The 64760-nt window shown below is 40.9% G+C and overlaps 3 protein-coding genes across 9 annotated transcripts; 2 read left to right on the plus strand and 1 right to left on the minus strand.

Annotated features, from left to right (window-relative positions):
* Window positions 1–13669: 13669 nt before the first annotated feature.
* Window positions 13670–26908, plus strand: LOC116320321 (rhomboid-related protein 4-like). 6 transcript variants are annotated; one of them, XR_005608218.1, is made up of 8 exons: window positions 13670–14534; window positions 20635–20786; window positions 22729–23041; window positions 24403–24535; window positions 24704–24792; window positions 24971–25027; window positions 26392–26554; window positions 26682–26810. XR_005608218.1 is itself a non-coding variant. In XM_039598364.1 (8 exons), exons 1-8 carry the CDS (start codon window positions 13685–13687, stop codon window positions 26792–26794), a joined length of 1851 nt encoding a protein of 616 aa, XP_039454298.1. In that variant the 5' UTR covers window positions 13670–13684; the 3' UTR covers window positions 26795–26908. The 6 variants fall into 6 exon arrangements, 5 of the variants coding, with proteins under 5 accessions (XP_039454298.1, XP_039454300.1, XP_031595761.1 ...); XM_039598364.1 differs by having other exon boundaries at window positions 26411–26554; window positions 26682–26908; XM_031739901.2 differs by lacking the exon at window positions 13670–14534 and adding an exon at window positions 18481–18790 and having other exon boundaries at window positions 26411–26554; window positions 26682–26908.
* Window positions 26909–27649: 741 nt separating this feature from the next.
* Window positions 27650–36094, minus strand: slc35f2l (info solute carrier family 35 member F2, like). Its single transcript, XM_031739929.2, has 8 exons — window positions 35984–36094; window positions 34562–34737; window positions 33934–34061; window positions 33249–33408; window positions 32069–32225; window positions 31933–31985; window positions 30839–30993; window positions 27650–28590 (listed from the first exon to the last, which is right to left on the minus strand). The coding sequence occupies exons 1-8, from the start codon at window positions 36046–36048 to the stop codon at window positions 28330–28332; spliced, it is 1155 nt and encodes a 384-aa protein (XP_031595789.1). The 5' UTR covers window positions 36049–36094; the 3' UTR covers window positions 27650–28329.
* Window positions 36095–38020: 1926 nt separating this feature from the next.
* LOC116320343 (cullin-5-like) lies at window positions 38021–58090 on the plus strand. 2 transcript variants are annotated; one of them, XM_039622458.1, is made up of 19 exons: window positions 38119–38142; window positions 42398–42507; window positions 45718–45817; window positions 46389–46565; window positions 47105–47246; window positions 47593–47738; window positions 47918–47998; window positions 49553–49646; window positions 50057–50187; window positions 50616–50723; window positions 51383–51447; window positions 51566–51698; window positions 51791–51922; window positions 52727–52850; window positions 53122–53297; window positions 54022–54183; window positions 55105–55223; window positions 55404–55527; window positions 57088–58090. In XM_039622458.1, exons 1-19 carry the CDS (start codon window positions 38119–38121, stop codon window positions 57280–57282), a joined length of 2343 nt encoding a protein of 780 aa, XP_039478392.1. In that variant the 3' UTR covers window positions 57283–58090. The 2 variants fall into 2 exon arrangements, with proteins under 2 accessions (XP_039478393.1, XP_039478392.1); XM_039622459.1 differs by lacking the exon at window positions 50616–50723 and having other exon boundaries at window positions 38021–38142.
* The last annotated feature ends 6670 nt before the right edge of the window (window positions 58091–64760 follow it).

Raw genomic sequence — 64760 nt, forward strand, 5'->3', positions numbered from 1 at the left:
GCTCAGCCCTGGCGCAGGGGCCTCTGGTGCATCGACCTAACTGGGGACTCTTCAACTGGCAGGGAGGTTGTTCCATCCTTGCAGAAGTCCACTCTGCAGGTGGGGAGAGACATAGGAGAGGTGGAGAATAAACCTAACCTGGGTGTCTGTTGTCTTGTGTAGTCTGGAGATGATTGAATGTTGGGGTGGGTATAGTTTCCTCTGCGGTGGGGTGGGGTGGGCTTCCCCAGGTCCTGTGGGGCTTAGCGGTGCTGCTGCCATAGGCCCCGATCTGGATGGGCCTGGGCTCCCTTGCCTTGGTGGGTACTAGAGGGCGGGGGGTGCCTACTGGGGTCAGCCGGGGAGCTGGCCCTATAGAGGGCATCTTGCCCCTCCTTCTTTTCCTCCCATCCCGGCTGCCTCCTCTTCCCGCTCCACCACACCCACCCACACAGGTAGGGCCTTGGGGTGCGGGTGTGTCACCAGGGTGCAGGGAGGCATTCCCCCCCTGTCCCCCCTTCTGGCCACCTGTGCCTCAATTTTATTTCACAACTTAGACATCCACATTATTCACACTCTCATAACACACACACACATATATATATATATATATATATATATAGGCCTTGAGGGTGACCACGTTAACGGCGTCCCAGAGGGGCGGTCTGTGTATTCAACCCTACCTCTGGCGCCGGTGCCCACCTCTCAATTTTAAATCCATGTAGACATTGAGGGTTCTCGGGAGGGCCGTGCTAACACCTGCTGCTCTCTGGCAGCAGCACCATGCCCTCCTTGTTTTAAATGCACTTTAGAACAACACGCAGCAACACTACACATGAGCGGGAGGAGGGAGGTATGGGGTCTTCACACACCCCTGTTCTCTACTAGCCATCGGGGCGGGGGCTGGGAGGAGGTGTTGGCTGTCCGATTGGCCTCCCTGCTGCTGCGGAGAGCCTGGGGCGGTCTGCTTGCCTCCACCCCGGGGAAAGGGTCACATCTCTTGGGTCTGGTGCCGTTTCCCCTCTGGGGCGAGGGTACCTGGACCCAGGGCATAGAGTATGTTTGGGAGTATGATTGTGTGTACATGTCTATGTATGTCTGTCCCTACGTTGGGTGAGTGCTGAGTGTTTGTATATGTGTGCATGAGGGTGGGAAAGCATGTTTATGTCTGTGTGTGCCTGTTTGTCTGTGTCTATATGTCAGGTCGGGTCTTAGACTCCACCTCCTGGGTACTCCCAGGCCCTCCAAGTGTGGAGGCCTATCTCCCCTCACCACACTCCCTGCTTGTAACTGATGCCCTCAGGGGTTGGTGCGTTGGTGGTTCTTGGTGTCCGGGGCTGGGCGCTCAGGTATGCACCAGCTCACTCCCGGTGGCTACTTGGCGGGGCCTGGTGCCTGTCGCCGGTCAGGCCTCTTCCGGGCAAAGGGGGCCTCGGCCTCCGGCCTCGGGCCTGCAACTCGGTTCACTCTGGCACAGCTGGCTGCCGGGCAGAGCCGGCGGGCACGCCCGGTGCAGCCACCTCTGGCTTCTGCTCCGTGGCTACTGGGTGACCCCCTCGTCTGGGGATCTCCTCAGCCCTTCCCAGAAAGGTGGCACGGATGCCCCTCTGGTGGTACTCCTTGGGCTCTCGCACTCTGTGGCCTCTGGATGTCTGGAGCCTGGATCTCCTCCATGCCTGCTTCATGCCCTGGGGACGGGCTATGGCCCCCACACCCTCTAGCAGACCGTTACATGGGGAAACCTTTTGTATACAAGCGCACTGATCCACACAGGTGTGCACACGGGTGTTCACTGTTCATAGACATAAACTACACCTTTCTTAGCTGCTACTTCAAAGCACATTGTGCGCTGTCTGTCCTGCGTGCTGCACAACAACTTTCAATATTTAGTATTTACTGCTGTTCACACTCAGCTAGATTAACGTGATGGTGTTGTGTTTAGTATGTTGCTTTGTTTTGTTTGGTTTTTTTTTTGCTTGTCTTCTTTTTTTTCTCAACAGGTGATCCAGGAGATTTTTTTTTTTTTCTCTTTTTGTCTTTGTAAGTGCCCTTTCTCACTGTCCCTTTTCCTTCTGTTTTCTTTTCCTTCCTCTCTTTCTTTCTCCCTTTCCTATCCCCCGTCATGTCTGTCCCGTCTGTAACAACTGAAAATAAAATAAATAATAACAACAAAGTTTGATCAAATGGACCAATACGGCAATGCCATGATGATCCATTTGGCAAAATAAATCCATTTGGTATCCTTGTTGGTCTTCAGACAACAATTCTGACGGCTTAAGAACCAAATGGGACAGAGAAAAGAAAAAAAAAACAAAAAAAAAACAAGCTAACTGCGCTAACGCACTAGTTCCCACCAATTGAGCATTGCGTGGCACATCCGACATACTGTTTTACTTTTGTCCATGACGCGCTTACCATCAGGGTCATGCTTCACATGAAAACCAAAATAGTTCCAAACGCCGGATCTGAATGAGGGTGGGGGAGGTTCAATTTCGTTGAGGCAGTTGCCATGTTGCAACAAGCTTAGCTTCTGTCTTGCTAGCTTGCGCTGCGCTCAGTGAATCTGCACTCAACAGTGCAGCCTAGGCGGAGTAGTCGAACGCAGATCCACTGAGCGCTCAACACAGACAGCATCGTCAGAAGAAAAGTTGATAAATTAAATAAAAAATGTATTGTTGTATTGTTCGATACATATGCATACCGAACTGAAAGCACTGTATCGAACGGTTCAATATCGATCTGAGTATTGTTGCACCCTAGTACATATATATATATATATATATATATATATATATATATATATATATATATATATATACAACAACATTGCAGACATAGAGGACAGTTACAAGTACCTGGGGATCCCACAGGCGAATGGGAGCGATGAAGAGGCCGCTAGGAAAGCTGCAACCACCAAGTACCTGCAGAGGGTCAGGCAAGTCCTGAGGAGTCAGCTGAACGGTAAGAACAAGATCCGGGCCATCAACACCTCGCCCTGCCCGTGATCAGGTACCCTGCTGGGGTAATAGGCTGGCCAAAGGAGGAGATAGAAGCCACTGACATCAAGACAAGAAAGCTCCTTACCATGCATGGAGGGTTTCACCCCAAGTCTAGCACCCTGAGGTTGTACGCTAAGCGGAAGGAAGGGGGCCGGGACTGGTGAGTGTCAGCACCACAGTCCAGGATGAGACAAGAAACATCCACGAATACATCACGAAGATGGCCCCAACTGACAGCGTGCTCAGTGAATACCTCAGGCAGCAGAAACCCAAGAAAGAGGAGGAAGGCGAGGAACCATCATGGAAGGACAGGCCCTGCACGGTATGTACCACCGGCAGATAGAGGAGGTGGCTGATATACAGAAATCCTACCAGTGGCTGGACAAAGCTGGACTGAAAGACAGCACAGAGGCACTAATCATGGCAGCACAAGAACAAGCTCTGAGTACAAGATCCATAGAGGCTGGGGTCTATCACACCAGGCAAGACCCCAGGTGCAGGCTGTGTAAAGATGCCCCAGAGACAATCCAGCACATAACAGCAGGGTGCAAGATGCTAGCAGGCAAGGCATACATGGAACGCCATAACCAAGTGGCCGGCATAGTGTACAGGAACATCTGTGCCGAGTATAACCTGGAAGTCCCAAGGTCAAAATGGGAGATGCCCCCAAGGGTGATGGAGAATGACCGAGCTAAGATCCTGTGGGACTTCCAGATGCAGACGGACAAAATGGTGGTGGCTAACCAACCGGACATAGTGGTGGTAGACAAACAGAAGAAGACGGCTGTAGTGATCGATGTAGCGGTTCCGAATGACAGCAACATCAGAAAGAAGGAACACGAGAAGCTGGAGAAATACCAAGGGCTCAGAGAAGAGCTCGAGAGGATGTGGAGGGTGAAGGTAACGGTGGTCCCCGTGGTAATCGGAGCACTAGGTGCGGTGACTCCCAAGCTAGGCGAGTGGCTCCAGCAGATCCCGGGAACAACATCAGAGATCTCTGTCCAGAAGAGCACAGTCCTGGGAACAGCTAAGATACTGCGCAGGACCCTCAAGCTCCCAGGCCTCTGGTAGAGGACCCGAGCTTGAAGGATAAACCGCCCGCAGGGGCGTGCTGGGTGTTTTTATATATAGATAGATAGATATACAGTGTTGGGGAGTAACGGAATACATGTACCGCCGTTACGTATTTAAAATACAAAATATGAGTAACTGTATTCCGTTACAGTTACCGTTTAAAAAGGTGGTATTTAGAATACAGTTACTTTGTTGAAATAAATGGATTACACTGGGGTATTTACCTGTTTCATATTGTCGCGGGTCAGGACTGTTTGGGTTTTGTATGACAGCTACGTTCTGTTGTTCCAGGCGGCAGCGTTACGGTTGCCATGGTTACAGGGTGACGCGCGCTCTCTCTGCGACTGTTTGTTTCCTGGGTGAGAGAGCGCCTTTTTGTTGTTGTGCTAAGCTAATAGGCAGAATGCTACAGACATAGCCCTAAAGAATGTAGCCTCATGGGCAGTGTAGTCCGTGCTGCAGGGAGAATGGACTGCCATACCCGTTATGTGTCTGTGAGCGCAAGGAGGGAGAAAAAGGAGAGTGGAAAAGTACGAGTTGTCATCGAGCAGAAACGGGAGCTGGAAGCATGTAAATATAATAATAACCACTGCAGTCAAGAAGAGTGCCTGACGAGCCCAGCTGTAAGTACGCTATTAAGACTCGACTGTACACTGTGTTCATGTTTTCCTCCGAAACAATAAGTTCCGTTGGAGAAGCCTTTCAACGCCTCTCTCTGTCTCCCACAAGCAAAGTAAAGCTATTTTTCGGCTACGAGCCCGACACGGAACCCGACGTATTAGCCAGAGGTCCCTTTACTATGGTTAGGAGCCGCGGACCTTCAGTAATAGTAATAAATCACACAGCAATAGTACATTCATGTAGTTGTAAAAAGCATGATAGTATATTAAGTAATCCAAAGTATTCAGAATACGTTACTGTTTGTGGCACATTAGTATATGTGAGGGAGCAAACTCCTCAAGATGGGTGGTGAGCATGGTGGCCATTAAGAAGTCGGCCATCTTGGATGCAACTTTTGTTTTTTCTTTTTTTTTTCTTTTTTTTAATACTTTCTCTTTATTGATTTTCAACTTATTTTACATACAGAACTAAAGAGGGCAGGGGAAACCAACACATTCACATATGTTCACATAGTCCAAAATACACATCGCCTCGTTTTACTTTCATATATTACATATTACACAGGTGCATGTTCCATTCCAACAAATTTGCAGCTGTCCCTCTGCATCACAGAGGTATAACTTTTGTTTTTTCGATAAGAAGAGGGCCATGTGACACATCAAACTTATTGGTAATGTCACAAGAAAAACAATGGTGTGCTTGGTTTCAACGTAACTTTATTCTTTCATGAGTTATTTACAAGTTTCTCCTTGTTCGCAGCCATTGACATGTCGAAGAGGTTAACACGTGAGGAGTGGATCGAAAGTGTTGATATCCGGTGAACGCAGTAACTGGGTCATTGCAGCAGATTTCAATGCAAGACTCCCATGCTACAGTTAGCAAACTGCTTGCTAAGTTTCGTGAAACTGGTTCAGTGTTGGATTTGCCAAAATGTGGATGCAAGAAAACTGTCACTAATGAAGAAACATCAGTGGCTGTCCTAGCTTCATTCTTCAAGAGCCCACAGCGTAGCACTCGCCGCATGTCACTGGAGAGTGGCATTAGTCGAACATCCCTTCGGCGGATATTAGCTACTCACAAATGGCACCCTTACAAACTCCAGCTACTGCAGCATCTCAATGAGGATGACCCAGATCTGCGCACAGAATTTGCAGAATGGGCAAAACAAAAATTGGAACAGGACCCTCAGTTCACGCAGAAGATTTTGTTCAGTGATGAGGCAAACTTTTATGTGAATGGTGAAGTTAACAAAAAACCACCGCTATTGGTCTGACACTAACCCACATTGGATGGATCCCTCCAAGACTGTTGGAACAACAAAAGTGATGGTTTGGTGTGGTATATGGGGTACAACGATAGTGGGTCCATTCTTCATCAATGGAAACCTCAAGGCCACTGGATATTTGAAATTGCTACATGATGATGTGTTTCCCTCTTTATGCACTGAAGCTGGCACGTTCCCTGAGTTTTTCCAGCAAGATGGTGCACCACCACATTATGGGTGCCAGGTCCGAGCATTCCTAGATGAACAGTTTCCTGGAAAGTGGATTGGTCGTCGTGGACCAGTTGAATGGCCCCCAAGGTCTCCCGATCTGACCCCCTTAGACTTTCATCACACACATGTGTGTGTGAATGGGTGGATTACTGGGTGTGTAAAGCGCTTTGGGGTCCTTAGGGACTAGTAAAGCGCTATACAAATACAGGCCATTTACCATTTATTTACCATTTTTATCTTTTTTTATCTTTTATCTGTCAATGTCTCATTCACCCAGCGGTGCAGAAAGAGTTAAATTACGTTCTCTACTGGAGTCCTACGTCATGTGACAAATATGGCCAATGTGATTGGCTGTGCCTTTCAGGGAGCTCTGTTTAGTTTTAGCAGCGGCAAGCCTGCGCTCATGAGGACCTGCAAGGAGGAGAGGAGGATGGCAGCAAAAGGAAGAACCTGGATATAAGAAAGTATTTTTCAAAGAAACCTGTAAGTCACTTAAAGCCAAGTTAACTCATAAAATGTGTCCGTCATAATAACGTTACAGGCTATGCTAGGCTTTGGCCCACATCAGTCTAAAATTGTATGTAACTATGAATAACGTGTTTTGGAAACTAACTGCACAACAGGCAGCACTATTAGTTATCTCAGTCTCTCAGAGTAGCATTTCTAATTTTGATTGAAACTGTCAGAGAAAACGGCAGCCTCAAGCAAGCCAGGATATTAGTTTAAAGAGGCTGTTAAAATTATATGTCTAACGTTAAAATATTGGTGACACAATAATTTCATCCTAATGGTACTGACATATTCATAGGGTTGATTTTTGAGACAAAATATCATGAGGTAGTCATGATTTTGCAAATATTCCACCTTGTAGTGCAGTTTGCACAAATTGTTTTAAAAATGCACTCACACTGCAAACATTACTGATGAGTCAAGATCTGCACAAAGTGACAGAAACACTGAAGCAGCTACACATTTTATTCTTATTGTCATGTATGTCCTATTTGTCAGGTGACAGAAGAACCAACACAAAGATCAGAGAGTAATGGTGATACAAGATCACAGGTGAAATTGGATGATGACCTAGTGGTTCATGACTGTATTTGAAGCACATATGTGACTGCATGTATTTGGAATGTCTCACTGTTATTTATCAGGTGACAGAGGCAGCTCTGCCATGTTGTAGCTCGGACAGAGGTGAAGAGGCAAGGTCACAGGTGACTGACTGATGATTTGGTGCTATAGATTAACTAGTATTTATTATCATGACAATTGTTAGGCTGCTGATGTAAACTGATTCATTAGTGTATGTTTGACAAAGAATCTGAATTGACATGTCTCACTTTTTATATGGCACGAATCAATGTGTTATTTTATCAGGTGGCAATATGTCCTTGTCAAAAGAGAATATTGTATAATGTGATCAGCTATATGAAATGTATCTTTTTATTTTATCATTAAGCACATGTCTATGTGACTTTTCACCTCTTAACTTGTGTGATGAACTTATGCAGCTACTAACCGCTTCCTGTCTTCAGAGAACATTTAGATGTAGAGAAGTGAAACCTCAGCTCTTTTACAAGAACATGCAAATGTAGAGAAGGGGAAAAAAACCCGCTGCTCTGAGTGACGTTGTTACCTTTGTACACACACACACACACACACACACAGACAAACACACACACACAGAAACATCTTGTATAAATAAAGGACGCAGACAGTCATGAGACGCAGATCCTGCGTTCCATGGCTGCCCTCGCGAGTTAAAGAAAATCTGCAGTGTTTGTGTTTTCTACCTCAGGTGTCTCAGCTGAACAAAGAACGGCAGGGTGATTTAAAGAAATCCCCTGTCATTTAAATTGGTCCTTCGAGCTTAGCGATGGAAACAACAGACACGTTTCTGTGACTCCAATGTAAGGTCTGACTACTGCATCCTGACGTCGTGGAGAAGCCAGCACCGAAGTCTGTCGACAGCCCTCTCCAGGTAGAGGCGAGAGTCCTGGGACGTTGAATTCGGGTCCAGGCCGGTGATTTAGTTCTGGTCCACGACGTTGGGATCCAGATGACCTGAACAACCAGCAAAAGACGACTGAGGGTGAGAAAACACTTTTTAGGTCTAACCCGCTGCAAGGGTCTAAGTTTTGCGCAACAGGTCTAACCTGCCGCAAGGGTCTGAAAAAAGAAACACGTGAAATAGGTTTGAGTTCGCCGGAAGGAACTAAGTTTAGGTTGGTTTTAGAGGTAGCCGTCAAATACTTCGTGACAAATAAGGTTTAAGTTCGCCACAAGGAACTGTGTTTAGAGTGGTTTCAGAAGTGACCGTGAAATGTCTATCTGTGTGTATGTATATGTGTTTTGTGTATATATGTTTTGGAAGTAAGTTGATTTTACAGCACAATAAACTGCTGAACTACTTCCATTGTTTTTTATTGTTTTCTTTGTGTATCCTGCAAAAAGCTCAAGTACTGGTGACAAAGGGGAAAGGTTGGGCTTTGTCTCATAAAACTGACACCGCTCCAGGAATAGCCCGGAGTAGAAGGCCGTGTCAGCAACCACCCCAGAGTCTAGTAGCAGAGAAAGCTTTGCAGTTCTGTGATAATGGGGAATCAGCCCACAAAACTCACTGCTGACGAGCAGTGGTTAGAAAAGAAATGTCCAATGTTGCATTTTACTCCTGTAAATTAGACTCTGTTGCGTCAGGCCTGCCTACGTGTGTGCAGTGTTTGTGTGTTTTTTAACTCGGGTGTCTCAGCTGAACAAAGAACGGCAGGGTGATTTAAAGAAATCCCCTGTCAGTTCTAGTGCAGTCAGAGGGGAAAAGCCAGGGCCAAAGGTGAGGCACATCAAGCACATAATAATAATTTTAATCTGAGGATAAAACGCATGTACTGAGCCTGAAAGAAGCTTCAGTGCTCTCAGAAGACTAAAAACATGGCTAAGGTCAACAGTGACTCAAACGAGATTAAACAATGCTGCTGTATGTCCACCAGGAGAGACTGGACAGTATAGATGTAAAACAAATATGCCAGCAGTTTATCTCAGTTAACGAGAGGAGAAGGCATGTGTTTGGCTCCTTCACATAGTGGACATTGAGTTGTTGTGTGGGGCACCAGTAGTCCATGTCTGTTGCTGTAACAGTAGTTCATCTTTAGAATAAAAAATCCCAGCTCACTGATTTGATTGGAGCAATAGTGCCTAAAATGTTGCATAATTTTGCTGAGAGATCTTTTACTTTGTGGTAATCTTAGATGAGTAGTTTTATCGACAAAAACCAGCAGGTCATTCAGTGTTCCCTTAGTGCTAATGTATCAGAGATGTTGGTGTACTATAACTGAAGTAATGTTGTTAAGTCCTTAAAGTCATATTCTTTTATTGTCATGACTGTATTTTTATTTTTGTATGATACCTGATTTATATGGAATATGGCTGAAGTAAACTAAAGCCTAAAATACTTACTTAGTCATTTGTTTAATAGTAATTTAACATTATATAATTCACATATAAAACTATGAATTGTAATTTTAAATGGTTTAAAAGCATGTAGAATAGCATATGTAGGCAAGTATATTTCTCCTTTTTTTATCAAGAAGCAAAGACAAAAAGGAAAAAAAAAAAAAACAAAGAAACAGGGCAGGGTTCGGTGGTTGAATCATCCGTCTGCTAGCAGTGTCCAAGCGTCCCCCCCCCCCCCCATTTCACTCATTTCAGTAATCATCTTGCTTACATATGTCACAGCAGTATAATTAACTTTCTGTGGATGAATTGCTCCACTGGTGCTCACAGACAGCTTTGTGGTTCAGACTGTTATCACACACACGCAATCAGTGGAGGAGAAATACCTTGTGCATGAGGTGTCTGTGGTCATCACCACAGCAGTTCATGCAGGTATGATGCCGAGTCTGTTTGACTGCTGCAGAAAAAAAGATTTCTTTTTCTTTAAACTTCATTAAACACGACTTCATCTTGTTGATTCTTGGGCACGTGGCTGGATGTTCTGGCTTGGACCTTTTCTTTGTCAGGGGTGGGGGGGGGCTTCTGCCGGGTACCGGCTGGTTCTTGGGCACCTGGAGCATTGGGACCCTGATCTCAGGTGGGAACAATGCAAAGCGAACATAGCCTGTTTTTCCTGATGGGGTACAATGTTGCTGTTGAGGGGTTGCTGCTGCTCCTGCTGCTGATAGTGCTGGAGGGCAGGGCTCTGTTGATCTGAGACTGTAGACATTAAAAAGTCCATAAGTCTGATTAAAGTCTGATTAAACAAGTGTTATGAGATAACAATAAAATACAAAGATTGGTGACAGTGTTTGGAACCATAAGGCAACAGATTAAAATAACTGTGGGAAATAAACTCAAAACTGGAATATTAATAGAGCAAAAGAAAGGGGTGGTCATGGTAGGCTAAGGATGTAACACAAAAATACATACACACACAGAAACACACACAGACACACACACGCACATAAAGTGAGATACCTTCTTCAGAACACTGCAAATACAATGGCCACAAGTTTGGTTCATGGTGCTGATCCAGAATCCTTCCCTTACTATTTATTTCTAGTGCTATAATAATAAAGTAATAAGAATAAAAAAAATAAAGTCATAAATATAAAAAAAAGTATTTATGATGATTCAAGTTGTTTGACTATCCACTCTGTGCAAAGAAAGATTATTAAATGTTTAAACTGTAGAGACATAATAATTTTGCTGCTGTAAAATCAGCACTTTGTCATATTTGAAATATAAATCTAATATAATCTGTTTCTTAATGTATTTTCTTTAAAATACAGTGAATGTTTTTTAATATAATAATTATAATAATCTATATTGAATGTGGATATGCATATCCGACAGTAGAGTTTTTAACTGTTTCTGTTTTTTTTCCTTTTTGTGTAATTTTAGATATTGTGTTAATGGTATTTTACCCTGCTGCCATTTGTAGGGTTTCCTGGTACCAACTGGTGTGTTCACTGGGTGTAGTCAGGTTTTTGGTGGTACCTGGTGAGATTTTTGGTGTATGATGGAGTTAGTGAGTTTAATGTAACAGTGCTCCACACTGTGCTGCAACCTCTGTCTGTCCCATTGTCTACCTGAATTTTGGTTGGACCAACGTTTGTTTCGTTTCTTTTTGCTTGTTACGGTGCTTGAACTGGAGATTTCTGACTGCAGTGTTTGCCTTCATTTTAAAAGAGTGCTCACCGGTTTGCTTAAGCACTTAAATATGCTTTAACCTGTTTGTTGTGTCCCAGTTCACTACTGATTTATTTTCATATGAAATCAACATGAAACAAAGACAAAGATAACCATGAGGTAGGGAGGGGGATGAAACCCACTTTAAGGTCTGATGTATTGTGTACTTCCTGTCAGCTCAAAGCAGTCTGACCATTCTCCTCTGACCTCTGACATCGACATTTTCACCCAAAGAAGTAAGGCTGACTGGATGTTTTCTCTTTTATTGGTCATTGAAACAAACATTCCAGATGTTTTACCAGCTGAAATAAGGGAACAACCTCACCTGGACATGAAACTGATGCTCAGTCAGGTGTTCAGTTAATTCAGAGCCTCTGAAAATAAGAAACTGTGTATAAATATGTCTGTAATTCCTGAATAGTTAATACAAACCTTTTGATAAATTCTTTGAATTAAAGCTGAAAAATCCCAAACAAAATAAAAGCAGTACCAAAAAAAGAAGATTTATTCGTAATACATGGGAAAAGACCCATGGAAACTGAGTTAACGATAAAAACGATTAAAAAAATAATGATAAAAACTGATAAAATCCCTGAAAACCATAAATTTCACCCACGAGCCTCAACTCTGGTGGCCCGGTGCCAAACGACTCACAGACTAGTACCGGTCTGTGGCCCGGGGGTTGGGGACCGCTGTCCTAGAAACAGGACCAGAAATTACTTGGACTCGTTTCATCTTTTACCCACAAAGAAAGCATCAGTACACTATTAGTACATCTCAGAGACACTTTCTTTCTCAGGAAGTCACATGAAGAGTAATAGATTACATCTCTCACAGTAACTGACCAACAAGCTGCTGTGGAAAGTGAATGGGTTAAATGCAGAGAGGAATTTCCCCACGGGGATCAATAAAGTATACATTATTACATTATTAGTAGTAGTACTGAGAATTTAGAAGGAAATGTTTTCATCTGAGAATCTGATTAAAACTGTCACACTAATCTTTGTATTTTTTATTTTTGGACACTCTCAAGCAAACACATCAGATATTCTCTTAAACATGCAGATTTGTTTATTCCTTTTTCATTTTTTGAATGTTTGTCCGTAAAAACAGGCACAGAGATGATGTTATAAATCCTTTTTGGGACATTTTCTAAAATAATAAAATATGAGTAAGTTTGAAATTAATTGAGAAAGAATCTCAGTTTGATGAGCCTCAGTTTAAAATGTAGCTCAAAAGGAGACCTTTCATATAACTTGTTTGGAGCAGCCATCTGTCGCACATCGTGATATGACCCTTAAAAGTTTACTCAAAATACACTTTTTGATGATTTTTCCAGTGAATTATCTGTCAGTGTCCCTGGAACTTGAACCTAACTTTTTCTGTTTTTTGTGAGTTCGTGATCTGTTTGGGTTTTCAGAAAGGATTTATGTTTAGCTCTTTAGTTTTCTAACCATAATTAATCAGTTGTTCCTTTTTGGTTTTTCAGTTTTGTCATGGCTTAAGCCCTTGCCTAGCTCTTGTTTGTAGGTTTGTTAGTCGCTGTGGCATAGGAATAACGGACCCGACCACATACTTTTCTCCCAGTGAAAATGTTTCCTCCGGAATTTAAGGAGCCCGGGTGGAAGTACAAAGAGTACTTCCATTGCGGGTATTGCATTGTGGGTGAAGGCGACATGGGAGGAGGGAGTCCAAGGGGTCCGGGTGAGAAGTGATCCAGAGGGTCCAGAATGTACTTGGTCCAACAGGTGGAGCGCCATGACGTAGGGAGTGTAACCTGATAGCAGAAAACCAGCATCCAGACAGAGGTGAGTATTGTTCCGACTGTGAAGCATGATGACCAGGCAGGTAAACGAGTTAGCTGAAGATCTGGCAGAGGTCTGTTGTGAGTGCTGCTCTTAAATGCTGGTGACTTGATTGCAGTCAGGTGTGAAGGCTGATTGGAGTCTCAGCCCGAAAGTAGAACTCATCACAGTGTACAGTTATTTCTCAACAAATCAACTGATCCTGAGGTTTCAGATTTCATGAGTTTATATGGAATGACCCTCCCTGGTTTCTTGCTGGTTTTGAGTCCAAGGGAGTTCAGCTTTAGGATCAGTGTCTCTGAGATTTAGAAGCTTTTAATAAACGGTCAGTTTTTCTTGTTTGAGCTGTAAAAGGTTTTGTAACATCCACACATTAAACAGACCGAACGCTTGATACTGAGCCAAGTGCTTCAGTGTTCCTTGATGATGTGATAAAGAAGTGGCGTTCCTCCAACCACAAACAGGAAGCTCATGAAGCGAGCAGTGTCAGTGTTTGTACGACGCTGACCAGGAGACCTCTGAGCAGGATGGCTGCAGTCGCACAGCTCTGCTTCTCCCTGCTGTTCGCTCTCATCAGCAACATTCATGCAGAAGAAATTGTCGCCATAATCAAGGAAGGAAGCTATTTTCAATTCAAGCTCCCAGATCAAAACGGCTCCTGCAAAACCTCCAAACATGTTGGTGAAGATACTCTGGTCCTTTGGAATATTTCTCATTTTGGGAAGAGAGTCCCCATATTACATGAAGATGTGACAGGACGAGTCTTATATTCAGCATTAAATGGTTCTTCTTCATTTACTCTCCATAAGCTGACCCACTCGGATTCTGGACTGTACCAAGACATGTGCTGGACTCAGGGCAACGTGACATATGAGAGAAACATCAACCTGACTGTGTGCAGGACAGTAAGTAATAAAATAAGTGATATTACAAGTCTTGAAGCAATACTAAACGTACGATGTAAGGGAGCAGGCAACAAACTAACGGCCCAGTGGATCAATTATGAATTGACAAATTTGGATGACATATATACAGGAACTTCCATGGTCAGATTGACTTTGGGGAAGAATGCTGGAAGGCAACGTTTCCAGGAGGTGACCAACATGTCAACTCTTCATGTGTCCAACTTCACAGTCCACACATTTTACATCTGTCTGGTTATGAAGCAGCAGCAGTGTGTGAGCGGTAACTCTGTACGAGTGACCACACAAACAAACACAATCTATCACTCGTTGGGAGAGACAGTGGTGCTGCAGTGTCCCTTCATTCATGATCAGCCCCCGATTTGGCGGAAGTTAGACGTTCACAGCCAAACTTACAGAGAAATCAGTCAAAACTACTCGTTGGTGTTTCCATCACTGATGTTAAAGAATTCAGGTCGGTACACCTGTCAAAGTCAAACCTTAAAAAAGCGGTACCAGCTTATAGTGTGCCCCAAATTTGGTCCACCTGCGGTAGGGGTCTTCTCAGAGGGAGATAATGTCACCGTCAGATGTTCAGCGAAGAGTGGACAGTTTACGAATCTTCTGTGGTTTATGAAGTCGATCCAAACAGAAGGCAAAATTGTTCAAATTCCACAAAACAGAATGAAACTTTCAGATAAAGGCAAGATAATCTTTAATGTCTCACTGGCAGAAGCAGGAGAGTATTGGTGTGCAGTTTTAGAGTCATATGGTCCGTGTGTGTCAGCAGAAAAAACAGTTCTGATCCACAGAGAGCCCTTTGGGGTTTACTCGACCTTCTACAGAGTCAGGTGGATACTGCTCAGCGGTCTGCAGGTGATGCTTTGTGTTGTTGTGGTCTGTGTGATACAGAAAACCAGGAGAGGAGAGCGGCTTTCAGCTCAGACACACACTTAATATGCTTATCAGCATTTATTATTATTATTATTATTATTATCATTACGTGTTATGTCTCTCACATGATTATATTTTTTTTAAACATTTTGCCTTTTTTTAATCCTTTGACTTATATCTAAGATAAATATTTTATTTGTGCTCATATTTCATTTAAAAGGTAATTCTAAAGTGGGTTTTTTTTTTTTATATATGATTTTAATTTATAATCTTATCCATTCTATCAGTCAGTGATCAGGTAGATCTAGGATAAATTTATTAGTTCTTCACTCTGATGTGAATCATTATCATATCTCCTGGAAAAATGTATTTTGTTATTGTTTTGATGCATGCTCAATTATCCAGTTAAGTACATCCTAAAAAGTTGATTCTGTTCATCTGGACGTAACGTTTTCAGTGGGAGAAACGTTTCTTCACTCATCCAAGTGACTTCTTCAGTCTCAGCTGACTGCAGGTTTCCCCAATCTTATAAACAGTACAATTGCACATGACTGAAACTAGCACCACTAAATGAACAATGGGCTATGAGGTCAGTTCCTTCATCATTAATATGCAAATTGTCATGATTATTGATCAACAACCAGGAATTTGCTCAATGGCCATGAGTACCCTTCACAGAGAGTTAGGAAATCGCTGCGATTGTTGTGGATTTTATTATGATATATACATATACCTGTATACACTGGACATATAATCATAATACTCACATATATACTTTGTATATAATATCTATATATACTCTGTAATATATCTATATTATTGCTAATATATATTTTGTAATATATCATTATTATGGCTAAAGCACTTCTGGATGGATGCAAACACATTTCGTTGCCTTGTACTTGTGACATGTGCAATGACAATAAAATTGAATTCTATTCTATTCTATTGTAATCATATATACTCATATACACTACATATACCTACACCATTTTATAAGTGTTTTTACCATTTAGGTCATACATTATCTACAATTATATTAACAAAGTCTGTGCCATTTGTTGCATGAGCACCTGTTGATCCATAGTGTTTGAAATGTAATAATTAGGATCAATGAATAACCTTTGGTCGTGTTATTGCCAACAGTGATAAGGCCAAACACAGGGTTAAATAAACTTGGTCCTGCTAAAGATGAAACTGGGACTCTCTCATGTGTTGGTTTTGACATCATCCTCAAGATCTGTAAGAGGATCCAGGCGAGCCATCAGTGAGTCCCAGTCTCAAAATAACTTACCTGGAGTACTTGACGTCACCACCCTGTCATGTCATCTACCTGCCTGACCAGCAGCCTCCCCTTGTCCCCCCTTCATGATCCTCTTGTAAAAAGTTGCACATTTTCCAGCAAGTTTTTCTTGCTGGATTCTCTCCAAAAGAGGATTTAACATCATCTGCGTGCCTGTTTTTACTGACTAAATATAAAAAAAAATTAAAGGTTTAAAAAGAAAGCAGCAAGTCTTCATATTTAAGAGAATATCTGATCTGTTTGTTTGAGTGTGTCCAAAAAATAAAAATATAAAGGTTACTGTGACAGTTTTAATCAGATTCTCAGATGAAAACATTTCCTTCTAATTTCTCGGTATTCACTTATCAGCATTCAGTCAAACATTTTTTTTTTATCTCTGTGTCTAAAAAAACCAATAAGTGACTTTCCACAGCAGCTGGTTGGTCAGATACTGTGAGAGATGTAATCTATTACTCTTCCTGTGACTGTGAGAAAGAAAGTGTCTCTGAGATGTACTAATAATGTACTGATGCTTTCTTTGTGGGTAAAAGGTGAGGCACATGAAACCAGTCCAAGTAGTTTCTGGTCCTGTTTCTCTTTTCATGTCACAAACTGGATGGTAGATTAGTGAATGTACTCTAGGACAGTTTGGTTCATGTGTTCATGTCAGACAGGTGACGTCAGCTTCATGTGGTTCTTTTGCTTCTTGCAGTTTAGAATCTGCACCAACAGCAGAAAACACTGATCAGATCAGGCAGAACAAACTCACACAGACACACAAGGACCGAGTCAGTCCAGTCATAGTGTCTTCAGATCGCTCCAGCCTTCATCTCCCTGATGTTCGCTGACCATGAACTAAAGCACGGCTCCCCTGCCGTGTAGCTCCTCCTGTCACGGTCCTGGATCTGTGACCCATGATTTTGTGTTTTTGAATTATTAATAATCCTTGGTTTCATTGTTATTTAGCTTCTAGTCTCTTGATTTCTGTGTCTGTACTTCCCCTATGTTCCTTATGTCACATTTAGTCAAGTTATGTTTTCATGTCTGTACTTCTCATTGTTTCAGTGTCAAGTTTGTGTCATGTTTCCTGTTTTACTTTGACAATCTCGTGTGCTATGTTTGTGTTTAAAGTTTTGCTTCCCCTGATTTTGTGTGATTTCTCCCTGCCCTCCTCTTGTGTCTCATTCCCTCGTTATCCCTCTGTGTTTTAAGCCCTTTATCTGTGTGGATCATCTGTGTATCACCTGCTTCATTTCTCCGTGTTCCAGGTTTCATGGTCTGTGTTTCATGTCTCTGACTATCAGGTTTTTAGTTCCTTTAGTTTAGTTCTTAGTCACTGTCTGCTTTTGTTTGTATTCTGGTCCTGCCACCATCAAAGATACACTTACTGTAAGTCCATTCATCAGTGTCTGCAGTTGGGTCCATCCTCTCTCCTTTCCACGTGACACTTCCAGTCAAAGGCGGCACTAAAAACAATGACGGGTATCTGCTGGACTGAATGAAGATTTGAGCTTAAAGTGTTTCCTTTGTACAAGTTTCTATAAAATATAAAAGTATGTTTTTAATTAAATCACACTGCTCTGTTTTAATATTTGCATCATTGTTACACTTAGGGCTGTGCGATATGACCAAAATCTCATATCCCGATATTAAGACATCTATCGCCCGATAACGAAATAAATCACAAAAATTTTACATTTTCTGTAAATTCTGTGAATCTCGGGCAGCTCGACTTGCGTGAAGTGTTTCCAGCTGGGCGTCGTGTACCTGGAGTCAGTGTTTTAACCGATGCATGAAACAATACATTTTTAGACATAAGTTGTAACGGCCGCTGTTTTCTTTGTGAGTATTTATTACACAGCGTGCTGTGGGGAAAAGCCTGTTCTAACGTTTGAGTCTAAGGTTTATTTTTTTAGCAGTGTGGTTAACAGAAAGAGAGAACTTTAACAAATTAATATAGCCACTACAATGATCATCAAAACGGTGAAAAAATATTGCCGTAAACAGTTTACTTTGCGACACCACGAAACAAACGATAGCGTAAAATGAAACATAGACGTTTTTATATCGTCATCCGATATATATCGTTATATCGAACAGCCCTAGTTAATCTATTGAGAAAACTGATATGAGACCAGGAAGTGAATTCCCATTTGGTCTTTTTAAATCCACGCATCTGCCAAATTGCTCTACATGAATGATATGACCTGATGTGATGAAGTCCACAAGGCTTGGCATGTTTGTTGGTATGGCCAAATTAAATTGATGAAATTGAGACTTGTCATCTATTTCCCTGAGTGCTTCCTGTGCCACACCGAGTCTGCAGCTCAGAGAGTAAAACGGCCTCCATTTAAAATGAATCCAGTTTAAAGCTTCAGAGCTGCCGTCACCTTAGAAATAAACAGCAGGGTGAAGTAAAGTGAAACGCCCACTTTTAGATTGATCATGTGCCACAGTGCCACCCTTTCCCGTGAACGCGCAGGGGAAACCTGGGTTAACTTAGCAAGTTAACAACCAGCCTAGTGTGGTCGGTTATCCTGATCAGCGGTGTTAGGGTAAGTGAATCCACATCACGGAAACATAACCCGGGTGTGATTAACACACTTCGCCCTGGGCTCAGAGCGGTTAGTTATCACATGCTGTAGAGCTTTGTGTTTGTTAGCTGTTCTTTATAAACTCAAATATTTTAATAGAAATGCAATTATGGAAGGATATAAGGATATAAGCATCCACGGCGCAGGATTTACACGGATGCGTTTCAGACCGTCTCTAAAGCCCAGCTCCGTCCTCAGCCAATGAAATCTCGCTGTGCAAACATACCGAGGGTGACGTGTTGCCCGCTGATCGATTTATTTCCCACCGGCAATCAAACTGTTTGTGCTGCTATTTGTTTATTAATTTATTGCGAGGGGTCGTTCTCCTCTGAGGTATCACTTTCGATTTTCGTCCCCCGGCGGGAGCGCGCAGACAGACGCGTGCCCACAGCAGAAGTGTGTGCCCGACCCAAAGCATGCATAATCAAACACATCGCCAGACGGCACTGAGTTGACCTGTAAGTTTGTTCAGATTCTGCTGATTCTTATTAAAAGAGAAATAATGAGGAAGAGGAGCAGACACTGCTGAGTCTAAAGACTGCAGATTCATGTTTACATTATGTGAAAAAGTGAAGGTTTGGCTGTAACTGTGTGAGCACTGCCAATCTCGTGATGCACAGGTCTATACAGGCCTAGATGCTAAACATTTTTCTGTTTGTTTGTTTTTTTAGATATTATTAGACAGACCCCATCTTTGTCATTTAATTCATGGTATAATGAAATAAAGTGACTCATCTGTGAAAAAGAAACATTAAATGAGCAGTTCAACATTTGGGGAGCTAAAGGAGTGCAGATAAATGCTCAAGAGAATGTGTATTTGAGCGTCTTTCAGCACACAGTTATTATCATGTTATATCTGCTTATCAAACTCTAAACATGTCCGTTTGCTCGCTTAGGTTTGACAGTCTCACTCTGTTTGTTCTTGCACATCCACCTAAGGGTGCAGGGAGATATTTGAGGCTGTGTGGCGCATGACCACTGGAGAGCTCTGCCTGCAGCACTGAGCTCTTTTAGAAGTCAACTAAAAACTTAAATAGTAATGTTATGGCGTGTACCATCCCCCACCTAAACCAACCCCACTCTGCATGTACGTGAGCGTGTGCGTTTCCCCCAAGACATGGCTATGCGCACTCAGGTGATTTCATTGTTTAATGTTTAATTGCATTTAATTTTGTCAAAGGCCAAAAGATGTTACTAGCATGTTTTTAATTAAACTTTTTTTGTCGATCTACAAATGTCTCGATTACAATAACAGCAAAAGAGTGGACATCTGTTAGGGGCATCTGTTAATGGGATAAAATGTGTTTTTTCCTCATAAAGACTTTGATGTGATTACATGAAACGGTCCCTTCAGTATTGCTTCTGTGAGAAAGAAGTTTTGACACATGATAGTTTTTAGTAAAAGGTTTAAAACAAAAACTGTAATATTCTCTTTTGGCTGGATGGTTTTTGTTTGTGTTTATAAGTGTAAATTATATAGTCGGTGGTAAGACAATCAATTTTACTTTTCATTGTCCTTGTTTGTTTGATAGTCACACCTTGTGACAGAGTAGCGCCGTCATGGACCGCAGACACAGTGGCGCAGTGGTTAGTGCTGAGGCCACACAAGGTTGAATCCACCGGCCTGCCAGTGCTGTTTGTGTGATCTCTGTCCTGTGTGGGTTTTCTCTGGGTACTCGGGCTTCCTCCCACAGTCCAAAGACATGCATGCATAGGTCTGGTTAATGGGTGATTCTAAATTGGCCAGAACTGTGAATTGTTGTCTGTCTTTATCTGTCATGTCAAACTGTTCCTTTAAACCTCAGCTTTCAGCATGCAGAGGGGTTTCCAGGCAGGTCTCCTGCTCCTGCTTGTCCAGCTGTTCCAGGAGGGTCCGGGAAACATCCCAGCCATCACCCTGGCTGTCCTGGGATTCAATGTGTACCTGTACGTGTTTCCTCCTGCTCCACCACTGAAGGTAACTCCCCACTGTAGAATTATATGTTATATAGATTTAATAAGAGTGGTATGATGAAATGATGGGATTTAAAGATGGGGTTGTCTGATTGTCGGAGTTTCTATGAATTACTGTAGAGTCTTTACCTCGTGATATCAAGCGCTTTGATGTGACTGTTGCTGTGATGAATAAAGCTGTTTCTGCCTAAACCATTGTTGGGTCTGTTCCCACAAACCCGCTAATTCTAGAGACTTATTCATCATGAATGAAAACAAGACAGTCAGCGATCGATAAAATTGAACTGAATTGAGGAAGCTAGCCAGGCTAGCTGTTTCCGCCTAAGCCATAACCCGCATTCACTCTAAAGTACTGTAAAAGCCACTGAAGTGCCCAGTCTTGGTTTGAACTTGGAGATATTTGTCAGTGTATAAACATCAAACACAGGCCCTCATCTTATATAAAGTACCTTGTTGTACCTGTAGTAGTAAAATGTATTGTCACTGGGGTGGTACTGCCGCTGTACTTGAACAGTCCTGTGAAAAACTAAGTACATGTCATGATTCATTAGCTTGTAGAACCTTGTTAACAGAAAAAGGAATTGTTTTCTGTTTGACTTCGTCTCTCATATCGTTGTGGAGGAAATTTGGCCCACTGTTGTTTACAATCTTGCTTCAGTTCATTGAGAATTTGAGGCATTTATTTACACACATCTCTCTAAAGGTCTCAGGCACAGCCTTTTATTTAGGACCAGCTCTAGATTTTGACTGGTTTATTGCAGCACCTTGATTCCTTTCTTTTGTTGCTGTGTTTGGGATTATTGTCCTGTTGCATGACCCAAAGCTTTAGACACCCAAGCTCTGACAGATGGCTTCAAATATGACCCTAGAATACTTTAGTGTACAGAAAAGTTCATGGTCTAGTCCAAGGGTAGGGAACTCCAGGCCTCGAGAGCCGGAGTCCTGCAGGATTTAGGTCTGTCCCTGATCCATCACAGCTGATTTAAATGGCTAAATTACCGCCTCAACATGTCTTGAAGTTCTCCAGAAGCCTGGTAATGAACTAATCATTTGATTCATGTGTGTTGATCCAGGGTGTTATCTAAAACCTGCAGGACACCGGCTCTCGAGGCCTGGTCTAGTCAATGACTGTAAGGTGCCCGGGTCCTGTGGCTAAAAAACAAGTCCAAATCATCCTCCCAGCTGTGTTTGCTGACATATCCTCCTGGGAAGTATACATGATGTGTTAACACACCTGAATGCTCCAGAACAGCAAACTGCCGAAACCTCTGTTTTTTCAGAGGTGCTCACACTTGCTGATGACCAGTTAACCAATGACATTTGATAGCAGCAGCTCTCTGCTACTTAAACTGTGTAAACTATACCTGTTGGGATAGAAATTAACCTGTAATTTTATAATTAGTTTATGAACAAAACGTCCAGTGCAGTGATTGCATCTTAGACTGACTTCCTTCAGAATCAGAAGTTGTTTTTATTTGTAATAAGCAGGAGAACCAGAAAATGTCAGACATTCGGATGACAGGCAAAAATACATAATTAAGTCATAAAAATTGAAGATTATCTTCCTGGTTGAAGAGAATCATGTCTTTAATGATGAAACAACGAGTCTGAGCAAAAAATGGAAAAACCCTGAGGTGAACCTTTAAACAGAAAGACAGGCGAGAATTTTGTTGAATAATTTAGCAACTGAAAGAGGAAACTGGATCACATGGCGGTGCTTCTGTGACAGCCAACACCTGCAAACCTGCAAACAGAACTGACAAACTGGTTTTTCCGCTGATGAATATAATAAAAGGTGTGAAGGAGCATTCTTCATACTGAACCATCAACTGAAACATCCTGCCTTCAAAGTCTCCTGTCACTGATTTTGGATTCACATTATTGATGCATTAAAAAGTATCAAAAGCAGTTTTTGTCACATATGACTGTTTTTACTTTGTGTCCAGGCTTGCATGAGCCTTGATCAGGTGTACCGGAATAAAGAGTGGCGACGACTCCTCCTGTCCCCCCTGCATCACATCGATGATTGGCACCTTTACTTCAACATGGCGTCCTTCCTGTGGAAAGGCATCAGGCTGGAGCGACGTCTGGGTGGAAGCTGGTTCCTGTACCTGCTGTCAGTCTTCTTTCTCCTCACTGGATTGGTGTACCTGCTGCTGCAGGCGCTGATGATTAAGCTCATGGAGGGCACGGATCCTTCTGATCCATTATTGGAATATGTGCAGGCTTTCAGCAGAGAGTGTGCTGTCGGCTTCTCGGGTACAAACTCCCAGCAGTAGTAGTGATTCAAAGGAAGAAAATTTAGATTTATGGATAACAAGATAAAATAAAAAAAAAAGTACTTTAAGTAACTGTTAAAGAAAAAAGTGAAGGAGTGATCCATCAGCACCAAAATTATCAGCATTTATATTTTTTATACATGATTAAATATTAACTTTTGAAGTATAATGTAAAATTTTGGTAGTTGAATGTGTTGATCTGGAACCAGCATCCCAATACAGGAAGTCTGGATCGGCTCTCTGTTCAAATATACCAGTCACTGATCCCATGGGTTGTACCCAGTAGGCAGTGCACAGCTTGGATGCAGCTGATGGGTGAGGGGACTAAATTCTGACTGCCCCTGTCCTCCAGATGTCCACCCTGCCCTGCAGGCCCACTTTCAGGCCACCAACCACACCTGTTGGGGCAGCTCCCCTCTAGATCAGTGCTCTTGGAATATGACTGGATTTAGTTTAGTGACCTTGTCCACAATAACATTTAAGTGGATACTGGTCAAATGTGAATAAACTCAAACACTAAACACTAACAGAAACCAACTAAGACTAAGGATCCTAATGACCTGATACAAGTTGAAGATACAAAAACACAGAGGAATAAAAAAAACCTGCTAAAATACTTAAGAACAAAATGAATCAACTAGAAAAAAAAACTAGACACAAAAACAAAACGTAAATCTAAAAACAATAAAATAAACAAAGGAGAAAAAAAGCCAAAGCCAAAAGAAAAACTTTTTTTTTTTTTAAAACTATAAGAAACTCATAGTACAGAAATAATAATATACTAAAATCCACTCACTAAGAATTCTAAACTAAAGAAACTAAAGAACCAGAACTAAACATGAATGTAAAGTCCTGAACCTGGAACCATGACACCTGAGAAAATGACACTGAATTAATCAAAACCTAAACACAACATAACTAAATGACTCTAAAATAATATTTTGAAGTTGAATGTTAAAAATCCTGCAGCCACAATAAATCCAAGTCATAAAATCAAACAAATGTATAAAATAAGTAAGTAAAAAAATAGTCTATTTTAAGCTAAATGCACTAATTTAAACATAATAACTATAATACATTGCCAGAAGGTTAAAGTTTCATCTTTTAAAATGAGAAGATTTGCTGTTTTTCTTCCTCTCACAGAAACTGAATTCTTTTCATTTTTGGACTACATATATTTTTTTTTCACCTAAATGATTAATCAACTAATCATAACGAGATATTTATAACATTTTGTCAAAACCAAAAAACATGAAATGAAAAAGAACATAGGAATATAAGAATAGCTTCACACGGCCTCTTTGTTTCCTTCCTTAATTTTACTACCACATCTGTTTGCAGGGGTCTTGTTTGCACTGAAGGTCGTCAATAACCACTTCAACCCTGGTGGTGTGACGTATGTGATGAATATTCGGGTGTCCAATCGCTTTGCTAGCTGGGTGGAGCTGGTGCTCATCTATCTAATCGCTCCTGGGTGAGAGACTGCTCCAGTCAAAGATGATCACCGAGAAAACAAATCGATTTTGAAGCGTCGACTTGAAGCCAGCATCTTTTTTATCTAAAACCGAGCAGATATTTTATCATCATGTGGCTCACATGATGAAACAATATGCTGAGTTTTTTCCCTGCTGCTGTCTTTCAGGACCTCTCTGGTTGGCCACCTGGCAGGTGTCCTGGTGGGTCTGCTCTACACTGCGGGTCCACTGAAGACCATCATGGAGGCATGTGCAGGTCTGAATGCTGCTTTCTCAGTTTGTGTAGCAAATGATTCTTCATTCTGCAAACAACGAAAACAAAAATGATAAAATTATGTTTTTTACACAGTCATGATCAGTATGTGCCTGTGTGAAAGAAATCTTTAATACTTATATATGAATCTGAAAATGTTTTTTTCTCTCTCTCCAATCAGATATGTTATCTTCAGATGGAGTTACTTCACGCCAGCGTTCATACTACAGCTCTTCAGGTACAACAGCATTGTTATAGAAAACATAAAGGATCCACTGTTTTATAGAATATGCAATAATCCAGTGAGAACGACTGTTTGTTCAGTTTTCTAGTACAGCTTTTAAAACCTGCTGAAGGTGCCCACTTTCTGAAAGACGATCCAGTTTAGGATTCATGATGAGGTTGCCTCAATTTATCTCCAACACTTTATTATTGGAGATAAATTATCTGAATTTCAGGAGTGGGACCATGCCTCCAAACACGCCCCTTCCAGGTCTTACCTACATATGACAAGCTGTTCGTTCTTGTTTTTGTACCCAACCTCCCCCTTTTTCAGTTCTTTCACTTCTTCACTTCTCATTAGTACATGAGGATCTGCCAGGCCCTGGAGCCGCCGCCTGTGCTCACGAAGACCTTCCCCAAACCGCAGATCAATTCTTGATCAAGCCATTCGCCTTTATCTACTTAAAAAACGCTGCCAATCCTAAAATGAGGACATGGGACCAGCTAGTGAATCTGCACCTTGCAGTCTTGGACCCTTTTTGCCTTCACAGCAGTCTGAAGAATTAAGGTCACATGAACATCAGTGATGTGACTCTCATGTTGGCGATCTGGTGACTGTGGAGGCCATTCGAGTAAAACTCGCAGTTATGTTCAGGAGACCAGTTTGAGATGATTTGAGTGGCGTGTTAACCTGCTGGAAGCAGCCATCAGAAGATGGCACACTGTGATCATAAAGGGATGGACATGATTAGCAACAATATGTTGTCACAGGTATTTAAATAAACCACAGGTGTTTAAATGATGCTCAGTCAGATCTTCAGCAGGTCGTCTCATCGTGTCTATGTGCCTAAATACACTGAGCTGCTGCTCAACAGATATTTGTGTTGACGAGCAGCTGAACAGGCGTGGCTGGTGAAGTTTAGAGGAAGGATATCTAATATTGCCTGTAAAAGTGCTTCTTTAATTTTTTCTTCACGCAAGGAGGTCCCAGGGATCTTACTGAAATGGTGACGCTATCCGAATCTCAACCTGCTCTAGAGCAGGTTAGGTTCACAGCATAAGTATCCATGGCGATTTACCCCGGTAAGTGAACCCTGAAGTTATCTGGATAAGCCAAAATCCTGCTTCACAGTGTTGGCCACTAGTGGGAAGATAAATGAGAGAAATAATCAGGATGAGAGGATTTCTGACAGTTTGGTTTGTGAAAGTGCGTTATGTAGGTTCCAACACTGCCACTGCAGCCTGGCTTTTGATTGAATCTGCTTTATAGACACTCAGTACTTTTATTTGTATTAACTTTCTTTGTTGTAACCTTTTCATTTTTACCCAGCGTTGCAAGATTTAAAAATTAAACTCAAGTTTGAAACTTTAATCTTGTAGTGCACATGTGTGCCTGCAGGCTACAGCGGGACCAGACGAGAATACTTTGAAGAGCCTCGACCTGCGGAGGATCACACGTCTGATTATTCTGAGAGCTACATCTCAGGACTGACGGAGGACGAGCAGATAGAGCTGGCGATCAGAAACAGTCTGAAACATCCAGGCAAGAGGCAGAAGTGACAGTTTGCTTTTACTGCTAAAATTAATACTTAATTTATAAAATAAATTAGATACATTTGAGCCAAATTACATTTAAAAAGTAAACATTTAGCCACAACCTAATTTTTCAGGACAAACCAGGCGAAGAGAAACTGAACGTCACCCGGGGGACTCTGAGGATCTCAGGAGGAGGCGGCTGAGGAGGTTTGAGCAGGAAGTTACCAACCAGAGAAGAAGATTGTAATGACGGATTTTTATTTTCCAGTTTTGTTTTTTTCTCATTTTCACTGGTTTAACTGGGAAGATGCCTCCCATCACTCTCCCTTGTTGCTGCGGGTCACATAAGAGGATTGAGGTTTGGACTTCTTGCCTGCACTTCCTGTCTTTATTTTCCTGCTGTCTGGTTTTCGAACAAAGACTTCCTCCTAGTTTGGACTTCTTGTATTACTTGGTGACTTTGTTTTCTATTGTATGTCACCTGTGCTTTTACTTCCTGTGACCTGCACATCTGAACCCAGTGAGCACAGACCTGGTTCACCATCACTTTAATATGTGCCTTAAACTCTGTGTATGTGGAACGCTCCTTTGTTTCCTTTGGTAAGCCATTCCAACATTTAGCTCCTGTATTGACTGTCTAAATGTTGTGCACCTATAGACTACCCCACACTCCCCTCTAGCGGTGGCCCTTGTGCAACTTCACAATCTGACTTTTGATTAATAAATTCCTTTAAAGGATGTGGAGCAAGTCTATGTAGATTCTTATATATAAAACAGGAATACTGATTTTTTTTAAATTATGAAAACTCAAAAACATGTTTTTCCAGAATTTTTCAGGAATAATGAGTTTTTATCAAAAAGTTGAGGGTTTTTTTGTAATTTCAACTATTTATCACTACATAGTGAAACAATACTCGATATATGATAAAAGTCTTAAACTGTAGACACATCCTCTCTGCAGTCTGATTTGCTTGAAACTCTAAGGGTTACATTTTACAAGCTGGATAACTTTTTAGAATCATGTTTAGATGTTAAAGTCGGGTCCAAAGTGAGCACAGCATATTTATACTAATTTACAGCCTCAAGCTCCTCCTCTTGAATCCTTTTTTTTTCTCTCCTTGCCTCCTCTGATTTTGTATTAGTCCCTCCCACCAGAGATGAGGAAGAGGAGGCGAGGGGAAACATCCATCCAAAGGTGTCCTTTGTTAAACCGATGTCAGTAAAATTTGACATTTGACACAACTGCATCATTGTTAACGGTTTTACGATCTCGGGTGTGACACGGCAATGTGTTATATTTAGGAACCCTTTTAATTTAAGGATATCACACCTTTTCTTGAATTACACACACAGAAATTGTGGAGGGTAGAAAATGTAATAATCTACTCTGAAACATCATCATAACAGATAAAAAGCACTCCCTCTGTAGTGTGTGTGTATATTTCACCTGTGTGCAGGGCCTCTTTTATTAAAAAAAGAAGACATTTCCAGGAAAGACGCACCTGTGCACCTCTGATTATCACTCCTCCTGCAGCTTCACAATAAATGTTAGGATTTGAAACAGCCTTCAGTATGGCTCAGTGAAATGTGTTTAAAGAGGTAAATGCTGAAATTTAAATCACTCTTTTCTTTTGCATTTGCACTTTTATTTATCTTTTTTTACATGAACTTATGTATTGTGTGTTTTTACATGTACCATATGTGTTATATAAGAAGCAAAATTCAATAAATAACTGGTTAAAAATACATATACGACATGTTTGCAGACTGTAAACCAGCTGATCACATTCTAGTGCTGAGCTCTGTGCTGCCGTAGCTCTGCGATGGCCCTGAAGCGCTCCTCTTCCTCCTGTCTTCAGTCGGCTGCAGCTCTTGTGCATCCCCCTGAGCAGCCACAGGGTTTTCAGAGCAGCCTTCCTCGCAGGTAGCAGCAGGTGAAGACGAGGGGCTGGAGTCTGTGGCAGCGGTGGGAGTCGGCACAGCGTTGAAGGCGACAAAGCCAATGAGGATGACCACCAGCGAAACAATGTAGAGGCCGGAGAACTGAGGAGGAGCAGAAAGTGAATGGGGAGTTTTGCACGAAACACATGAGTGCAGAAGAAAAGCCAGTTCATTGGGTTAAAGTTATGAATGACATTTTACCTGAGCTGTGGTTTGGCCCAGCTGCAGACACTATAACAGATTAATGTAGCTCCAAGATCTGCAAAGTGCTGCCACAACCCAAGTGTCTTAAACCAGCATTCTTTCCAATGGCCAGCAGGGGGCAAGTCTGAATCCAAAACAACTTCCACATAACAGAAGTTTATGGAAAACTGACCTCAGTTCCCATTCTGTCAGTAAGACCTCAGGAAGCTCTTTACTGATGAGTTTATGGCTCATTCATTAGTTTCAGTCATACTGAATGAAACATGAAGCACATTTTGTAAATTGCGTAACCATTAGAGTTAGAAAGAATCTAATGACAGTTAATCACAAGCTAATGGGTGACGTCACGGTGGCTTAATCGATCCTTACATATGGTCTGTGGTGGGGATGAGCTCCAGATTTATCTGATAATGCTCTGAAAGTGTTTTTTTTAGTACTTTCATACGGTGTTAGTATGAAAACAATTTTAAAATCACACCTTTGACTCAAAATGTTGGGTCAGTTTTTTATTTGACTTGGATTCTGATCCTGAATGTGCAATATGATGTCTGTGTAAAGTCTGACACTGGACATCTGTGTTCACATTGATGAGTTTCTCTGTTTAACGTTTAATTGCAGGATTTAACTTCATGGTAAATAATAAGAACAGGTCTTTCTGGTAAATGAGACTTTGAGTCTCACCTGTATAAATAAAGGTTAAATTAAAGAAAAAACAATATGAGAGTTTAGATGTTGACACAAAGAATGTAATTATGCTTATTAATGAGAAAACTTGAGTGTTTCATTAGGTGAGAAATACTGTAACACCTCACATGTGGAACTGACTCATTTAAATTCACTGCCAGGTCAAAAGAGACAGATTCATATTCAGCAGTTACACATGCACAAACTGCATACATGCATGGAGCTCTGCATGAGAACACACAGCACAGAGTTACATTTTAACTTTTATTATTATTATTCATTAACACTTCTGAGCATGCATAACACTCAGCAGGTCACTATGACCCAAAGACGGGGTGGGAAGAGACACTATCAGTGTTTATATGTGTGTGTGCTGGAAATAAGTACTGTCATTAACTGACATTAAAGATTCTCATCTGACCCTGATTGGAAAACACATAAAAGCTCTGTTAAAAGGTAAATAAATCATTTTTGTATCTATTCAAAGTTTCACACTCTAAAGATTAAAAATCTAATGTGTGTTCAGTATTCCTTTTCTCTGTGTGTTATTAGCAATTTTGAGGACGTGCACATCCCCAAGTGTGTACCTTCACATCACTGTCAATGCAGCCTGCACAGGTATGAATGCTGGAAATGGCACTGACCACTTGCGTACACTGTGTCCTAGACTCCTAATTAGATTCACTGAAGAAGCACAATTCAAGCATCATCTCAAAAGAGAATGTGGCAAACTAGCAACAAAGTAACAACTTGATGTTTCAGTGAGCCTTAAATAGCTGTTAGAGGAACTACAGTCGTTTCACTTCGTTTTGGCTTTAGTTTTTAAGCCCCTGTTGGTTGCACACCATTTCAGTGAAACATGCTGTTCAATCCAGAAACCACAGAAAATGCTGTGTTTTCTCATTTGAAAGTAGTAAGCCTCTGTTCATACACCTACATACCTTACCCAGAGTTGACTGGTTACCATTCATTGTGTTTTCTCAGTGTCTGTGCTGCTGACAAAGAAAGTATCCACGTCATGTGCGGTTAAGTCTTGTCAGAGCCTGTCTTCCATGGTAGGAAAAATGCATAACTTAGGGTAAAGGTAAAGATCATAATCAGTCCTCCTGTTGCACGATGCTGGTGCTGGATGTTCAGAGGGAAGACTTGAAGACTGATTAAACTGATAAAACTTCAGCTCCTGCTGATGGTGGGCTTTTTCCAATAACATAACTTGTGAAATTGTTCCCTCTAATGAGAAGGAATCACATACTGGAATACACTGGATAGATCCTGTAGTTATGACCTTGTAGGATCAACACATTGACAGATGATGTGATGCTTTTTACTAAGATTAAAATTGTTTATTTACAGTCCAACAGTGGGGAGGGTGTTAAAGTGCAGGTCAGGTTTCCTCCTTAGGCGAGTTTGAAGGAAGGGACTGTCAGATATATAAAGTAAGAATAACAGAGTGTGCACTCACGTTGTAGTGGAAGAGGAAGATCCCACAGAAGAGGCTGAAGAGGTCAGCGGTGAGCAGGGAGAGGTTGACGGAGGTGGCGCTGCTCAGCTTTATCACTATAGGCATGAAGCTGTACAGAGCATACATACACAGTGCAAAGGCAGCGAACAGCAGTCCTGAGAAGAAACATGACCACTGTTAGTTCATTTAAGTGTTAAAGAAAACTCAAACATGAAAGAAAAATCACTTTATTTCTCAGGTCTACTTCTCCAACATGGCGATCAAAAGTGTCTCATAAAACCTCTAAATCAGTCATCTTTATACGCTCAAAGATAAGTTACTGAAATAAGGAATATGAGGGGTAATACTGTGGCTTTGTGTCCAACAAGCCAAGTTACATAACTTAAAAGGTTTGTTAAAAACTGAATTTTGGCAAACAGTTGGTGTATTTTCTTTCCTCTGAAACAGACTGACTGTGATGTCCTGCTTTGAGTCTTTTAAAATTCACAGAAACGTCTGTAAAAAAAAAAAAAAAAAAAAAGTTTAAACTTTCACTGAGAAAATGTGACAAACGAGATGAGAACTGTGTTTCTGTGAATTTGGGTTAGATTATTTCTGTCCCTTTGTCATGGTCCCTGCTGTATCCATCAGATTTTAGTTGCCTGTAGTCTCATTTTCTTCTCATTTTTTCTCTTTTTTGTTAGCTACTTTTTGCTCTCCTTGAAGAATCACTGACCTCGTGTCTCCTGTTTTGTACCTTTATGTTTTTAGTTATTTTTTTAAGTTAGTTTTGTCGCATTAGTTGGATTCATTGGTTTTCCTGCCAGCTTTGTTCTTTTCTTCTGGCTTTTATTAGTAAAGTTTGTTATTTTTGCATTGTGAAAATGTCAGTGTGTTGAGACCCTTATGTTCTCATATTTTAGAGCATTAGTTATTCTGACACATTCTGTGTTTTTTCAGGTCCCAAAGAGTATCCACTTAGGGGTATTTGTGTTGACTGTACTATAGTACCTTTATATTTATAGTTTCATAATGTGTTAATATGCGTAACCATCTGGAGGCTTCCGCATTCCTGTTTTGTCTTCAAAATGTTCCTGTGTCAGATCAGTACTCACCGACTTCCCAGCTCCACTGAATGGCAGGAATTTCATTACGCTCTAGGATCACCCTGAGTAAAAATAAAAACAGAAACACCAGATAAACCATAAAGTCCTCTGAGTCCTAAAACTGATGCCAGTGACACACACTTACATCTGTATGGTGCTGATGATTGTGCTGAAAAGGCCGACCATGCCCAGGAACTCCACCCTGCTCAGGTTCTTCACGGTGTACTCCTGACACACGTTAGACACCGCATACAGCGAAGCACTGAGGAGCACCAGACCATCACCCAACAAGATGTTTGAGGCTGAGGAGAAGAACACAAGATCATCACTAAGGTTCAACATCGTCAGACGAACACTGATGTTGCCACAGTGTTGGTTTCCCTGTATGTCATGCACAGGCTGGAAAACACTTTTATCCCAGATTAGAGACCAAAAAGTCAGCAAAAGGTTGGAAAAATGGTGGCGATGGGATGTATTGTTGGTTTTATAACCCTAGAGAAAGTGGTTTTCTTTATTTCGTATATGTTTTGCATTGATTTTTTCCATCACTAAGTGTAAAACATGTATTTGATTTATACTTTTTCGTCTATTACCTGGTTAGGTTTGGGCACTTACACTACTTGGTTTGTGTTACATGTAGGAAAACACTGTGGTTTGGATGAAAAACGCACCTTCACGACAGTATCTAAACTTTTTTTCTGTAATAGAAGATCTCAGGACTTTAAAATGTAATACTGACACAGGTCTTTATATCTAAAAATTACCTGATATGTGAAGGATTTTTTCTTTAGTCGTTCACTTAAATCCAAAACATCACATGTGTCATAATTTAGGATTCTGTTCATATAAAGGTTAAGGTCACTTCCTGTTTTATTGTGCACTTCCTGGCCTCTTGACCATGTTTTCAGTTTTACTTCTTTTGTAATTATCACCTGTTTCCAATTAGCCACCTGTGTAGCTCTTTCTATTTGCCAGATTGTCTTTGAACTCATCATAGTCAGTTTTCCATCTTTCCAAGTGTTCCTTGTATTTTTCCATAAACAGAATAAAAGCTTATTATGAAGTCTCGAGTGTTTTCAGTGTAACCATCTTGGTGTTGTTCTGTGTCCTATAGAGGTGGGTGGATTGATCCAAATAGTGATAGATACCAACATTGATATTGATATCAGATCGATACTCACGTGTTAGGATTGATACTTTGTCTCTATTCTCTAAGTTAAGTTTTTTTTTTCACTGTTGTCCTGCATTGACCTGATTCATTAAACAATTTATAGTCTTCCATCTGGGATTTAATTAGTGAGTAAACTCTTTGGAGAATTCCTTACTGGAGCCCTGGTCTCGTCCAGCCAGCAGGTCTGCCCCCACCATGGCCCCCACTCCGAGCAGACAGATGCAGACGGCGACATAGTGGATCAGCCTGTAGCGAGCCTTCAAAATCCACCAGCTCAGACCCATCAGGACCGGGATCACGAAGCAGTCCAGCAGCTGGAGGCAGAAATGATAATTGTGCAATAATGTATGCGATGGATCAATTAATTTGTTTTGAACTAATTTTAATGACCACTAATTAACTGTGATTTTTTTTTTACATAATAATTAGTTAAAACAACAAAACGCCTTTCAATTTCAACCTCAACACAACTCATTAATTTAACACAGTTTAGTGGGCTACATACTGAAGTGAACTGAACTCCAACACCAATACTGGCTGGTATTGATACGATCGATTCTTTGGATCACACTTCTAGTTTTTGTTGTGCCTTTTGGAGCAAATTGATGGAATCATTTGATTTGTATTATTTACCGTGTGGAACGTCCAAAATGCTTCTGATCCAGCTGTGACTTTTGAGTTCAAATTTAGTGATGTGTTTACATTTCAGGAAAGGTTGATAGTGATCGATTGATACGATTGAGTATATTACGTTACATTATGTACTGAAGGAGTGGTTGCACCCTTAGTAATCTTGGCACTTTCATAACACACTGAAATACATTTTGAAGTGTACTCACCTGTATGCTGGTGATGGTGGTGTATTGGTACGCTTTAACCACAGTGTAGTTTGCTTCCACATCCACCAGCCCGAGCAGCAAGTACTTCCACCATCGTCTCTTCAAAATCTGTAAAAAATTGCCATCCCCTGCATTTTAAAGGGGAGCACCCCTGAACTTCAGTACTGATGTGTTTGTTTCTGCAACAAGCCTGAGGACACTCTGCCTCACTGCAAAGCAAAATACATTTGCATATTTACAAAAAAATAAATAAAAAATCCAAGACAAAATCTCACAAATTTCTGAAAAGGACAGTCCTAAACTTTAAAAAAATTTTTTTTACAAATTTACAAAGAAAATTTTTGACTTTAAGTCAGAGAACCACATTGCTTTACTTTTCAAGTCTGTTTGCAAAGGGCAACACAAAACAATATTTCTATCATCACAGTTACTTTACACATTCTGTTAATCCCAATACAACACCCAGTTTGGAAAAACCTGCCTCTGAATATCCCAATAAAGACTGATCAAGTGTTCTGTGTATTTATGTATAATATGGCATATAAAGATTTAATTTTACTGCCATAAAGTGTTGCTATGCGTGTCATGAATTTCAGCGTTAATCTCAGGTGTTCAGCACAGGTGTCACCTGTTCTGCAGAGCAGCATGGTGGTGTAGGTGACAGTCAGCAGGAGGTAGTTCAGGAAACTCTGCAGCATGGGTGTGTTCACGTGGAAGTTTGAGGCCAGGAACTGGGAGGTGATAGCTGTCCCACAGATGAGGCCCGCCAGCCCCTGACCCATAGCAAATGTCTTGGCCAGCTGCCTGAGAGAGAGATGAGCGGTGGATCTTTAACAATGGTCACAATAGGCAGCTTTGCTTTTTGAAGTCACTGTAAGTAGATTTGCCTGGCAGATGATCCTGTTCAACATGTATATACAATGTGTTTTTCACTTTTCTAAAAAAGTTTGGTGTTTGGTTGATGATGTTTCTACATGGAGTTTTCCCAGTATTACTAACACACTGCACACTTTATGTTCCACATAAGACTTTGGTATCAATCATATCTGCTGTTGTAAACTGCCACATTATTCCTTTAAAGGCAAGTTTTTTATGTTTTATAATTTGATGATGAAAATGTATTTGACAAAAAAAAATGTAAGTACAAACAAAATTAGTTTTAGTCAACAATTTAACCTACTACTCTTTAAAATAAAACAGAGTAGAAATGTAAAGATGTGTGCTGAAACACTGGAAATAAAGTTTAAAACAGATGATATTTAAATATTCATAAATGCTGCGAATAACATTTTTAGAAGAGTCTTCGTCATCCAGCCTGCAGCCCACTGCAACCGTGGTGTCACAGCATTTAGGTTTATGCCCCTCTGCAGAGGGGTACCGGCTTACGTCAGTGACCTGGTTGTACACAGCAGTGGCCCAACCACAGACAACAGTTTGAAAACTGCTTGTGCATAACTAATGAAGTCGAGCTAAAGAATAACTTCTTTTTATCTTTCAGCCTCAATCTGTCATTTGCATTTAGTTTGAAAAAAAAATGCTGGACTTTGGTTTATTTTGCCATTTGGAAAACTGTTAAAGCATTAGCCCTTTGGTGAGGCTGTTGTTCACAGCTAATATTTACAGATGTCTCCTACATGAAGGTAAATCATAAAGTTGTCTGTTCAACACTTGACTGCAGCAATGTTTGTAAAAAAAAAACATTCACCTGATTTGGAATGTTTTAATGAATTTCATGTGAAATATGTGAGACGCTGTAAATAAAATATCAGAAGCTGTGACATCTGCAAATGTTTAGGGACTACAAGCGTCCATCAGTCTATGTAAACCGAGCTGCACGCCTGAAGGACTTAGTTTCTAGATAATATGATCTTAAATGGCCCCTAAAAAACTGCAAGAAAAATGTCTACTTGGCCTCCGTGCCATTCGGCAGCTTTTTAACTTAAAAAAACCCAACTTGTAATTTACTTGAAAGTCTAATTAAAACACAAGTAACTGAACCACTTTGAATCAGACTGCTGATCTCCCCCTCTCGCCTCCTCTGTTCACTCACCAGGTGAAAACCTCTTTGGGGTTGAATTCTCGGATCCTCAGCAGGAGTCTGCTCCTTTCGTTCATTTCGCTGGTGTTCCTGGACGAATCCTCAGACCGTTTAGCAACCGTGTCGTCTCACCAGTGATGGAGGAGTGAGTCCTCTCTTCAAGCTTTTAGCTCCTCCACCTTCACGGTATCAGAGCTGAATGATTAACAGCCTTAGAGGGCAAAGATTACTCCTTCACTTATCTGTTCGTGTGTATGCGCCGAAGACTAAAAGATAAGAACTGATGATGAAGGATATATATTTTTAAAGTCATCACTGGGATTCTTTTCACCACTGATGAGATGAAAAAGTCCTTTGTCCTGTTTTTTGTATGCAAATGTCCATGGTGAAGAATATAGTTTAATCATGACGTATAGATCGTTACTTAAATCTAAGTTAATATTTCCCCACTTTAGTGTTCACTGCACTACTTTAGACAATTGTGATTTACTGCTTTCAATATTAAGATAGAATTTAAAAAACATATAAAACTGAAATTATAAAACACATTTAAAATATATATATAAACAAGGACATCTTAACCTCTTTGGTTTTCAGTCAAATAAGGTTTGGGAACATAACATGATTATTTTATTTGTAATACTGGTCAGATTCCACAAAGAAATTTCAAAGGATGTTTATATTTGCACAAGTGAAATTATGTGGGGGGTTTCATTTTGGGTCTGTTGAGTGACCAGAAGGTTTTCTTGCATTTCCTGCATTCTTAGGCAGCAGTTTGTACCTTTTCCCCTATGTGCGTTTATGCTTCTGTCACTGTAAAGATATCAGGATGATTTTCTGTTTTTGAGGATGTCACCTGTTCAACCTTCAAGTGACCAAGTTGTCCTGTGGTATTAATTGTAGGAAGTCTTTCCTCTTATGTTATAGGTGAGTCTACTTGTCCTAAGATAAGATGACCTTTATTAGTCCCACAGGTGGGAAATTTGTTTTGTTACAGCAAAGTGCAAAGTTATGTAGAAATTAGAAAACACTGGAAAGCAATAAAATACAATAAAATAAAATAAAATACCATATACAAGAGAATAAAATAGAATAGAATAATATATACAATAGAATAAAATGGAAATACAAATACTATATACAACTGAGTAAGAAAATACAAAAATACAACTTCGTCAAAAGAAGAATTGCACATATAGCAGTCTTATTGCACATTTACAACATGTGCATGTGCAGGTTTAACACCTGTAAGCCAGAGCAGGCAGGTAGGCCATGGACAAACAAGCCTTCAGGGATATTTGGATAGTCTAGCCTTTTTACCCAAATACTCTCTCCATTGTACAGATTTCTGTGTGGATGAACAGTTGGTAGCTTTCAGAGGCAGGTGCAGTTTCAGCAACACATCCCTGCTAAACCGGCCAAGTGTGGCATAAAGATCTGTTGTAAATGTGATGCCAGAACTCCCTTTTTACACAAAAATGATTGAAAACTGTGAACATGTTAATGTTTGTAATGAAAGCAAATCTCATAGTAAAAAAAAGGTTTGCATATGAATCCAGATAATTCAGTAAAGCACTAGAAATTGTTTCTTTGTTCAGATACAGAAATAACTGCTATAAATAATATTTACTTTAAACCTCTCCACCCATCAGCAGCTAAATTTCAGATTAAGAATAAAAGTCAATGTCAGTTCTGTACAAGATTTAAAATGGGAAATGGCATTCTCCAATATTCAGCATAACATAGACACTATAACATGTGAATATTTACTATCTCTTAACTATTTAAATAAAAAGATTATTAATACAATGTCACCCTAAAATAATAATCCTAACCCATTGCAAAGTCTTTCCAAAAAAAAGTTATACAGCAATCACAAAACAGACGAGTCAACATTATTATTAATACTGTTGTTGTTGTTATAAGTCCATGTTATTACACAATTTTATTGTTGCACTTGTTAGGACTAATTGTGGCACGTGATCTAAGAGAACAGGCTCTCCGCCCCTTCGTGTGTGCGTGAAATAAGGTTTCTAGGAAGATTTCACAGTAAAAACGCTCCTTTTGTGCGGGCTGACATTACCTAATGCTGAGCCGGCTGCAGCAGGAGTCTCGCGAGATTCTGCGAGGTGATAAGTTGAAGAAACATGGCGACGTCTAATTTGTTAAAGGTAAGAAGCTCTCGAATATATCGCATTTCCTATGCTTGTGTGCACATTCAGTTTCTCCGTTTCAGTGTGTGTTCACGCCTCTAACGCAGATATGTACTGTCGGTGCCGTGTTTTGCATAAAAGCGCGCTAATTTTTAAATAGACGGATTAAATGCACAAATAGGTGCGCCTGAAGTCACAGTTGTCACCGCTGTCGTCTGTCCGGTGTTAATATCGGAGTCCGTTTGGCCCGGTGTTCGTGTATGGCTCCAGCAGAGCAGAAGCAGAACCGAGCCTGTCTCCTGCGGTTCTTAACTCGAGCCAAACCGTAGCCGTTAGCCGGTCACCTGAAGCCGGCGACGACGAACCGACAGCCGGAGCCGGAGAGCATGGGAAACACGGCTCGGGGAGAAAATCAACCGATAGGACATCGCGTCAACCCCGCAGCTCAACCGTAAATACTTTTCTTTTGGCCAGGTCTTTATTCTTTATTGATTTTAGCGATCTAACAGCCGGTAAACCGACACCGGCCCTCTGCAACCGGAACCTGCTAAATCTACAAAAGCCTCCATTAAACATAATGTCTTCCAGCAGCAAACGTTAATAACACACCGGGTCACCTATGACAGAGGCGGTCAGGTCGGTGCTGAACATAATTATCCCTTTATAGAATTGCCTCACAGTCACCTGACAGGTTCGACAGGCGGCTCCCCACCCCCTCCCCTCTGACCCTTGACCCTGGCTGCTGTCACACTTTTGGGAGACTTGATGAGCTAACACATGTGCTGTTTTTCAAACAGACTTGATCTCTCCAGCTTGTCCTAGTGTCTCCTCCCAGCTGTACATGCCTGACACACCTCACCCAGGAGGCATCCTAGGTTGGGTCCTCAATGTGAAGGGGCAGGAGCTCTGCTTTGAGTGCCTCCTAAATCACAAAGCCCCTCACCTTATCCCTGTCTATAAGGCTGAGCTCATACACCCTTCAGGGGAAGCTCATTTCCGGCATTTGTATCCACAATCTCATTCTTTCAGTCACTACCCAGAGCTCGTGGCTGTAGGTGGGGGTAGGAGCGTAAATTGGTCAGATCTATGTCAGATTATGAGCTCCAGCAGATGAGCAGCATTCTCTCTCCACCACAATTCTCTGATTTTACGGTCCAGAGGTAGTTGAAAAGGTCAAGAAGAAAAATCGTGAGCGGGAGCTTTTCCCACTTTCTAAAACAGCCTGGCTTAAATACAGTGAGCATAGGGCTGTACATTTGAACAGAAACGTAACAAAGTGCTGAAATGTATAAAAATCCATGAATGTCCTTAAACATTGCAGAGTGCTTTAAAATCGAGTCATTGTTCCAAAAACCTTGCTTTGATTGCTTAAATGAAGTGTTGGATGGGCAGATATGAAGAACGGGTATGAGAAGTGCTCCAGTACTCTAAACCTGTGGTTCCCAAATGATGTAAACAACCAATCTTTTATTATTACTGTGTAAGATTGCATATAAAGTAAGCAGCTTGTACACGCTCATTTCCCCTGGGGGGGGGAGAAAACCTCTGTCATAGGTAGCCCGGTCTGTTTGCATAGTTACTGGATGATGGGGATTATGAGTGTGAGAGACAAACCAGGAAGTCAAAGTGGGTGTAACAGGATCATTTTGTTTTGGGGTTTGTTTTGCGTGTGTGGCTCAAACCACAGCTGACTACCAGCACCGATCCCCGTCAGCTAGAGCTGGGCGATATAAGATTTTTTCATATCACGATATGTTTTTTTCATTTCAGGCGATAACGATATATATCACGATATAAGCCAAATAACTATATTTGTAAGATTTAAATGTGCCATTGCTCACAAGTAAAATGTGAAATAATTAGCAGCTTGTTTTAATTAAAATATTTATTTCCCATAATAAGTTCAACAGGGTAGATGTACTTAAGGAACATGAGACTTCAGTTTCAGATAAAGGCAAATATTGTAAACTACACAAAAGGCAGCCGCTAAAGCGTTTAAGTTTCAAAATAGAACAAACAAAACAGACTAAATTGTCAATTCCACTTAGAAACAAAATTTTAATTCTAAAAATAAATCTTAGGTCGTTTTACAGAAGAACAGACAAAATTGACTAACTTTTGTCAATATCAAATAAACTGAGAACTGGAAATTCTCAGGCTGTCCACACGCATATGGGGGGTATTTTTGAAAACGGAGATTTTCCGTTTCAAAAATAATCCGTCCACACGTAGCGCAGAAATGAAGGAAAACGCTGCTAGGAACATGCCAAAGCAACAGGTGGCGATATATTCTAACCGTGTTGTTGGCCAATCAGAAGTCTAGAAGCCTCGGTAGGAAATAGTAAACAAAGATGGGGCATAGAAACAGAACCGAGTCGTCGTATGTGTGGAGGGACAGTAACTATGTGTGTATATGTAAGCATTTAAACACTGCAGAGAGTACAATTAACAGTAACAGTATTGTAGAAATTCATTTCACCGAAACAATAACGTGGCGCACAGTGTGGCGTCAAAAAGGTGCACACCTTTGACGCTATGTTTTCTCCGTTTTCTTGTCCACACGTAAATGCAAAAAGCGGAGTTTTCAAAATATCCACCCTGGCAGGCGTTTTTAGAAATCTCCGTTTTCAGTGACTGAAAACGCCGTTCACGTGTGGGATCAGGTGCAAACGCATAGAAAAATCTGCGTTTTCAAAAATACCGGTGCGTGTGGACGTAGCATCAATCTCTCCTTGTTGTATAGCTTAGCTTTTCAAACAGTTTTAACAGTTACTTTAGTCTGACAAAAGCCGAATGATGAATTAGCGCTTTCAGTCAGAGATTGAGCATGCACCGCTTTATTGTATATCCAGACTTGCTTTCGGCACAATTTACAGTGCGCGCTACTTTGTTTTTGTCAGACTTGAAATAGCGAAATACCTTCACACTACGGAACTTCTGTGGCCCTTCCGTTTGACAATCTCTCCAGCATTGGAACCATCATCTGTTTTTTTTTGGTAACCTTCGCTCACGCTCTCGGTTGATTTTTCTCTAGTCGGCAAACTCATTTCCTTCATTACCTGGGCGGCCCGGCTGCAAAACAAATACACATGTGCGCCTTGGCGCTTGTGCTGTCAAACAAGTCATGTGACGTGGCGCTGCGGCTGTGATTGGTTCGGCTCTGCGCTACTTAATTTGGATTGGCTGTTCTTTTTTTTTTTTTTTTTTTTTAAGAGGACAAGAGAGATGAGGTCTATCGCAATAGTTTAATTTTTCTATCGAGAAAAAGTTATTTCGCATATACATATCGTTATCGTTTTATCGCCCAGCTCTACCGTCAGCTAAAGAAAGAAAAAAAAGGTTCACAGAGGGCTGGAAAACCATGTGGTGGATGGTTTGAAACCGAGCAAATGGAAAATAAATAAATTAGGTGATGACAACAGGCTGTATGCTAGTGGAGGTTCATGCAAACAAACCTAGGTTCATGCTGTTTTCAAATGGCTAAATGTTACCTAATCTTACTAAGGTCAAACTGCTGAAGGGAATTCAATTAAAATGATCACAACATACATGCATCAAGACATAATTATAGATCAGAATTTGTATTTAAAACACACATTGAAGGGTTGTGTCCAAAATGAATGTTAGGTTTTCGGGGGGGTTTAACAAATAATTACTACTTTTAAAAAAAAGCTTCTTTTTTTTAAATGTTATTAGATTAGAGTGGATCATCTGCTCCTAAAGAATAAGATGATAAAATTTATTTTACATTATAATTATTTATCCCAGAGTTGGGAAATTTCAGCAGTAAAAAATCGCTCAAATAAATGGAATGGTGCATAGCTATTTAAAAGAGAAGACAAAGTGCAAGTACAGCTAAGTGGTTGTCTTTTCTCACACGCTTGGATTGGTTTCCTCTTATCTGCATATGTGTAAAAAACGTAATAACACATATTTGTCCCCAGAGTCAGGACAGAGTTGGGGCTCAAAAGCTTTTTTTTTTTTTTGCACTTTGCTGTGACTTTAACAAAAACGTTTGAAAACCTCTGCTCTAAAGTCGTCTTTTCCTTCTTCCAGTTCTTATATAAATGTGTGCAGCTGAACAGCAAATGTTACCACAGGTGCCACACGCATGTTTATGAGTCTTATTTAAAATATTAAACTTTACTGCCTGTCATCGTGTGTCTGTATTTGCGTACTTCTGCTTAGTCTTGCTTTCTGTCTTCACACCTCTGTTCTCATGGCTGTTTTTCTTCTTCCTCCCACTCCCACCCATCCCGTGTCTCTCCTGCAGAACAAGGGGTCCCTGCAGTTTGAGGACAAGTGGGATCTGATGCGGCCCATCGTCCTCAAGCTGCTCAGACAGGAAGCTGTCACCAAGCAACAGTGGTTCGACTTGTTCTCGTAAGTGATGCTCTTTCGCTTTGTCCGTTAGTTACACAGTAGCTGCTGACGTTTCTGGAAACAGCTGCTTTATTAGTTCATTTTCACGCAGGTGTTCTTCAACAGGTGTTGTTATTGTTCTGCAATGCTTTCACAGGTCCTGCAGATCTTTCAAAAGTCTTAAAGCTTCTGTATCTATAGAGCACAACAGTGAGATTCTGGAAGTAAAAATCCAGTTCACATCCTCCACAGGAATTTTGATAATGAGCCATAATGTTGTAACCACCAGAAGTGGACTCACTAAAGCTGAAATATTGTGAAATGATGCTAGGCGCTCCTGTAGAAAGCACACGTCCATACGATATCAGCTGTGTTTTAACCAAAAAAACACATTTTATTTGCAATGTCATGAAGAAGAACTGTTTGACCCACAATTCTAAATTTAAATAACGACTGATTGGTGCAGGTTGCTGTTACCATGGAAATGTTTAAACCAGTGCATGTTGGGTCACTTAGTGAACGCAAAACTTCAGAAACTGCAAGAGCGGTGATTAGTCGGGAATGAAGCTCTGCAGCATATCAGTGCGAGGCTATTTTTACTGCACTCACCACGATAATGAAAAGGAATAAACTCAAGAAGGCTGGAAGTCGTTCTCTGTGGAATCTGGGATTTGTAGTCCTTTATGTAATGAGTAGTTCCTTCACAGTTAAAAGTAATTATGCACATGGTTTTGTACCATTTTTTTCAAAATCACATCTTTTTATGGTCATGATGCAAATCAGAGCAGGTTGTTTGGTTCAAACTTTAAAAATCTTCAATTTAGGATTTTCCAAAAGGTCAGTGGAGAAAGTAAATGGGGAAATTCATTTCTACATATGGAACCTTGAGAAAGTGAAGCCGTCACTGTTGTTGCCCTCTGTTCACCTAAAACTAATGTATTAATATAATTATTTTAAGATTCATTTATTAGAAATAGCTCAGTGAACAGTTGTTCCTCGGGAAGTAAAGTGGGTGGTAATCAGAAGTCCATATGAACGTGGTATAAATGCCAGTCCCTTTAAATTCAGCCTTTCTGACATGCGTTAGCTCACCTTTTTTTGTTATCTCTGTACACAAATCCTTGTGCTAGATTCCAGACTAACCAGTGTGTTGTGGAAATCTCAGAGAAAACTGTTATTCGTAGTTTAGTTACAGGTAACTCTGAAATTTCCTCCCATAAAGCACAAGTGGACAGGCCCATGAACTCTGTCGGTTTCTTGAAGGAGGTGCAAGTTCCTTTTGTGTAAACATGGGCATTATATGAATTTTTGTCCTTTTGTGAATTAAACAGTTAATTGAGGTCTTTACTTACTAAAATGTGCCTGTTTCATGTGTGCATGTGTGGTCATGTTGGGTGTTACCCCCAATGGGAGGCAATAAAATAGACTTAACCCTATTTTTTGTTCTGTGAAGTCTGTTAGTCCAGAGTTTAAAACATTTCTGACTAGACAGCTTACATCAGCACGTTTGCAGCTGATGTAGCCCAAAACATCTCAGAGCAGTTTGTTGTTGGTAATAACAAGGACACCTAACAGCTCACAGAAACTGAACATCTGGAGACTCTTGTTTTTTCTGTTTTGGTAACTATAAAACTGGTCTGGAATTTAATGCACAGTAGCATTAAACATGTCTTACAAAGGCTGAAGATGTGGGAATCCTCAAAGTAGTGTGGAGTTTGTGTTTCCAGGCTTCATAGAACAGAAAGCAACAAGCAGCTGGAAGTAAAACCCACAAGGGGATAAAGGCATATTTTCTCCGGTGCTTTGACCTGTTTCCTCATGAAATATGATGATTTTGACTTTAAAATTTGTGTTAAATCATAAAAGGCGTGAAAGCAGCAAGTGCTATTTCAGGATTTAAGAGCTGTACAGAGGATTACATTCATATTTAGCACAGCACTTATAACGGCTTTGTTGGAGAATTTCATTTATCTAGCCTTCAGTCTAATGTCAAAGATTGCAGAAGATCGCGTGATTCATAGGTTAAAAAGCCCTGCAAGGCTTTTTTTTGTGATTTTTGCACTATCTAAACTTGAACTGTGTGGAGGCCAAAAGAGGTGAAGAGGAAGTTGGTGACTTGTCATTTGGTATTGAGAAATATGATGAAAATAGCAGAACAGGAACGCGGAGAGTTTTACTGCAACTTCTTATCTTATCCAAAGATATTTGAAGAGAGATTGGTCCAACAGTTGATGGAAATATTAGAAAGTTTATAATGTTTCATGTGGAGACAGGAGCTCTGAGAGCGTTCATATGTAAGGTGCTTAGTTACAGGTGAGAAGGATTAAATAAACGTGGTGAGCAGGAGAAAGTCCCCAAACTCAGTATCCAAGAAAACAGCTCAACCCACCAGTGTTTGATCCACCAACGAACAATATTTTCTCCACATCCAGAACAGTATCTGCATCTGGGCTTATTTGGACTATTCTCTTTTGAACATGAAGGAAATATCTCACAGTTGTTCTTATTTTAATGTGATATGTATTTGTAAAGATCACAGTCACAATCTAATGTACTCCTAGTGCCAGTTCAATGCTTGGCTGATGGGAGGGTTGCATCAGGAACAGCATTCGGTATAAAATCTGTGCCAAATGAAATATGCAGATCCATCCGCTGTGGTGACCTCGTGGGAAATAAGGGGACAGCCAGAAGTATTTTATTGAGATGTAACTCAATTAAGCACGTAAACAGATTTATTGAACTTAAAAAAATTATTTAAAGTGGATGTCTTTGTATTTTAATTAGGATTTAATTGGAAAATAATTATTTGAGCTGAATACAAATGCAGTAGCATTGCAGGGAGTGAATCTGGAACAGTTGCACTAAATTTGAGTAATTTCATAAGCCTGAGCTGCAACACGAGCATCCGTGCACGGAGGAGCTTGGATGTTATTAAAGAAAGTTATAATAGAAAGATGTCTAAACACATGTGGACACAGATGTGGTTTTCCACTGTCATTAAGACCTGTGGGTATTTTGGGTTACAGTTTTTTAGACTCTTTTAGGGGGGATTCTGTGTTTGTGTAAAGCAGCTGTATTTGCTTTGTCTTTGCACTTTTTACTGTCAGGCAGTTTGTGACCTCAGACCTAGAAAGGAGCTTTATGAAGAAGCTTAGATTACTCTAAATTTAAGTTTACATGAAAACAATTTCAGGTCTGATGCCTCACAGATGTGCTCTTTCTGTCCTCCAGAGATGTTCATGCTGTGTGTCTATGGGATGACAAAGGACCGGCCAAAATCCACCAAGCCCTCAAAGACGACATCCTCGACTTCATCAAACAAGCACAAGCTGTAAGCAGATGAACGCAGATCATGTCAGGAGGATTAGGCTGGGTCATTGTCCAAAGTTGCCCTTTTCTACATGTACTGTGATTGGTTTAGACAAGGGAACTGCTTCAGTAGAGTGACCAGGAGACTCTTTACACTTACTTGCTAACTGTGATTTTCCCCACAACATGTCATGGACTCGGTGATGGGGAGCTGGAAGGTTAAATCCTGTTTCAATGTGACCTCATCAGACATTTGGGCTCTCACATCCAGGTCCACTGTTTACAGTATAAAATGCCTTGAGATGACAGTTGTTGTGATTTAGTACTATATAAATAAATTTTGACAGCTAGGTGGTTTGGTTATCAAGCTGCATCCATATACTGTACAACTATACAGACACAGATATCTGCTAATTAGTGCAAAATAAGAGACTAATCAATTACTAGAAGCACACATGACCATAAAAAGCATGAAAACCACCAGATGTGACCTTTAATTGTCATGCTTACTCTGGAAAGGGACAAACACAGACATGTTGAGTGTGTTTGTTTGTTTGTTTTCTGGTTGATCCACATCACCTCTGTCTTCGCAGCGAGTGCTGAGCCATCAGGACGATACGGCGCTCCTCAAAGCCTACATTGTGGAGTGGAGGAAGTTCTTCACCCAGTGCGACATCCTGCCCAAACCCTTCTGTCAGCTGGAGATCACACTGATGGGAAAACAAGGCAGCAACAAGAAAACCAACATGGAGGACAGCATTGTTCGCAAGGTGAGAGGTCAGCATATGAGCTGAGGAACCAGAAGCACAAAAGGAAGCAGAAGGAAAACACGGTGGCTGGTGTGGACGGCTGATTGTGAAGAACAGCTAAAAAGCAGGAGGGGATTAGATGAAAGAAGACAAAGTATTTTATGAACTTTATAAAGTCATAAGTGGAAAAGGTTAGTAGGGAGGGCAGATATCAAAGTGGAAGAATAGTAAAAGGCAGAAAGGCTGCGAAAGTAAGAGGCTCACGCAGAAGAGAACATTGAATTTTAACTGTTATACGTAGACGGTGGAGAGCAGCTAAGGGTCAGTTAGCCTCAAAGTCTCGAATCAGTGAACAGCTTAAAGCATGACTCATACGATATTTATTTGATCTCTGTGAGGAAGGTCTCGGAAGTGAGGGGGATGTTGTGGGTGAGGGAGTGTGACTCAGCAGGCAGGAGGTTTTGTTAGAAGCGCTTCATAAATAAATTCGGCTTCACTATTCTCAGGTTGCAGAAAACTGATGGTAGCTTATTGTTTAACTCCCACCTTATTTTTCGCAGCTGATGCTGGACACGTGGAACGAGTCGATCTTTTCAAACATTAAGAGTCGCCTGCAGGACAGCGCCATGAAGCTGGTGCACGCCGAGCGGCTGGGCGAGGCCTTTGACTCTCAGCTCGTGATAGGTGTACGAGAGTCATATGGTAAGACACGAAGGGGGGCGGGGCATTGGTGGGTCTCCAGTTGAAGCTGTGCTTCTCCTCAGTCTCCATCACTGCTTATCCAATTTTTAAAACCCATGAATGGTGGATGTTCAAATCTGCCTCGGAAGAGAAGATAAAATAATAATAATAAGAGCCAAAAACAGTATTTTTGAAATCAAAGTGATAAATTTAGAAAGGAAAAAAATGTAAAAATATACATTGAAAATGTCAAGTTATGAGGAAACAAACTGTGTTCACCCTTCAGTAGCCCCAATATGTCATCATAATTTATAAAAAAAAATCTTGAAAAATATATATAAACACTTTCTTACTTCTCTCCCACCAGTCAACCTCTGCTCTAACCCAGAGGACAAGCTGCAGATCTACAGGGATAACTTTGAGAAAGCCTACCTGGACTCTACAGAGAGGTTCTACAGAACTCAGGCGCCGTCCTACCTGCAGCAGAACGGTGTCCAGAACTACATGAAATATGTACGTCACAATAGTACTGATACATATGAAATGATCCCACTAATGAATACTGAAGTCCAACTTAAAACATTTTGAGGACAGAGGGTAGAATAAAGTTGTACTCTTGGCTTTGTGCATTAATAAAAGCTTTTGTTTGAGCCTAATCTTCATTTTCTGTGTTTTTGTGTGTTTCCTTACAGGCAGATGCGAAGCTGAGGGAGGAGGAGAAGAGAGCGCTTAGATATCTAGAAACACGTCGTGAATGTAACTCTGTTCAAGCAGTAAGTGTCTTTAAGAGGAACAGAAGTGAGAAAGTTCTTTTACTGTCCTGAACGTATGTTTCCAAACTGTCCCATCATCTGCTCACGTTATATTTGGGGTAGGACAGATAAGATTATTGGCCTGTGGAGAAAAGTCATATTAATGTCTTTGCCTTCATAATTTATGTATTTCTTGATCTATATAACCAACAAATTAGCAGATTTATATTTTTGATTCTATGATCCAAATCTGCACAATAATTAGTATCCATCCATCCAGCGATCCATTTTTCTAACAGCTTATCCAGTTCACGGTCGAGGGAGGGCTTGAGCTCATCCCAGATGACTTTGGGCTAAAATTATTACTAATAAGAGCTTCTCAAACTTTGGGAATCAGGGACTCCTCCCTACAGGGGTTAAAATTTTTCCAAGGGCCGCCTTACAATCCTCATGCTGATAAAACTCTACACTTTAGCTTGGCTAACTTCATTTGCTACCACTTGAAGACACACAACCCATTTTGGTCTTCCATCGTCATTCTCGATAAAGCCAAACTCAAACTTAACTGTCGTCATACTTTCTAATTTTAGCTGGTTTGGCTTGGACTTAAAAATGTGTCCATTGTGCTAATTAGCTCAGCCCCGGGTGATGCGCATGTATTTATGTGCCACGACATGTTTTCGCAGACCCCCAGTATATGGCTCGCAGACCCCTTGGGGTCCAGGCACCCCAATTTGAGAGCCACTGTTATAATGAATAAATGAACATAATGAATAAGCTAATTAAAGTTTATTCTGCCACCCGCCTGCATGCTGCCGGCATCGCTGCCAGAAAGAGAGACAGCTTTTTTATTTCTGGAGTTCACCTAAAATCAAACGGCTTTCATTTGATTTTAATTGAGTTGTGCTGTCGCTGTGTCGATACACCTGAGGGTGGATGGAAGGAGACGCTTTTCTTCATGTTTAAGCTTGTTGAACAGGTGCTTTCATGAAGAAAGGATTGTCATGGACTTTTTACCTTCTCAGGTTTAATTCTGACTGCAGTAAAAAGTACTGCTGGTGCTGACTCAGCTCCACCTGCTTTCACCATCTTGGTTGCCGTGCTGGCTCTTTGCTTCAAACTTCTGTTTTGTTGTCACATTTTTTGTTGTGGAAAAACGGGGCCTGCTTGGGCTCCTAAATATGTTTTGCAGCCTGCGTATGCTTCCTTTAACTCAAATCTTCTGACTGCAAAAAAAAAAAACTTGTCATATCTTGTTACACCTACGACTTCACGTGTGAAGGTGTAGGTGTAACAAGACAATGTAGCAACAACTCCACCTGTGAAGTCGTAGGTACGACTGGAGGAAACAACCTCATTTCAGCAGCTCATCACTAAACTTTTTCTCAGTCGTCCATTGGTTGTGTTGAACCCTCCTGTGTCTGCTTTTCTTCATTTGGCCTTTCTTTTAGGGTCACTTCCTGTGTTGGTTTCAGCTTAAACACTGAATTTCTGGAGTCTTGTTAAATGTACGTGCTGCTGTTTAATTTATATCGTGTCCTAACGGCAGTCTGTATGTTCTGTGTGTCCTCACAGCTGATGGAGTGTTGCGTGAACGCTCTGGTGACCTCGTTCAAAGAGACGATCCTCGCCGAATGTCCAGGAATGATCAAACGCAACGAGACAGTCAGTGAGTACTTCTGCACCGTCACTGCTGAAGTTAACTCGGTTGATTCGCACTACAAATTTTAACATCTGCTGAAAATAGTGGCTTTGAAATTCACTGCTGCATCGGTCAGGGTAGATTTAAAAATAGAAACTGCTTCTGCTCTGGTTTCCTACATGTAGAGCTGTTTGTTCACCAACCACAGTCAGGGCTCGTGAGCATTTACAACACAAGTTGTATTTTTTAGTAGAAGGATTTATAATTTCATGAACAAATTCAGCTTACTCTTTAAGTTGGCAAAAATCATTATGAGGACTTGAATTATGGCAGTCCTCAGCCATCTGGGCTTTCAGTGAGCCAGAAAGAGCAGGAAGTTTTAGTGTCATCCCACGTGCTTCTTGTCCAGTGTGTGACGCTGATTTTCTCTGGAGCAGAGCTGCACCTCATGTTTTCACTGATGGACAAGGTTCCCAACGGGATCGAGCCCATGCTGAAAGACCTGGAGGAGCATATCATCAGTGCTGGACTAGCGGACATGGTGGCTGCTGCCGAGACTATCACTACTGTACGTGCACAAACACACACTTCAGCAACCACGGTCACTCGAAGACAAATCAGTCAGTTCCTGTAGCTGTTCCCCTCAGAGTCAGCTCAATGTTTTCTATTTAATGAAGCCATGCAAATACATTTAACATAGTTACAGCCCTCACAGTGTGTACGGGTGAAATTTGGCACATTGAAAGTTGCTCTTTTTCTTTAAGTTCAAGGTTTTGACTCCTTTGTTGTACTCGGGAAACATTCATAGTATGAATAAACCTTGCATGGCTTCATTTTAAAAATCAGCTGATATAAGTGGAAACCTTTTTGAGATTTAAAATAATTTTTTTGTATTTTGTTTGTTGGCATGTTTGAAAGATGAGAGATGAAAGTTAATATTCGAGGTCTGCTCTGACAGCATGCTCAGTCATTTTAAATGTGTGTGTGTTTGTCCAGGACTCTGAAAAGTATGTGGAGCAGCTGCTGACTTTGTTTAACCGCTTCAGTAAGCTGGTAAAGGAGGCTTTCCAGGATGACCCACGCTTCCTCACAGCAAGAGATAAGGTCTGTTTTATCTGACTTCCAAAGAAGTCACTCCTTTAAGTTTTAATATCCAGCGATATTTAAATGAGAATGTGCAGGCCTGAGCATTCCTCACAGGTCAGAGCCAGGGTCAGGTGGAGCGTTTGGGCTGGTATTTTGGTCAAAGTTCATGTGAACAGGTTTCACTTTTACAGTGTCAGTGCTGCAGCACAGCTTCAGAATAGCAGGAGGGTTCTGCACGAATACTCCAGGTTCATAAGAACTTAACTGTAGCTTTATTTAGCCAATGTCCTCTACCGGGAAGAAAAATGATCCGGTGTTCACACATGTGGATTCATCGTACTGTCACAGCCTGATCTGTGCTGATTCGAGGAGGTTTCTGCTAAAATAAACAGAACGTCTTAACTCAGAACAGCATGGACTACTGGAGGTGGGGGCTGCTGGGATCTCTGTTAGGGTTACAGTAAAAATCAAACACCATCACATGTTATTTTGTTCTGCTGTTAGCTGGTTTATCAAGGACTTCGGGAATCTTTAGTCTGCTGTGCTTTTACCTAAACCACTAGTGAAGAAATCGAAAATTGTTTCAATTTATTGTCTGAAATTGAATGTTTTCAGGGCTCTTCAGTATTTTAAGAATTGTTTTTCTCAGTGCGGTGGTATTTTCTGTTACCTTGCAGGCTTACAAAGCGGTCGTCAATGATGCCACAATCTTCAAACTGGAGCTGCCGATGAAACAGAAAGGGTACGTTTGGTCACTGTGGGTCTTAAATCGCTCGTCGCTGGTTAAAACTGGTCACAGTGTTGATGTGTGTGTGCGTGCGTGCGCATAAATGTGTGAATGCATTTCCCTGTTGAATCAGGGTGGGAATGAAGACTCAGCCGGAGTCAAAGTGTCCGGAGCTGCTGGCAAACTACTGTGACATGCTGCTAAGGAAAACCCCGCTCAGCAAGAAACTGACCTCAGAGGAAATCGAGCTCAAACTCAAAGAAGTGGTGAGTCTTATCTCAAAGCATGTCAGTCCATTTATGACTTCCCCTTCTCTCGTTCTCTCGCAGATTCATGCTTTTCTCTTCCCTCCTTGCAGCTCTTGGTGCTGAAATACGTCCAGAACAAAGACGTGTTCATGCGTTACCACAAAGCTCACCTGACCAGGCGCCTGATCCTGGACATTTCTGCCGACAGCGAGATTGAAGAGAACATGGTGGAGTGGCTGAGAGTGAGTTCAGCTTTTGTTGAACTTTCAGCAGCAGAGTCATAAAATCACTCCTGGTTTCAGCAAATATCAGCATGCCTTTATTACTCTAAACTTTTTTCTGTTAAACAAAAAATTACATCCATGTTTTTGTCTTAACACAAAGTGTTCAATTCAATTCAATTTTATTTATACAGCACCAAATCACAACAACAGTCGCCTCAAGGCGCTTTATATTGTAAGGTAGATTCTACAATAATACATACAGAGAAAAACCCAACAGTCAAATGACCCCTTATAAGCAAGCACTTTGGCGACAGTGGGAAGGAAAAACTCCTTTTAACAGGAAGAAACCTCCAGCAGAACCAGGCTCAGGGAGGGGCGGGGCCATCTGCCAGTTGGGGAGAGAGAAGGAAGACAGGATAAAAGACACGCTGTAGAAGAGAGCCAGAGATATTTATGATTCAATGCAGAGAGGTCTATTAACATACTCAGTAGCCTACGCCTTTTGCAGCATAACTAAGGAAGGATTCAGGGTCACCTGATCCAGCCCTAACTATATGCTTTAGTAAAAAGGAAAGTGTTAAGCCAGTTTTAAGTACTTGTATTCTTTCTGGGTTTCCTGTAAGTGATTTATGTTTTTGTGCTTATGCAAAACATCTGCTCTTCCCAGCGCAGAAAAACTGGTTACTTGATAGAGACGAAGACTTTGGTTCTTTTAAATATTTTATCACATCATGCCATGTGATGTAAATCTGATGTTTAACAACCAAATTACCCGTTTGTCTGATTCTTTTCCTTCCTTTGTGTGTCTGTGTGTGGCTGTAGGAAGTAGGAATGCCTGCTGATTATGTGAACAAGCTTGCCAGGATGTTTCAGGACATCAAGGTGTCAGAGGACCTCAATCAGGTCTTCAAAGAGATGCACAAACACAACAAGCTGGCACTGCCAGGTAACACACACACACACACACACACACACACACACACACACACACACACACACACACACACACACACACACACACACACTGTAGCATACAGCACAACTATTTTTATGCTGACCTGCGTTAGCTATACCATATGTCTGCGATATTATGTGTAGCATGGTGCCGCACATGTCTCGGACAGTTAAAACACAATTTGATTATGACATGTCACGTATTAAACTGAGCGTAAACGGTTTCTCTTGATTTTTCACTTCATCTTTCCCTCTCCGTGCAGCGGACAGCGTGAACATTAAGATCCTGAACGCTGGCGCCTGGTCACGAAGCAGTGAGAAGGTTTTCGTCTCGCTGCCCACAGAGCTGGAGGACCTGATCCCCGAGGTGGAGGACTTCTACAAGAGGAATCACAGCGGTCGGAAGCTCCACTGGCATCACCTCATGTCCAACGGCATTGTGAGTGTGTGGAATAAAGCAGAGTTCCTGCTCCCATGAAGAGCAGAAAACATGAATCTCCTGGAAAATGGAAACTGAAATCTGAATACATTTTTCTGTTTTTCTCTTCTCTTCTTTGTTTATCTGTCATCCATACAAATTTGTTCTAATTTTTTCTGCACGTGCAAAAAACAGGGCATCTTCCTGTCTGTACATTTCAGAATAAAAGCCCAGAGATATAGCAGTGTGGGAGATTCTGGGAATTTAAATAAAATTGTATTTTTGTTTTTTACAAATTAGGAAATAGAAGATTATTTTAGTTTCTTAACACCTTCTTTTATGAAGAACGGCTGATATTTGGAGTTAAGGGAACTCTAAATCTTTGATTTTATTATCAAACAGGACAGGTGATACTCTCTCAGTTTTACTCATATTTTCATTAACTTTTCTCCTTCAGACTTTTGTTATCTCTGTGATCTTTTTTCTGGTCACCTCCGTTTACACTTTCCAGTTTTCAAACAGAGATTCTTTGGGTCACATGGAAAAGTTAGAAAAAGAGTTTAACTTGACTGTCTTTTGGAAGTGCTGGTTGGGACTACTGAAGAGTTATTCTGGTGTATTTTTTAGCAAAGCCGCTGCCCACTTCTACAGCTCAGCGAGTGTTTTCTCTTTAGAAGACATCGGGCTGCCAAACCAAACTGACACTCGCCTTCTCTTCCTTGTCCTTTGGTTCTCCTCTGATCAGATCACCTTTAAAAATGAAGTGGGGCAGTACGACCTGGAGGTGACGACGTTCCAGCTCGCCGTGTTGTTTGCCTGGAATCAGAGACCCAGAGAGCGAATCAGCTTCGAGAACCTCAAACTGGCCACAGAGCTGCCCGACGCAGAGCTACGCCGAACACTCTGGGTCAGACCGAAATTCTTCACTTACAAGTTAAACCAGAAACATAGAGGATTTAAAAGTTACTGAGGTTGAATCAGTTCTTCGTAACTTGTAGTAGAGATAACGCTGCCTGTATTGCAAACCCATCCACCCAGTGGAGATTGCAGATGTTTAAACAACACTGAGATTTGGTTAAAAAGTGAAAAGACTTAAAAAAAGAAAAAAAAGTAAAATTGTGTCTAACTTTGTTTGAAAAGTGAAAGGACATCTATTCCTGCCCGACTCTTTGGACAACAGGCAGGTTTGAACCCAGAATCAGCCGTGCTCAGCGCTGTTACCACTGCCTGTACTTCATTTTTATTTTAAGACTCTTAAGATTAGAAATGTCTTTTGCAGCAGTGTCCCGGCAAAGGCAGGCATCGGGTCAACCAGCAGTGGTTACATAGATTAATAATGCATGCAACAACACGAAAGAAGTTTAAACATGTATCAATAATGAAAATGCTGAATGACATAAAAACATGGTAACAGGTAACTGTCACAGTTATCTCTGACCACAAGGGGGCAGTAATGTTCCAGCAGCCTTGAAGTAACTGTCTGCAGGTCAGTTAAAATGAGCTTAATGCTGTTTAACATGAGCAGCTCTTTTAGGTTTGGTTTATTTTGCAGCTAATTCCACAGAGAAGGAGCCTGTGAACGCCTAAGATGGGAACAGACCAAGAATGGACTTATTAAGAACACACCAGTTGCTGATTCTAGGGAAAGACAAAAAACATCCTAACCAAAAATCGAATGAAACTTAAGCAACAGTTATGCCCACAGAAAATCAGTGGTGATTAAATAAGAGTCGAGCTGTCCTTTAACACGCATATACTGGCAGTATTTGTGGCTGATAATGATGGTAAAGTTTAACTTCAGGTCTCCTGCTCTCTCCTCACTGTGCAGTCTCTGGTCGCCTTCCCAAAGCTGAAGAGGCAGGTGTTGTCTTACGACCCACCAGTGAGCTCACCCAAAGACTTCACAGACGGCACGCTCTTCTACGTCAACCAGGAGTTCTCTCTCATGTAGGTCTTGGCATTTATACAAATCTTAACCTCTGGAAACGATGTCGACATGTTTAAATGTTTCATTGTTATTATAATCCACTCATGTACGGAGTAACTAAAGCTCTCCGCTATATCACAGCTGTGTAAGTCCCAATATTCAGATACTGATCTGTGTCTAAATGTCAACATTTTTCTCAGTAAAAACTCCAAAGTCCAGAAGCGGGGAAAGATCAATTTGATTGGTCGTCTGCAGCTGACCACAGAGCGAATGAGAGAAGAGGAGAATGAAGGAATCGTTCAGCTCAGAATACTCAGAACTCAGGTACGGAAACACTCCGCCCACACAGACTGTGTGCAGCCTTGATGGCTGCAGGGCAGAGATGCTTCAACTCTGCTGCTTCTCATCAGCTCATCTGGGGCATGAGCAGGATATGGCTCGACAACAGTGCTGGGTGTTGCCGTTATCACATTACATTTTTCAGCAATGTAAAGCCTGACTGTACTAAATTCACTAATTACATTACAGTTATAGTTATGTCATTACCTGCATTACGAAAGTTGAAAAAAATTAAACGATTTTCTTTTCTTCTTCATGTTTTTCACTTGAAAGCAATGAGCTGATTTCAGTTTGTATGTGGGAGTTGTGACGTTGTACTTTGAGTGGAATATAAACTTACTTTTATTTTTATTGCTCAAAAACCAGAACATCTGCACAGCCAAAATACTAACGCTAACAGCTGTTCTCCAATGAAACACTACAAGAAATTCCCTCAGTAGTTATTTATGAAGACCAGCCTCAGGTTTATGTTGTTAACTGGTAATTATGTGACAGTGCGTTTCAGGACATTTTACAGAGTAATGATAAAATGTGAGTCCGTACAAATTACTTCCTACAAGTATAAAGTAACTATATGGGGAAAGTAATAAGTAATGTGTAATGCAGTACTTTTCTTGAGTAAAAACTCTGCTCAACAACCAGAACTGGCCCAAAAATGTCCAAACAGCAATTCTAAAATGAAAACAAAGAAATCCCAAAGAGAGAGAAACCAAGGAAGGTCGGCTTTATCTTAAGGAATCTCAAGATGCTGTTTAAATTGATTCCAACAGAGGGCGCTCTACTTATATACAAACAAACCATAAACTATATATAAATGATGGAAATACCCAGTGTAACGTCACATATTGTTTTCTAGACTTTGCATTTTCAAACTTTTCACATTTTATTCACCAAAACTGAAGCATAAACTTTAACATCCTTAACTTTTAGTGCTGATTAAATCCAAATGGGTTTGTTATTTAGTATAAATAAATAAATAAATAAATAAAACACTCTCATACAGAGAAGGAGTGAAACTGTCCAGGACAAAAATGTTTTATAGGAGAAGGTTGTTAACGTATCTGAGGAGTCTGTGGGGACTGACCAAGAGCCAGATTCTAGAGCTGAAAAGGAAGCCAAAAACTGCAGTTCCTCTAATGGCCACATGAGACTAGCTCCAAACGGGTTCAGTGCCCAACAACTACCAGTTTCACCCTAAATAACTTTATTTAAACTCACCCATTCACATGATTGAGTCAGGAGTTGATGGACAGGTGTAATACTGACCTGTGGAGTCTGCTAGGCCTCATCAAGTCCAAAAGTGGGTGATGTCATCGTAGCTACATCTTTTCAAGTGGCCACTAGAGGAACTGCAGACTCGTCCATAGAGAATTTACGCCACAATTCACCAAATGCCCATGTGCCCAGGTGGCAGACTTCAAAGAATTATAACAGGAACAGAGTATAATCCAGGTTTAAATCAGCACGACCCTATAAATGAAATGCCGTCCATCCCTGGTCTACACAGCTGTAAAGTTCTAACATTTCATTTTCTTTCCTCTCCAGGAGGCCATCATCCAAATCATGAAGATGAGGAAGCGGATCAGCAACGCACAGCTGCAGACGGAGCTGGTGGAGATCCTGAAGAACATGTTTCTGCCTCAGAAAAAGATGATAAAAGAGCAGATCGAGTGGCTCATCGAGCACAAATACATAAAGAGGGACGAGGCGGACATCAACACCTTCATCTACATGGCCTAGGCAGCGAGCACGGAGTGTGTGTTTTGCTGTTTTTTACGACTGGCCTGCATCTGGCGCTTTAAAACCTGCGAGATGAGACAGACGAGGAGTTAAAGGATGTGTTTGAAGAAGGAGAAGAGGGTCGGGAGCGCGCTGAAGGACACGGAAAAGCCTTTTTAACAAAACTGTGGCTATTGTTTGTGTTTGTGAGACGCCAGTGTGTTACCGGAGTGTCATTTCAAGCCGTAGCGTTGAGTCATCTGGCCGTGTGTTTGTCCCTGCTGCCCTCTAGTGTCTGCTCAGAGGAGAGGAACGGCGGCATGCGCTGTCCGCCAGCAGCTCAGAAGAAGAAAAAATAGTGATGTAATTGAATACTTCCTGCCTTACTTTCATCAGCAGTGGACTGCGGAGAAGGAGGTGGAGGAGTGAGGACAGAAAAGGAGAACAAAGCTGATATCAGTCCTTTGCTTTCACTTCATGCGACGGCTGCCATCTTAGCTGCAGCCACTTAGCATCCCTCCTGTCCTACACTGATCTAATACTCAAAGAGGGAATGCAGAGTGAAAGCTGCCATCGAGGAGGAGAGAGACGAGTTCAAACTACCGAGGAGTATTTTGCCAAATCGTGTGTGTGTGTGTTTGAGTGCATGGTGTGTATCTGATCTTTTAGTTGTGCGTGTTTGTATGTGTGTGTGCACTTTCAACAGCATGCTGCTCTATGATTTTTTTCCCCCTTCAGTGGAGAATCTGTCACATTTTGTGGTTGTATCGGAAAGGGTTGGGAATTTAAATGCTGGTATTCAGATTTTCTTTTGTGATCCCCTGACCGGGCTGCATCCCTTTGCAGAGCCTCAAGACCAAAACGGCTGCAGGTGAGGTCGGACTGTGCGCACTCAGATGGAAGTTTGCAGAGCCTCAAGAACAAAACCACCTCCTCCAGCTCAAAAAGTGTAACTGCCCCAGTGTCCTCCCGTGAGGTCTGACTGTCCTTGCACGAACCACCTCAGATGGAAGTTCAGTGTGGCTAAATTTCTACCTCATTCATTTCTGCCGCTAAGAGTGTCTTTCGGTCACTACCCACAGCTCGTGGCTTTTTTTTTTTTTTGCACAGTTGGAGAAAACCACACAGCTGCTCAGTTGCTTTTACTTAAGGTTTGAATGAGCTGCTGGTTTTTGGACCTTTTTCCAAAGCAGAACACTGTCTGAGTTTGTGTGCTGGTTTTGGACCTTTTTCAAAAGCAGATGAGTTTGTGCATGTGCCACTGCCCTTTTGTTCTCCCTCTCTGCCTGAACTCTCAGAAACCTACAAATCACCGTCAGCCCATAAACCTTCATAGTGTTTGAAGCAAAGCAACAATTTAGTCCCTTTAAAGCAGCTCTCACAATTCTGCAGCCATAACTTTAATTCCGTTATCACCGGGACATAAAAACTATTTAGAATTGTCAGTTTGTCTCTGAATCACAAAAGCCTTTAAAAGATTGCTGACTGCCTCAAAACAAGCTGAGCTTATTCTACACACTCACACAGATTTTCAGCTTGGTCCAGAGTAACAACACGATTGTTTCTCATCACACCAGAGCTCTGAATTTGCTCCATGCTAATGGAGATGGAGTAAATGATGAAAAAGTGAAAACTTTCCCCTTTTTATTACCATAATGAGGACCTAGAAACACCTGCCACCACACAGGTGAAGTTCCTAACGTATGCTGGGGTTTTAGGGGGAATTAAATAAAACAAAATCACAGGATGTATCAGGAGGTCGGACCAAAAAATAATTTTTAGAGATGGAAGTTGTGCTGTACAGCAGATCCATTACACTTTATATAAATGGTAAATGGCCTGTATTTGTATAGCGCTTATCATAAACCTGGCACAGGACGAGACCTTAAAGAAAAAAGACAACTATGAACTTCCTGTTCGGGCTAATGTGCTATTTCCCTATGTTAAAGAATTCAGAGACCTTTGGGAGGTGACCGTGCACTGCAGTAAACACCATGTTACATACAGTAAAGGCACAGAGGCTGTTTTATCATATTTAACCAAAATCTTTGCATTTTCCATACAATCTGTAAACATTTGATAAGCTTATACTCGCATAAGGCCAACTTAAATGAAAACATGTTGAGGAGAAACAATAATCCAGTGTCTGATTGGTGGAGGGCACCAAAAATTCCACCAAACAGGAAACAACCCTGGAAAAGTAACGAGTTCTTCTTCTACTCTTTCTCACCTGATTGTAATTTGCTGCTGTAGCCTCGGCGTCATCTTCAAAATGAGTGTGAAAATGTAGTTTGTCAGCTGACCGGTCGGTGAATGCGAGATCAGCTGCAGTGAATTATAGAGAATAAAAAGCTGCTGAGGTAAATATGAAGCACCGGGGTCATTACATGGAAAACCAATCAGTGCCCTCCACCACTCAGAATCAGCTGATTTTGTTTCTGTAAAATTACTTTAGTGTATTTAATGAAGACATGTAAAACTTTACCTCACACTATGATTTTTGGGGGGAAGTTGCAGACCCTTAAAGTACACAGGGTTGAGTGGAAGACTGAACTTTTTAATTTATTGATTTCCAGCATTTTTGAGCCCTCGTAACTCCAGATTAACTTCACACCCACTCCATGTGTCATCATCTTAACAGAGTTTTAGTTTTTTCCATGATTTTTGGACACGACATACTGTGCATCATACTTCCAGTGGCTACAAAACTATTTTACTTTAATGTCTATAATTCCGAGTAACAGAACCAGGTTTTGGTATCCTGGAGAAAAAGTGCATTTTGGGTAAACCTTCAGTTGTCATCTCACCATGAGGGATGGGTGGATGATCAAACCATGTTATGGCATGTAAAGGTTTCATTTTTAGCTACGTGTTGATGCCAAGCTCACCTTCAGAGGTGATCCCTTCATATTAAAAAAATGTGGTTGATTTTTATCAGTTGCACTGGGAATCGTTTTGCTCTTGTTGAACTGAGAATCAAATCCTGTGAGCAGTGAGGAAAAAGAAAGACGACCGTGAATGTGTGGGGTTGTTTTTTGTTGGTTTTTTAATATTTATTCTGTATTTATGAGGAATGTTACTTTTTTTGTCCATTTTTTTCTTGCTTTGTTTTTGCAAACATGTCTGTTGCCGTTGCAGTACTGACTTAAACAGTACCGACTTACTGACGCTCTCTCCTCTGTTTCAGCCTGCAAAAAAAAAAAAGTTAGTCTAATTTATTTCACTTTCCACATAAAGATTTATCTGCAATTTTGTCCAAATGCTGAAGCCACTTTTAAGTTTGTTACTACGACACCATGATGTTGAGAATAATCCATTTTACACACTGACGTGCAAAAAAAACATTTTAAAAAACGCTGGAGTTTTCTGATTATTGTAAACTCTTCTGAATGCAGTGAGGCTGTCTGCCTCAGGTTTCACCTGAGATGAAACTAACTCCACATGTCAGTCGCATTATATGCAGTTTTATTCTCTATGCACAGGCCTGGCTCACTTAGTTGTTTTTTTTCTTTTTCTTTTTTTGTTTTTTTGCAGATGATACCCTGTTGTATTTTTAAACACATTTGAGGACACCGGGGGACTTTAATGAGTTCTTTCTTTGTGTGATCTGTGAGGAAAACACTCATTTAATTATATTCAGTCTCATCTGTCTCTGTGTTAGTCAGTAGGGGGTTTCTTCCTCTGGCTTTCTGAAGAGAAAAATCTATCCCAAAACTCTTAAGTCTCAGTGCTGGGCTGCTTTATTCTTATTTTCTGTCAAAGTTGAGGAGTTAAACAGTTAAACCTGCAGTAATCTGTCACACAAAGCACAGAGACGTGCAGCAGAACTGCCACAAAATCCCAAATAAGGTGCACCATCTAACCTCTTATTCCGCTTGTTCCGGTGGTTTTAGAGATATGGTTTGCCTAAAAACATCTAAAAAAGAAGAATTGCTCCACGACTATCAGGTCAGCATGCATGATCTCTGTCTCTTAGGATAGTTAAAACCTAAAAATCTAATCTGTGTGTCTCGTACTGTGCATGTGTTAAGCTGCTTTACCCTGCTTACAGGTTATCTGCAACCTGCTTTGCAACCCACCAATACTCAAGCTCCTTTTTTTGTTTTGTTTTTTTTAAACTGCTGTTTCAGATTTATTCAGTTTCAGATCCACAGTCGTAGGTGACATGACTAGATGGGTTTATTTATAGGCTTAAATCCTCAAATCCACATACAGCTAAGTGGATGAAAGGCGTTTCTCAATAACTGGACCCAGCACACTAAATATTTTTGGGGTGGCTCCTTCCTTTGTTTGTTTCTGATAAGCATCTTTTTCTGATTAACTTCTGGCCTCAAGGTGTACTGTGTCTTTTTGATTGAAGAAGTTCCAACAATCACAGAAACTTGGTCTGAAAATCATTTTTTAGATGGTGGATACTCAGAAATGATAACTAAGAAATTCAAGTTTGTTAATCTGTCAGTAATCTGTAGTTGGAGGGGGGAAATGTCACCAGTGAGATTACAGAAGGGCATCAAGGTACAAAGCTGGTTTTGCACTTAGAAACCTCCAAAAATGTTTCAGGAACTGAAACAAAATTTCAGCTTTGAATCTGCCATTTAATTATTTTTTTCTCTTTTGTTTTTCTCAGACTTCACCTCACTGTTGATAGAAATTATCCTACTGATGCTCAGCTCATAGCCGGGCTAGTGCTTGTCTTCAAAGTTTAAGACTGAAATAACAACCATCCATCCATTTTCTTCTGTTTATCCTTGTCAGGGTCACTGTGACCCCAGCTTGATTCATTCATATAAGCACTTTTATTCTGTGCTTTCTTAAGCATAGTTTTCATTCATCATCCCATGGATGTGTTGGAGAGTAGCTTGGGGCTGGTATCCTGCCCAAGGATACTTGGTATCTAGACTGGAGCAGCCAGGGAACCAGCAACTTTACAGTTATAAGATGACCTGCTCTACTTCCTGACATAGAAATCTAAATCTTCTAAATTTAGCTCAGGCATTCATGAATCCAGGTGATGTTTGTAATCTTCTCACTTGTTCTGAAATTTATAAGTTTTAACTTATAATCAGAGGTATCTGGAACAACTTCATACCAAGCAGTCAGATGTATTTGTGGCTTCCAGAGGGTTGGGTTACTGTAACTCTGATGTCCTTTCTATTCAGCCCCTCACAGAAAATTGTACAAATCCTTTTTGGTCTTTGTGGGGGTTTTTGTCCTGTTAATTTTTGACATCAGCTTTATTTGTTAATGTTTGGAAAGTTTGCTGTTATAGTACCAACAACAGAAGAGCTCAGTCTGACTCACTCCTTGCTTACTTGACAACTTTGGGTTTGAATTCAAAGAAAGTTAAGGCATCCTTCCCTGTGTGGCCACACTTTGAGAAATTTAGAATTCGTTTTCTAATCACTTTAATGTTTTTTGTTTAATATGTCACTTATGTAGAAGTGAACACCTCCAGGTTAACTGAATTTCCATCCGCTTCAGCTGTGCTTTGTGTTAAGTGCTAGTTTTCAACTATTACCATGTAAACAGACTGAACTCAGAGGGTAAGCATACCTGTTGCCTGTCAGAATACGGGCTGAAGCCGAGCCTCACACATTTGAATTGTTTATACAGGCTGACAAACTTGAATTTCTTCAGAGGTTTTTCAGTTTCACTGCATCATTTCACAAGCTGTCAGTCTTCAATAAAGGGAACCTTTTATGCTTCTCACTGTATGTCATATATGTGTACTGTTAGAAGCTATTTTACTGGCTAAAATGACAGAGTAGTGTCATTTATGACCCCATTATTTAGCTTAAGGTTACTCTCCTGATCTTTTAGGAGACTATAAACTTTGCATCAGTACCAGATATTACAATAGAAACTCATGAAATGGACAGACTTGTTTTAAATGGCTCTGTCTGTGTTTATCGTACCTATACTGTTTCCTTATCTATGCATATGCATATTCTAAGATATGTCTTAGAACTGAAGAAGCTTCTCTGAGGAGAGGTGGAACATCTTCAAGAAACTTAAAGAAATCCAGTTGCTTTTCTTTTGAAGCTCCTTAGAGTGCCATGACCTGGATGACTGGGAACCTACACAGACATTCTAAAATATTCTTAGTCATTTGTTTATTCATTAGTTTTCGATCATTTTTGTGCAAAAAGGAGTCGGCTGGACTCATTACTACATCAGCTGAGCTGTCAGTTTGGGCATTAAATGTCTGTCTCAGGGCTTCTGCAGCAGTAAATCTTTGCATTATAGCTGTGTTAGCCGTGGTTCACTACAAAACATCACAATGATTCATTCCCACTTTCGAGCACAAACGGGGATTAGAAATGGGAATTTACCCGTAATGTCTAAAAACATTAATATATTTCCTCACATCTTTCCATGATCTTTACCACACACAAGGGCAAATTATATTACAGAAAACTATGAAAGGTTTTCAAAGAAGGAAACTGACAAATTGTTGGGGAAACATTTTTAAGATTTAAAAAAAACAGCAGTAAATATAAGTATTTAGCTGAAGTCATAAATGACTCCACTCAGTCGCTTGAGTATGGCCAGAGTTCCAAATAATGGAAGAGTGTGTCTTCCACACTCTGTCTAAATGAGTGTGTCTAAATGTGCTCAGTTTCATACGTTTTTTCCCTACTTTTGGACCTATGATGTCAGTGAGAACTAATTGGCACAGAAGCCCTGCCTACTTGTTCAAGCAGCCAATCAGAAAAAACTGGATGAAAGCAGATTGTTTCAGAGTATGAATTGAAAGACTGAACGAAAATCCAGCGTTAGCTAAATAAGAATGATTTCGATCTTCGAGTCATGCAAAGCTACTCTATCAGAACCCAATAATCAAAATATGGAAATAAGCATAAGTGGACGCCTTTAAACTTCCGTAACTTCCTAAGCTAAAAATCTGTTCAGACTGTGAAATTTAAATAAAGAGAATCCCATCATTTGCAACAGTTTGTACCTTTATTTAAACAAAAACAATACAAAGACAAAATATCAAAGTGTTTTTAATAAAAACCTTAAATTTTATTTCAGCAACATGTTCCAGAAAAGTCAAACCCAACTGCAGAAACATCCCACAGCTCGTCAAATGTATTAATGACATGATTCCTAAAGAAAATGAGGGTTTAATAAGTAAATATGAGGAAGCCTTCACCACTGTGAAAGGCTGTGTGAGCAGAGTTTCAAAGTTTTTCTCAATGTAAAATTTATTTTTCTAACTAAACACTTACAAGGGTGTCACTTCCTGTGTGATCTCATTTTATGCCCCTCCCCCTTTTTAAAGATATATTTTCTGATTTTTGCATTTTACTCTGGTTTGAAACATTTGGATTAACCACAGCTGACGTCAAAAGGCTGTGAGTGATTCTTTTCTTTTTCTTTTAGTTGTCTCATGTGAAAGCCTGGCCTGCACTGCACAGAAGTCAGATTTTACTGTAGCCTTGTGTGATGACAACACTTGAACTAAACACAATCAGCCACAGCCTGAAAACCAGCTG

This window comes from Oreochromis aureus, linkage group 14 (genome assembly GCF_013358895.1).
Source record: "Oreochromis aureus strain Israel breed Guangdong linkage group 14, ZZ_aureus, whole genome shotgun sequence".
NCBI classification, from domain to species: Eukaryota; Metazoa; Chordata; class Actinopteri; order Cichliformes; family Cichlidae; genus Oreochromis; species Oreochromis aureus.

Coding starts and splice junctions, on each gene's coding strand:
- LOC116320321 (XM_039598364.1), top strand. CDS start 13,685: ATGGCTGCAGTCGCACAGCTCTGCTTCTCCCTGCTGTTCGCTCTCATC. Junction 14,535..20,634: donor ACTGATGTTAAAGAATTCAG/GTCGGTACACCT, acceptor TTTAAACCTCAG/CTTTCAGCATGCAGAGGGGT. Junction 24,536..24,703: donor ATCTATCTAATCGCTCCTGG/GTGAGAGACTGC, acceptor GCTGTCTTTCAG/GACCTCTCTGGTTGGCCACC.
- slc35f2l (XM_031739929.2), bottom strand. CDS start 36,048: ATGAACGAAAGGAGCAGACTCCTGCTGAGGATCCGAGAATTCAACCCC. Junction 34,062..34,561: donor CATGCTGCTCTGCAGAACAG/GTGACACCTGTG, acceptor TTTAAAATGCAG/GGGATGGCAATTTTTTACAG. Junction 33,409..33,933: donor CCACCATCACCAGCATACAG/GTGAGTACACTT, acceptor TTCTGCCTCCAG/CTGCTGGACTGCTTCGTGAT.
- LOC116320343 (XM_039622458.1), top strand. CDS start 38,119: ATGGCGACGTCTAATTTGTTAAAG. Junction 53,298..54,021: donor ACCTCATGTCCAACGGCATT/GTGAGTGTGTGG, acceptor TCCTCTGATCAG/ATCACCTTTAAAAATGAAGT. Junction 55,224..55,403: donor AACCAGGAGTTCTCTCTCAT/GTAGGTCTTGGC, acceptor CATTTTTCTCAG/TAAAAACTCCAAAGTCCAGA.